At 41.1% G+C, this 72,089-nt stretch overlaps 2 protein-coding genes and 1 pseudogene across 2 annotated transcripts in view; all 3 read right to left on the bottom strand.

The window, feature by feature from the left end:
- LOC134451308 (cytochrome P450 2J2-like) overlaps positions 1-5,405 on the bottom strand; it is an 8,901-nt gene extending 3,496 nt beyond the window's left edge. Inside the window, exons 1-4 of the mRNA XM_063201679.1 lie at positions 5,104-5,405; positions 1,664-1,820; positions 1,410-1,559; positions 812-972 (exon numbers count right to left, since the gene is read on the bottom strand). Of these exons, the coding sequence (XP_063057749.1) occupies positions 812-972; positions 1,410-1,559; positions 1,664-1,820; positions 5,104-5,298 (663 nt within the window). The 5' untranslated portion in view covers positions 5,299-5,405. The remainder of the gene's footprint in view (positions 1-811; positions 973-1,409; positions 1,560-1,663; positions 1,821-5,103) is intronic.
- Positions 5,406-12,446: 7,041 nt separating this feature from the next.
- Positions 12,447-19,348, bottom strand: LOC134450398 (cytochrome P450 2J2-like; annotated as a pseudogene).
- A 14,727-nt stretch (positions 19,349-34,075) lies between these two features.
- LOC134451311 (cytochrome P450 2J4-like) lies at positions 34,076-54,038 on the bottom strand. Its single transcript, XM_063201685.1, has 9 exons — positions 53,778-54,038; positions 40,417-40,573; positions 40,161-40,310; positions 39,724-39,884; positions 37,829-38,005; positions 37,557-37,698; positions 35,288-35,475; positions 34,898-35,039; positions 34,076-34,726 (listed from the first exon to the last, which is right to left on the bottom strand). The coding sequence occupies exons 1-9, from the start codon at positions 53,970-53,972 to the stop codon at positions 34,551-34,553; spliced, it is 1,488 nt and encodes a 495-aa protein (XP_063057755.1). The 5' UTR covers positions 53,973-54,038; the 3' UTR covers positions 34,076-34,550.
- Between the last annotated feature and the right edge of the window lie 18,051 nt (positions 54,039-72,089).

Consider the following 72,089-nt stretch of genomic DNA (forward strand, 5'->3'; position numbering starts at 1 on the left):
TTGAACCTGGGTCGCCATGTGCATGCAAATACGTGGGGGGCTTAGCATACTGTGCACAGTGCCAATCATTTAGCTTACCACAAAATGTTCTTCCAAATTAAAGGAGAATTCCGGACAATTTTTAGTTCAACATACAGTTGTATTGCTCACGCTTAGCGTAGCTTGTCAGTACATCAGGGCATTTTTTCCAATCCTTTTGGAGATCCTGGCCTGCTAAATGGTAGCATGGTAGTGTTTGAAATGTCAAAATACTCAACATTTCATCCCAAAATGATGCAACATCAGACACGTTACAACATTATATACATTATATAATTTCCCCCTGGGATCAACAAATGATACTCTACTCTGACTCACTGACTTTTTGGGATGATACTTGGAGTATATTAGATACTGTATATTACATATATTAGCAGTATATTGGATATGTCAAGCACTGCATGTAAAAAACAAGCCCCTATTTAGTAGACTAGGATCTCGGAAAGGGCAGAACTAAAAAATATCCATGTCCTCTGGTACTGACACGTCAAGGTATGAGCAATTCAACTGTGGCCGGAATTCACCTTAAAAAGGAACACCCCACCCTTTTTTGATTTTCACATATTTGCAGTATTTCCAAGCATTATTTATGCATGTGCATATCATTTTCTTCTCAGTGTTTTCAGTACTCAGATTTATTGGATCAGAATTATTAGCATAGCTTAGCATAATCACTGGAAGTAAACGGGCAGCATTAGCATCAGACCCCTCCTCTTTCTCTGGGCCCTGCAATATCTGGCTGTGTAATTAATGTGGCCATCAAAATAATTACCTGGGCCCAGAATCCTCCCTCTAGATATAAAAGTTCGTTCATGTCCTTCAGGAGGGATTGGAAGTCATCATCAGTGTACTCAAAACGCTCCCCAAACACCAGTACACAGATGATGTTGGACACGGCATTGTTCATGATATTTTGTGGGTCAAAAGGTTTACCTGAAAGTATAAAAAGGTTCTCAAACTCACACAACAATATATGGAAGGCTGTTTTCATCCTACATGTGGCTTGTACCATTCTCTCCAAATTTAATAATTTTAAGTAAGTTATCTTGTGATTAGGAGATAAACAGGCTCTTTCTTGGCACTGTGGTTCCCAAATAGGGATATATGTACCACTTGGGGTACGTAAGCACACTGCAGGGGGGTAGGCTACGTGGGAAAATACAACAATTAAAAAAATGTCTGGAAAATGTATGGACACATTGGGATATAGGAAGGACATGAGTTAATTTGCACTTATGACATGACAAAAGACTAAGGACAAGTGGCTTGGAAACACTGATGTAGCAGTTGGACAACACACTGCCGGAGCAATATCTTAATTGTTGTACACTTAGGTTTATGTGTGGAGTGGCAATTGTTGTTACCAGTACCTTGTTCATTTAGGAGGGCTTCGTTTAGACACCTGGCTTCCTGAAGGATAGACGGTTCAAGGCTTTTTTTGCCCAATCCAAAATTTTTCAGAGTGTGAAGAGCAAATCTCCTTTGTTGCTTCCAAGCATATCCATTGGACGCAATCAACCCTATGGAAAGTGACATAATGAAATATTCTATTTTCTGAGTATATTCTGTAATTATTATGGTGTCAACTGCTTTCCGCTCTCTGCTGAGTAAAAAAAAAAATCACCTTTTTCTCCAACAGTATCAGCAAATATTGGTATAACTGGACGATCAGTAAAGTTATCTGATTGATATGCCTCTCGAACAAGTTTATGCCCATTGAAAATGGCAACCCTTTGTCCATAATTTTTTACGCTGAAGATGGGTCCGAATTTTTTTGCAAACTGCAAGACACAAAATCACTAGAATAAAGAGACACAACAACAATACAATTATAGAACAATAAAATGTATGATAATTCAATAAATCAAAGCCTAGTTGAATTTGATATGAAGAGTTCAGATGTAATTCTCTCTAAAGCCAAATTGTCTCTAAAGTCAAGTCCAAACAAATCACGAGGACTCATTTTTAAATTTACAAAATCATTTAAAAAAAAGTAAAGCAATTTTTTGCAAACTCATTATAATTGCATTTAGAGGATTTTGCATCTGGCCTTTTCATAAAATAAACAATGCATTAGTTAAGGGCTATTTTTGAGTGTTTTTGAGGTTTTGCACAATGTCTACTTAAATGGTTCCTGTGCCTGCATACTTTGAGCTATCATGAAGTGGCCAGTACCATTTGAAAGTAGAGACTCTGTAGAATCCACAGGAAGTGACAGGAAGATGTTGTGATGTACTGCCAAAGGACTTACAGGGGTTTGAACATCTTTTTTTCTGACAGACGGTTTTAGAAACTCTTGGAAATTACCACATTTCAGCAGTTTAGCTGATACATTTTGCCTTGGAAACAAATGCGATACTTACTCACAGGTCAACAGAAGCTGTTTGTCAAAGGGGATCTTTTTACAGCTACAGCTTCAGGCCTTTTTATTAGAATAGCATGAAAAAGTTGATTTATTTCCATAATTCCATCAATAATGTTAAACTGTCATGGATTGTAGATTCATGGCCCAGTTTTTTAACTATTCCAATCATTATTTTTTTTCTTTTTATATACATTGGCCTTCCAGCTCAAAAAACCCATGAATTGGGGAATTCGCAGCATTAGAATATTGTAATAAAATCACATTTTTCTTCATCAAAATTCGGGTCACATTAAATCATTTGAAATTTGGTACTTTCTACATAACATGCAATGTTCAATACTTAGGACATTCTCTGTCTTCATAACGGCCATGTTGCGTTTAACATTGAAGTCAATGGCAAAAACAGTGCATGGGGTTTCATTTCTGGTGATTTAAAATTAAACTGGTGAGTTAGCGCCAAAACTTGGCATGGAAATCTACAGGGTTTATTGAAGAGTGAAGTGTGGGGCACCAGGTCAACAAACAAGAACAGCTGACAGCAAAGCATCAAGGACATCTGGGCTTCCATAACTCCCATGCACTGTTTTTGCCATTGACTTCAATGTTAAACGCATCATGGCTGTTATTAAGACAGAGAGAGTCCTAACCAAGTATTGAACATTGCATGTTATGTAGACTAGAAAGTACCAAATTTCAAATGATTTAATGTGACCCGAATTTTGATGAAGAAAAATGTGATTTTATTACAATATTCTAATGCTGCGAATTCCCCAATTCATGGGTTTTTTGAGCTGGAAGGCCAACGTATATAAAAAGAAAAAAAATAATGACCGGAATAGTTAAGAAACTGGGCCATGAATCTACAATCCATGACAGTTTAACATTATTGATGAAATTATGGAAATAAATAAACTTTTTCATGCTATTCTAATAAAAAGGCCTGGAGCTGTATATGACCTTTCCCAAGACAATTATGTGTGGATATGCACATGCGTTTTGTCATGTGATTTATTGTAGACCTTTTGATTAGTCAGAATGCACAAATAAGGTCTCACTGTTCAAGAACATTTTGAGCTAGAAGCCTCATGATGGTCTCAAATGAAAGCTTACCCCTCATCTGACTTAGTTGGATATGCCTTTTGGGTAGTATTACAGAGATGTTACTGTACTGTACTGTACACTATGTACAGTAAAAACATGGGAAGAAAGGGGCATTCTTGAGCAGATTTGAGATTCCTCTGTCCCTGGGTGTAACACAGAAGAGCTATATGACTCATTTGAAAACCTGGACTCTAGACTATCATCCAGTCTTGGAGTTTCTAGCTCTTGATTTGAGGGAGCTGCAGTCATTCAAAGCAAATGAGCCAACACAAAGCTGCATAAAACAGGACCTGCCTACTTCTCATCTAAGGCTTGTCTTTCAGGGCAGGGATGTCACAGAGCCACTCCAGTGGTGCCCATGTAATCAGCAGGGTCTGGGGATCATGTGGAATACCATTGATCATATGAAATATATGGAAGTGTAGGCAAAAACAGCACAATTCTTGAGGGGAAAAAACGTGATCGTTTTTTTTTTTTCCACAATAAAGTGGTTTAGTTTGAGTGGAGTTGTACAACTTGTGGTTGAAATACAGTAAAAAAGAATACACTTTCATAAACCTTGGATTGTAACAGACATTTTGAGACCATGGGGATAAGGATATGTTCATGTTTGGATGTCCACTCATCCTAAGAAGGTAGGGAGACATCAGGCGGGGGGTGCTTGGGAGGGTCAAATTTGAAAGGTGACATTGTGTATAATAAATTGATAATAATGCACATAAACTATGTTCAAATCCCTGTATAGTATTGCTAGGTGTGTTCCTGAGGGTCTAAGCTTTCCAATGATTCCTGGGTTTATTACACCACCTGGATTATAAACAATTGCGGAATGAAGATCAAGTTTAAGTTCAAAGTCATTCGGGTTGCACCGGGTCGCCTTACAGTCAAGGGGTTAAAGCTAAAACAGACAGTTATCAGAAATGGACATATGAATTAACATGGAAAGTAGCCTACAGGTAATTCAGGTAAAATTGTAAATACATAGAAGCAAATAAAATGTATTCTTTCCCATTCATGTCTAGTTTTAAGTGTGATATATATATTTCAATTGCTTTCCTTTGTTGCATTAGTCCTTTTATTTATGTAGGCCTATGCCACACATTTGTATTGTGGTCAAATATGCCAAGATAGCGATGATCCCCCGTGGTATTTTAACTTGTGTCTTTATTAACTGTAAAACAAACAAATCCAAACTCTGCACTGTTACAAAAGCCGGACGGGGCAGGGACAGCATTGGTTTGGCTTTGCCCTTTGCCCCTTGGCTTTGGCCCCTTGCCCCGCGCCCGACTTACCTGCAGTTGCAACGGAGTTCCATAACATTCATAATTTACCTCAGAAAAAAAGCCAAACGTGTTTCCCCTAATATTTGCCCTTAGGTAACGTGATCTAGGCCTGCTCTGCGACTTGGAAATAATAACTAGAGGTAGATCGTAGGCTATTAAGACCAACCAGTCGACTGGACAACTTTTGGCTCTTGGCCATCACATAGCTGCGGACAGCTTACCACGCTTTCCGTCTCGACACACAGCTGTTTCGTCATCGTAAACATAAAGTTAGCCCATATCTCACAGCCAGACAGACAAACTAGTCACACTTACCGTTTGAAACTGCAGGTGCATCTTGTTGGGGTCAAGATGATGCAAGTCGCCGATAAAAGGCAATGACCATGGCCCCGGAGGAAAATTATTAGGTGGTTTAGTCTTTATGTGGTCATACACCAGAAGAAACACGAAAAGACAAAGTAAAAATGATTTGATATCCAGCAACTCCAAAAGGCGAAACAACAGTGTCATTGTTCAATGCCCAAACGATCCAGGACTGCAACGAACAACTTTTTTCCTAGCGGTTTCACGGACAAACTGAAGTGTGCGCTTCACGTTTTCACCCCCTCCTGCTCTGCCTGCTGGACCAACAAACACTGGTCCAATGTTTACAGCATACGGCGCTTTTTACGCAGAAACAACGGTCGTGATGTCAGCTGTTGCGCTGTAGGAATAAGGTATGCTCTAAATATAGGCTACAAGTTCCAACACAACAACTGTAAGCTGCAGCAACAATACATTGTATCTTGGGCTAGTTGCTCTTGCCCAACCCTACCCGAAGTCACCGTTAAGAATCTGACTTGATATTCCATGTGTGTGTTATTAAATGTAGAGGTCAGGAGGCTAAGGATATGGGCTATGCCACTCATGCAGCATGCCTCTCATCTCATCACTACAGCATCTTCATCCTGCTGTGCTCAGACAGGCGCTTGTGCACCATTGCAGGACATGCAATTACTGAAAGACTGAGAACACAAGTTTTTACCCTCAAGCAGTCAGTTTTTAGTGTTTTTTAGTGTTATTTTAAGTACAGAGTTGATGACCCCTGTATCATTCCACTACATGCAAAGTGTAAGTGACAAATAACACCGTTGTCCTCTGAGAGTGAGACACACTCATTTTGACCTTTTCCTACTCTCCAACTTTACACACTTTATTTCTCACTCGGCAAATGTGTCGTAAAAAAATCCAATTGGCATTTATTTTTTCCCCCCAACCATGTCCATAGGCTTCCCTGCATGGAGCATCCAGGAGAGCTTAAACTTCAGTGAAATGAGAAAAATCCTGACAGAACACAACTTCGGTGAAATATCAGTGCATGACTGAAATGCATGCTTGCAATGCAATGAGTTCCACTTGCAGTGCTGAACAGAGGTCAGGAGGCTAAGGATATGGACTATTCCACTCATGCAGCATGCCTCTCATCTCATCACTAGGGGAGACCGGGGCTGGTTCGATCAGGGGCAGGTATGATCATTGTTGATTGCCACTAGCCTACACTAAGAGAGATAATTCCAACACCAAAATGATGCCCATTTGGACTAGAATAAATCAACCTACATCGGAGTTCTCAAAGTCATTAACCCTTAAGGTGAGAGCAACTTTTTAGTTTTGGGGTGTTTTCCTGGATTTTACACATCCCACTCAACACATCCCAGAAAAGTGTCAGTTAAAGATAAAAAGTTGAAACACTGTGAAGAGACTCAGCTATAAATCAAAACAAAGTTTGAGATCATCAGATGATTGATTCCAGCAGGGTAACAGCTTTTGTGAAAAAAAACTGTGCCTCAAATGGGCGGGGCAGGTTCGATCACTAATGTCGGGGCAGGTTCGATCAATGGATTCCACTGACTTCCATCAGAGATATTCTAGACAGAGATAAGTCATGCTAGTTCATTTCTGGTATCCACTTTCTGTCGAGTGAACGCCCCTTTAGGAGACCTTCGGTTAGGAGACCTTCGGAGTCCTGAGGTTGAGAATAAATGGAGTCCCCTTAGCGCTGTAGATGGCGGTAGCGCACTTCTTGTGCAAACACCTCAAAAATAGAAGAAGAAGGAGGGGACAACGCCCCCTTAGGAGACCCAACTTGAGCACACACTTTTGCATTTGGTGGGCGGGTTTCGAAGCCTCTTTATTACTCCACCCTCTTTGCTTCCATTATATGGCACTACAATGGGAGTCTATGTAATTTTTCAATAACATAAAAGGAACATGGAATTGAACTGAAAATAGCCAAATTAGGTTTAAGGTTGAATGTGACATGTTGTTTGACCTTTTTTGCCAGTAATATGTTCAACACCTTTGTTTTTTAAAAAGTTTAGTGATATTTAATGATTATTTCATCATTAGCCAATTAAACATTTCTATATTTGCATTCAAGCTGATCTTTCTAAGAAACCATGATAAATAGACATGCCTTTATTCATTTATCAAGCTATGTGCTTGCTATTTCACATTATAATTTAGTTAGGCCTGTGATCAAACCAACCCCACTACCTGATCGAACCTACCCCGTGCCGGGGCAGGTTGGATCAATTTCTCAGTGACAATTACATTACTTATTACGCGAAACAAGGGATTGTTTGTTGACACTATATGCATGTATCTTATAGAGGAAACAGTCTGATACTGCACTGCTGGCAAAGCTGTGGAACTAACAGCTGGCATCCAATGGCATAATACACCAGCGCAGACATGTTTTGACCGTCCTAGTCCTTCCCCTACGACTAGCTTTACAGGAAAAAAGGATACAAACACAGAAAGTGTTGTGATTGAAGGACACATTTTGTGTTCTTTTTGATTATTTCCAATGGTGCAGTGCTAGACCAACTTGCCTGGAGAAAACATTTTCTGCCACTAGGTGGGCTTGGCCAGTTTTTGAATGGGTTGCATTAGCGGTGACTGTGCTGATACCTGGTCTCAGAGTCGCGTATTCTTTGGCAACACTGACATCTTGTGGCCGTGAAGGTATTCTGGTCTCACTCATGCAGGTCATGTTATCCAATTAATCACTTCCAAAATCCAGAATTGTTTGACACCCTAAGAGACAAAGTCATCTAATTTACAGAATTAATTGCCAACGCTGTCTTGAAAATACCTTTAACTCTCTCGATAAGTCCAATTTACATTTTGGAACCAGTACAAGTTTAACTGATCAGCTGGATTTCCACCTCTTCACTCATTCCCTGTGCAGATGAGATGGGTGCCTCTGATATAGCGGTAACACTTTATTTTAGGGATACATCTATTAGCACTAACACATACAATGTGCCTGTATAAGTAACTTGTAAGGCATGTACAAAGCAAAATCAAACACTTGTTAGGCATGTATTCGCAAATGTCTTATTCATGCACAATAAGGGATTTATTACCAATTTAACCTAAGTAAGAACCTAGTAGGCCTAAGCATCTTCTTAGTACATGCCTTACAAGTTACTTATGCAGGCATTAACATTGTACGTATTAGTGCTATAGATGTATCACTAAAATAAAATGTTACTCATATAGCCTACAATGTAGATGACCAGTTGTGTTATTTTATTAATTATTATTTATCATCAATACATTTGTCATTTCTTGTACATACAAAAATATTCTGGTAAAAAAGTGACAGAGTACAGAGATGTATGGATAAAGACACAGTCCACAGTAATCCAGAGAACATAGGACGAGTCACAGCGCATTGTTGGACTTAGATTTTTTTTATTTTGGTGAACAACGCGTTTCGCTTGTGCTTCGTCAGGTTCACTTCGCAATAAAAACATTCCTCAGTACTATAATAATGGTTCTAATCTGATAAATGAGTGGTTGAGCTCAAAGGTTGTGGTTATTGCTTTAAGGATCATGTCTTTAATGATACAAAATGTTTTCCTGTTTTGGTAGAGAAACAAATCAAAAAAGGCATTGCATGATGAGTGATTATATCTATGAAGTGTTGTGTTATGAAAATGCTATATAATTGTAGTGTATATGTAAGCATACAAAAAGCAATAGCCTTACTGAATTTTATTGCACAATATCCCTTAACACCCAGAGTTATTACTGTAGGCCTATTATAACTGTCCTCTAAATATCCTGTCTGTTTTGAATGCTTAATCTTGATGCTAGTGTTTCGCTTGATTTCTAATGCGGTGTCATGTTCACATAAAAACAGACAAACACTCCTAGTCAATGTAACATATTGCTAGATATACAGTGAGTCCAATATGTATTTGATCCCTTGCTGATTTTGTTGGTTTGCCTACTAACAAAGACATGATCAGTCAATACATTTTATGATAATATGTATTCTAATATGGAGAGACAGAATATCAAAAAGAAAATCCAGAAATATTCTTGAGAGAATATATATTAATTTATTTCTATTTCACTGAGCAAAATAAGTATTTGATCCCCTGCCAACTGATAACAGTTCTGGGCCCACAGACCAGATGGGCACTTCCGATCAACTTGTCATCTGAATTAAAGATAACCTGTACATACTAACATGCATAAAAGACACATTGAATCAGCAGAATCAGTCCATAGTATGAGTGAATCAATCACACTCCAACCTCACCAGGATGGGAAAGACCAAAGAGCGGTCAAAGGATATCAGGGACAAGATTTTAGACCTGAACAAAGATTAAATGGGCTACAAAGCCACAAGAAAGAGACTTTGTATTAAGGACCCAACTGTTGATGCATTTCCTCCAAAATGTAAGGAATACAAAATGACCATCCATCAGCCTGTCTAGGGTTTTATACAAGATTTGACCTTTTGTAGGGATTCGATAATCATGAGAACAGACAGAAAGCACCCTAGACCTGTACGGGATGAACTAGACAATGATATCAAAACTACTGGGACCAAAATCACTGAGAAAACTATGGGTAGCACTTAAAGCCACAGAGGATTAAAATCCTGTAGTGCACACATGGTACCTCTACTTCAGAAGGAACTTGTGCAGTCCCACCTGAGGTTTGCCAGCGAACATCAGACTGGTTTAGGATATGATAAGGAGGTGCTGTAGTCAGATGAAACCAAAATCAAGCTGTCCGGCATTAACACAATTCAATGTGTTTTGAGAAAGGGAACTGCTGTCTATGATCCCAAGAACACCCTCCTCACCATCATGCATGAAAGTGGTATCATTATGGTTTGAGGGTGTTTGTCTGGCCAAGGCACAGGACAACTTCACATCGTCAATGAATGGATGGAGGGAGACATGTAATGTACAATCCTGAGTGCAAACGTCCTTCCCTCCACCACTACACTGAAGGGGGGGCCATTTTTGGATCTCCCAACATGACAATAATACACAACATACAGTCAAAGCAACGAAGGAGTGGCTCAATAAGAAGCATATTAAAGTCGTGAAGTGGCCTAGACCGTCTCCAAATATTAACCCTATAGTAATTCTATGGAGAGAACTGAGCCTCCCATTTACCAAGCTACAGCCACAAACTATTAATGTTTTAGAGATAATCTGCGAAGAAAAATGGGCAAAAATATTTTATACTATATGCACAAACATTGTCATCAACTAAAAGAAGCATCTGACCTCAGTGCTAGACAACTAGGGCTTTGCCACAAAGCACTTTATCTTCTTTAGCTAGAGGGGTCAAATACTTATTTGCCTAACTTAAATACAAATAAATTAAAATATATTATTTTAAGTTATTTTCTGGAATTTCTTTTTGATATTCTGTCTCTCCATGTTTGAATTAGAGGTGCTCCGATCACCATTTTTTGGGTCCGATCACCGATACCGATCACCAAAAATCTTTATCTGCCGATTACCGATCATTGCCGATCACAAAAATGATTTCCTATTTTTTTAATAGCCTATTAATTATCCTTATTGAATACCATTTCTGCCCATAAACCAATCAATCTTAATTTGCACATGTCTATTATTAGGCTATTATTATTATTATTATTATTATTATTATTATTATTATTATTATTATTATTATTATTATTATTATTATCTTTCAGACTAGTGTTGGTAATACAGTCTACAGTATTAATCAATGTATAAGTTATTGCATAGAATAACTAAACTATTTAAGATTGAATTGAAACTGAAACATTACATCAAATAGTCTTCCACATACGAGAAAAAACAACCTGTCGCTTTAAATGAGCAGCCTCGTGAGGAGAGCCCCTCCCCTCTCTGTCACCGTCCACAGTTGCAGTGCTCCACTACCGTTCTGAATCTCTCTCTCAAGTTTTAACCACATCTGTCGCCGTTTGGTGTTTCAGCAACTATCAAACTAATCGACTGATTACAACTTTGAAAACAATAATTGACATGTTTGTGCTGACAACGTGAAGTTGTCGCGTGCTGACCAAGGCAACTACACAGGTTATAACGTAACATGGCTCACTGGCGAGTAGCCTACTCAATCGCAAATTACATTGTCACTCAGGTAAACGGCGCATGGATCGGAAAATCAGATCATTGTTGATGCAGATATGGTTATGAATGGTGGAAATGAAGGGGGGAATGGCGAAAAGTTATAGACAAGCAAAGATGCCTTCTTTTGGTGCAGTTGCAGCTGTGCAGAGCCAGCGCCTACATGCAGCGCCAGGTGTAAAGGCAAATGGTTGCGTGAGGAATTTAATATCTCTCGATCGGTTTTTTGATCGGCATGTTTTTCCGATCACCGATCAGGCTATTTTTGGCCATTATCGGCCGGTCATGATCGGCAGCCAAGCAATCGGAGCACCTCTAGTTTGAATACATATTATCATAAATTTATAGACTGATCATGTCTTTATTAGTGGGCAAACCGGCGAAATCAGCAAGGGATCAAATACATATTGGACTCACTGTATTAGGTCTTTGAGCAGGGATGTCAAATGCAAATTTACACAGGGCCAAAACGAAAACCTGGAACAAAGTCATTGGCCAAACTCAGTATTAATGTTTAAAAAAAAACTAGTGGACTAGTAGAGGAGGAGCGCATCACTGCAGTTGCACAGTTTTATTTTTTGGCTTATTGAGGTTTCGGCACTAGGCCTTCACCAGTGGAGACTCTGACAAAGGCTTAAAGTCGAAGCATCAGCAAGCCAAAAATAACACGAAGCAGTGTTGTACTCTTCCTCTACAAAATCAAAACTATGTGTGGTACTTGAAAAAGCTGCACCTGCTATAAAAACCTTCCAAGGTGTGCAGGCCCTCGCTAAACTCTGCAAAAGAATGGACAGATTTGAATTTAATTGGAAATGGACTGAAATTAATACTTACGCTAGCCAAATTCACAAGCATTTAGACCTACTTCCATCATCTACTTTAGTTCAAATGTAACTTCACATTTTCAGTTGTATGAGTAGATATGACTAATGCTCTCTTACACTAGCCTGGGCCCACACAAATGTTACAAATGTTACAGACCAAATGTAAGGACACTGCAGACGGCCTGTCTGACATCCCTGCCTTAGTATTGCATACTGAAAGGTATGTAATACCTTTGCATAGTATAGGCCAGACATACTCAAGTGGCGGACTCGGGTCCGGATGCGGACCCAAACACAATGTCATCCAGACCCAGACAAAATCCCTCTGCATATAATACATGAATGAAAATTATTATTATTTTATTTTCATTGTGTATCAACGAGATTTCTCTGCCATGCAATCTGTAGGTATATTTCTGTGAAGCCAAATTAAGTATCATCACAATGACAACTCAGTGAGCAAACAAGAGGCCGGTGTGGCCAGCGAGGGAGACTACGGCATCGGTCCGTAGTGACTTTTTCAGACCCTGGAAACATTGAAAATTGGGCGAGTTTACCTTTTCAGTTTCTAGTTGAGTACCCCTGGTATTGGCTTATTCATCACACACATAATCATGTTTTGTGTATCTCCAGTTATATGGATGCTCTAACATTCAGTTACAGTATTATGCAATTTGGCATTAGGAATTACATTCAGGTTAGCGAGAAACAGCACAGAGCTGGTAAGGTTGGGGGCTGTGAGTGATGCCAAGTCTGTAGTTCAAACTGGGCTCCACGCCATCTGGTGGTGAGAAGGTGAATCGCTGCAGCAGAGAGGTGAAGAACTAGCCTAGCGCAGCCAGACCCGTACAGCAAAAAGCTGTGCCCCCGGGAGCAAATTCAATTTGCGGTCGCTAGGGGCGTCTAGATTTCTAGGCTAGTGAAGAACAGGAATAGCTCCATTCTAGCCAGTTGCTCTCCCAAACACACTCTTTTCCCTGGAGGAGGAAAAATGATGATATTTACATTAATGCAGACATAAAATATGCTGACAACAATTCATGTCCAAAGAGAATTAGAGTGATTTCGAGTTAAATAAAGGAATGAAGCATTTTGTGCAAATACAGTTGTATTTATCATTATGTCTTTTTGGCGGGAAATGGCCTGAAGTGGAAACACATTGATTTGTGTGGTGTGTCCACAATGGACAGGTCTGGCCAGGTGTAATGTAATCCATAGGGTAGTAGCACCAACAATCCCCTTCCAATCTCTGCTTCAACAATCAATGGGATAGCAGGATATCACTACATACACACCCAGAGAGAATGGTAGGAAGGCCTCCCTTCTACTGAACTTTCCTTCTGCGTCCAAGAAGTGACCTGGGTTGAAGGTGTGAGGGGTCTCCCACTCAGTCTCGTCAAACAAAATGGAAGTCAGGGTGCCAATCGCTACTGTGCCCTGTGAATCCCATAGTTCATAGTAAGTCGATGAACCATCATTATTATTATGACTATATAGACCAGGGATGTCAAATTCAGGCCCAAGGGTTTGAGTTTAACACCACTAAAATATAATGAAAATGTAGTGCACAGACAAAAAAAAGCCACCTTAGGTATGGCGTAATCTCCAACTTGGGTGTCTTTGGTGGTCCTCCTGCCCAAATTCAAAGGAACGATGTTGCCGAATCTCTGAGTTTCGTGGATCACAGCATCCGTGTAAGGCATGTTCTCCCGGTCGGCCACAGAAGGCTGTCTTGAGGATCCCACCACTCGGTCTATCTCCTCCTGCACCTTTCCTGAACATGGAGCAACAATGTTGCCATTAAAGTAGTTTACAAATGACCAAGAGTTTTACAACTTCAACAAATGTTCATTAAATTTCATTGGAACGTCTGTTTTCCTCACGCTGAATGTCAGGATAGTTGATAATGAACAGCAGTCCCCAGTACAAGGTGGTGGACGTGGTCTCAGATCCAGCTATAAATAAGTCCATGGTGCAGTAGCACAAGTTCTCCAGAGTAAATTCTGCCTCTTTGTCCTCTTTCCACTGCAGAAAACCAAATGAAATTAGATTGGGCATCTATAAATGTCGTTTGGGTTGTTGTGCTTCTATATACACAGCATATGTTTATGTATCTGTACTGTGTATCTACTGTACTGCATGTCTACAAAAGGTCAAGTATTTCTCCAAGGTAACTCAACCCACCTTTTCCATTTCATCAAGAAAACAATCGATATAGTCCCTAGGGTTAGATGGCTCAAAGTCTGCTTGATGCTCGTCAATTTTTTTATTGACAAAGACTGTGAGTTTGCGCGTCAGGGAAAATATTTTCTTGTGTGGACCCGGTACTCTGCGCATAAGCCATGGGAACATGTTGTACAGCTATGGAAACAGGAATAAATGGTTATGGAAGCACAGTGAGCAAACAACTATCACAATCACATTTAGGGTTTTTTCCTTTAGGCTTTTGTGTCTTTATTGCTTAAAGGACAGCCAAGAGTATGACGGGAAGAGAGTGGGAGAGAGACTAGGGTCAGGGCCAGGCCGAACTCGAACCTGGGTCTCCATGTGCATACAAATATGTGGGGGGCTTAGCACACTGTGCACAGTGCCAATCATTTAGCTTACCACAAAATGTTCTTCCAAATTAAAGGAGAATTCCGGACAACTTTTAGTTCAACAGACAGTTGTATTGCTCACGCTTAGCTTAGCTTGTCAGTACATCAGGGCATTTTTTTCAACCCTTTTGGCCTGTTAAATGGTAGCATGCAGTGGTGTAGTCTACGTAGAACGCAGGTATACGGAGTATACCCACTTCTAAATTTCAGGGATTTCGGTGTACCCACTTAAAATTGATTGATCCGTTGTTTTGAATAGCACAAATATATACAGTATACCCACTTCAAAAAATGCTCAAATATACAGTATACTCACCTCAAAAAAGTAGACTACACCACTGGTAGCATGGTAGTGTTTGAAATGTCCAAATACTCAACATTTCATCCCAAAATGATGCAACATCAGACACGTTACAACATTATATACATTATATAATTTCCCCCTGGGATCAACAAATGATACTCTACTCTACTCTACTACATGACACTGACTTTTTTGGGATAATATTTGGAGTACAGTATATTAGATACTGTATATTACATATATTAGCAGTATATTGGATATGTCAAGCACTGCATGTAAAAAACAAGCCCCTATTATTAGACTAGGATCTCGGAAAGGGCAGAACAAAAAATATCCATGTCCTCTGGTACTGACACGTCAAGGTATGAGCAATACAACTGTGGCCGGAATTCACCTTTAAAGAACAGTCCACCCTTTTTTGATTTTCACATATTTGCAGTATTTCCAAGCATTATTCATGAATGTGCATATCATTTTCTTCTCAGTGTTTTCAGTACTCAGATTTATTGGATCAGAATTATTAGCATAGCTTAGCATAATCACTGGAAGTAAACGGGCAGCATTAGCATCAGACCCCTCCTCTTTCTCTGGGCCCTGCAATATCTGGCTATGTGTAATTAGTGTGGCCATCAAAATAATTACCTGGGCCCAGAATCCTCCCTCTAGATATAAAAGTTCGTTCATGTCCTTCAGGAGGGATTGGAAGTCATCATCAGTCTACTCAAAACGCTCCCCAAACACCAGTACACAGATGATGTTGGACACGGCATTGTTCATGATATTTTGTGGGTCAAAATGTTTACCTGGAAACGTCACAGTATAAAAAGGTCCTCAAACTCACACAACAGTATATGGAAGGCTGTTTTCATCCTCCATGTGGCTCGTGCCATTCTCTCCAAATTTAATAATTTAAAAGGGACACTGTGCAGGAAATGGTCAAAAAAGGTACTGCAACTATGCTGCTTATTGAAATTGCTGGCTGCCTATTGCCAAATTTGATCTTTATATGAAAGTTTACTAAGTATTAAACAAACATTTTCTAGTATGGTCCAAGTACAGTCATTTTTGCAGCTAAAAATTGCTATTTTTGGAAATCCAAAATGGCGGACTATGGAGAAGATCCCCCTTTTCATGTATGAAAAGTGCAATTTTTCCAGTCATAATGAAAACTTAGAATTTGATGCTGGTGGTAAGTATTCATGAAAAAGGTAACATTAGCTAATGAGCAGCATGAATTCTAGAAATAAACAACTAAAAATCTCACACAGTGTCCCTTTAAGTAAGTTATCTTGTGATTAGGAGATAAAAAGGCTCTTTCTTGGCACTGTGGTTCCCAAATAGGGATATATGTACCACTTGGGGTACGTAAGCACACTGCAGGGGGGTACGTGGGAAAATATAACGATTAAAAAAATGTCTGGAAAATGTATGGACACATTGGGATAGAGGAAGGACATGAGTTAATTTGCACTTATGACATGACAAAAGACTAAGGACAAGTGGCTTCGAAACACTGATGTAGCAGTTGGACAACACACTGCCGGAGCAATATCTTAATTGTTGTACACTTAGGTTTATGTGTGGAGTGGCAATTGTTGTTACCGGTACCTTGTTCATTTAGGAATGCTTCGTTTAGACACCTGGCTTCCTGAAGGATAGACGGTTCAAGGCTTTTTTTGCCCAATCCAAAATTTTTCAGAGTGTGAAGAGCAAATCTCCTTTGTTGCTTCCAAGCATATCCATTGGACGCAATAAACCCTATGGAAAGTGACATAATGAAATATTCTATTTTCTGAGTATATTCTGTAATCATTATGGTGTCAACTGCTTTCCGCTCTCTGCTGAGTTAGAAAAAAAATCACCTTTTTCTCCAACAGTATCAGCAAATATTGGTATAACTGGACGATCAGTAAAGTTATCTGATTGATATGCCTCTCGAACAAGTTTATGCCCATTGAAAATGGCAACCCTTGGTCCATACATTTTTACGCTGAAGATGGGTCCGATTTTTTTTGCAAACTGCAAGAGACAAAATCCCTAGAGTAAAGAGACACAGCAATACAATAATATAACAATAATATGTATGATAATTCAATAAATCAAAGCCTAGTTGAATTTGATATGAAGAGTTCAGATGTATTTCTCTCTAAAGCCACATATTTTATCAAGAACAAGAAGTCAAGTCCAAACAAATCATGAGGACTCATTTTTAAATTTACAAAATGATTTTTAAAAAAGTAAAGCACATTTTCGTGCAAACTCATTACAATTGCATTTAGAGGATTTTGCATCTGGCCTTATCATAAAATTAACAATGCATTAGTAAAAACTAAAATAGACAGTTATCAGAAATGGACATATGAATTAACATGGAAAGTACCGGTAATTCAGGTAGAAATTGTAAATACATAGAAGCAAATAAAAATGTCTTCTTTCCCATTCACGTCTAGTTTAAGTGTTACATATATTTCAATTTCCTTCCTTTATTGCATTTTTAGTCCATTTATTTATGTAGGCCTATGCCACATATTTGTATTGTGGTCATTTCCAGTAGGCTATTATCATTTTGTCCCCCATAGTAAAGACAAATCCTCGTGGCAGATGCCTGGTCAAGCGTTGCATTCTGAGCTGGTTGGATCAACGTTGTGACATTTGAGCCCTATCTCTGCCATTTCGTGAAGTATTCACGAAATAAATAACTTTTTCGTGGTGCATTCACGTTATTGGCCATTTTTCGCTGCCTATTCATTTGAATTGCCCCACTGCTGCTATGGTTATCCAAGCGTCTGCAGGGGCGGGGAGGGGGTGCTGACAGAACACTGCTGATACACTACTTACGCCTTATGTCATACGACCCTAAACCTAACCCTAACCCTTACCTTAACCCTAAACCTAAACCTAAACCTAACCCTAACCCTACTTAACCCTAAACCTAACCCTAACCCTAACCTTAACCCTAACCTTAACCCTAAACCTAAATTGCTTGTTTGAAATGTTTGATTACCATGTGACGGTACCGAAAGGGCGTCAAGCTAGTGGGTCGCTAGGCAGCAGTCGGGCAATTCAAATGAATAGGCAGCGTTTCGTTGCCCAACCACGAAAACTTCACGAAATGAAAGAGATAGGCCTACGGTTGGACATTTTGTCTAACACCAGAGTATTTCTACCGTCCCGCTTATTATGTTCAACATTCTTAATGGACAGGTAGTGTGGAAGTAGTGAGGGAAGATGCACAGCTGCAGTTTTTTCAAAGATAGTGATGTTCCCTCGTGGCATTTTAACTTGTGTCTTTATTAACTATTGTAACCGAGGGTAGGTTGGAGATTTAAGTATTATAACGACTACGCCACTGGTGGCCTTGCACCACCAGATATACTTGTTGAACAATGGTTCTTAGACCAGGTTTTAGCAAGAGGGTTTCCCACACACAGGTAAGCAAGTAAGAGCAGAGACGTGAATTCAGGTGAATAATCAAATGGTAATTATTTATTGAAAACAGAAAGAAAACAGATTCAATACGAGCATTATTAAACAAAACTGAAAAGAAATCAAAATGAATGACTCAAATTTAAAACAACAAAAAGGGCAACAACTGGGTGTACAAAAAGGTCTAACAGAGCAGCAGTGGCAATCGCTCTGCCAAGACAAAAGGAAAACATAAGCTGCATGGACATGGGAAGGTTCACCTATCAACAATATTTACTGATGCTAAGCATGCAATACTATTTCATACACACCATCATGCAAATCATGCAATAAAAAGGTTAAGAAACGCCATAACACACATCATGCAATAATTTCAGGAAATCACACACACACTTTAAACAAGCCATGCAGGTTATTTTAAGATTTCACCGTTAAACAAATCATGCGACGCTACAAGCAGTAAACACTATTTACAGATGTTCAACCACACACACACACACACAGCAAGCTTTACCTCTAGGCCTCGAATGAGGATTAACCAATTGCGTCCGGCGTCTCCGGCCGTCACAGCAATGCCTACTCACAAACAAGACACTGTTACACGCCAGCCACAAACAAATAGACAATTCAAAACGCATTGCTTTCAAATGCATGTGATCATAAAATGTAATGAAACATACTTCCAAGTTCCAGTCGCCAGCGATCGCCAGTGCCAGGGCGCTCCTGGCGTTCTCTGGACAAAACCTCGGGAACAGAGAACAAATTGATCATGATGACAGCATTTACATTACATTTTGTTTTAAGTGCATGTTTACAAAGTCTTCAAATAACTGCGGTACGCGAGTAGTGCACCTAACCGGACATAGGTCTAGGTCCACAGCACAACACCTATTTTAAAACATTACATTAGGTTCTTACACCGATCACTAAGTTTAACACAATCAGTTACAGAGTACAGTTAATACAGCACATACCTCGGGCAGCGAGCACAGTGAGCGCGGGGATGACAAGTCAGACGAACCAGAGCTTGTGTTTACCTGCTGGTGAGTGACCCTTTTTATGAATGAAAAGTTGATTGAGTAGCTACCGGCATGCTAACCAGGGGGGTGTGTCAGCAAGGGACTACTACGGTGGCCAAGAGCAGCCAACAGGCTGCCGGTTACACTATAAAACTAGAGGTGCTTAACTCGACTCTTTGAGGCGTCCGGATTGATTGGATCATTCCAAGGAGGGTATCCGGATTAGACGGATCACTCGGATCACACGGATCACTTATTTAAAATAAATAAAAATAAATAATAATAATGTATTTTTTAAAACGTTTCTTTCGTTAAGTAGCTATGCGCCTCACCTTTGTTGTTCCATTTATTAATTCACGTTGATAAATCAAAGAGTAAGACAATTTGATCAACAAAACTCACTTTATGAATGTCACAGTTCCTAAACTCATGCTGCGATCCGACCCACCTGGGTCTCCTCACTAAACATGCAACCACAACTCAAACAGCCTTTGGCAGCAGTGAAACGGCATGTTCCTGATTTTGCAATAAATAATGTGTGTGTGTTTGTATTTAAGAAGACTAAAAGTCAAATATTTGGGAGCAGAAGTGTAGTTGAGCAGGGACAGTCAGGAGGCGAGCAGCAGATGACCACTCGCTTCCGCTGCCGAGTTGCCTTGCGACTCGCACACTCTTGGCAACAACGAAACTTAAGCGATGATCCGATCCGTAGGGGATTCGCTGCTACCAACAACTCAGTCAGGATTCGTCTCACCGAGTCGCCGAGGGCGCTGCTGCTGAGTGACTCGGACGAGGGGAGTGACAGCAGTGTCTTTAAAGGACGGTACGCTGTAACGCAGTGAGTGATAGTAGAGTCACGTCTGTAGACTATAATTTCCCTAAGAGTAGCCTACATACTGAGATGTTAAAGCGTTGGCAGAGCATTGTTAACATTTAGAAATGTAGACCTCAAAAGAGTCAGAAGCACACACATAGGGAGTGTGGATCCGCGACTCAATTGGCCACAACAGGCTGGACGGATCAAACGGGCTCGATGAATGACGAGGCGGGAGTTGGTTCAGTTTTACTCAGTGAGTGTTCGTGACTGAACAGCATAGTAGGGAGATTAGAGATTGGCTGTTGTAGTCAACTAAAGAGGATACAGTCCGGTTTCACAATTTCTCGCGCTGTAACTGCCATTTTGTTGACATATTAATGAAATGCCGTCTGACCCGCCTTTGGCGGATCAATGCACGCCAGCCATCCGGTCTGTTCGGATGAGGTCTTGACCCGGCTCTCCAACCGGATCCTCCGGGTTTTATATCATCTCTATATAAAACAAACAAATCCAAACTCTGCACTGTTACAAAAGCCAGACGGGGCAGGGACAGCATTGGTTTGCCTTTTCCCCCTTTACCCCTTGGCTTTGGCCCCTTGCCCCGCGCCCGATTTACATGCAGTTGCAACGGAGTTCCATAACATTCATAATTTACCTCAGAATAAAGCCAAATGTGTTTCCCCTAATATTTGCCGGTAGGTAAAATGATCTAGGCCTGCTCTGCAACTTGGAAATAATAACTAGAGGTAGGCTAGATCGTATTGAGACCAACCAGTCGACTGGACAACTTTTGGCTCTTGGCCATCACATAGCTGCGGACAGCTTACCACGCTTGACGCACAGCTGTTTCGTCATCATAAACATAAAGGTATAGGCCTAGCTCAGAGCCAGACAGACAAACTAGTCACACGTACCTTTTGAAACTGCAGGTGCATCTTGTTGGCGTCAATATGATGCAAGTCGCCTATAAAAGGCAATGACCATAGCCCCGGAGGAAAATTATTAGGTGGTTTAGTCTTTATGTAGTCAAACACCAGAAGAAACACGAAAAGACAAAGTAAAAATGATTTGATATCAAGCAACTCCAAAAGGCGAAACAACAGTGTCATTGTTCAATGCCCAAACGATCCAAGACTGCAACGAACAACTTTTTCCTAGCGGTTTCACGGACAAACTTGTGTGCGCCTCACGTTTTCACCCTCTCCTGCTCTGCCTGCTGGACCAACAAACACTGTTCTATGTTTACAGCATACGGCGCTTTTTACACAGAAACAACGGTCGTGATGTCAGCTGTTGCGCTGCCTGTAGGAATAAGGTAGGCTATGCTTTATACAAGTTCCATCACAACAAGTGTAAGCTGCAGCAACAATACATTTTAGCTTGGGCTAGTTGTTCTTGCCCAACCCTACCCGAAGTCACCGTTAAGAATCTGACTTGATATCCCATGTGTTATTAAATACAGAGGTAAGGAGGCTAAGGATATGGGCTATGCCACTCATGCAGCATGCCTCTCATCTCATCACTACAGCATCTTCATCCTGCTAAGCTCAGACAGGCGCTTGTGCACCACTCAGCGGCGTGGAACAGGGGGGGAAAACCCCGACTCATTCTCAGGGCCCAGCCCACCTGGGGGGCCCACCGGGGGGCCCCTATGGAAAATGTTCTTCTTGTTTTGCTTTTTTAAACATTATTTTTACAATAATGTCAATACATGTTGGTAATTTATGTAATTCAAATGTTCTCTGGAAATACATCTGTTAAATTGGATATACTAGCCTGCAAATAGGCTACAATATATATCAAACACCCCCAATCAGTACGCATTGGTTTAGTCCGCCCTCTCGCGGACTTTTGATTGCACAATATGCGTAATCAACACTCACTCACTTCATTATAGGCATTAAACGCAGCAGCCGGTTAGCAATGAAAGATGTCTAAAACACCAGGCTTTCACAAAAAGAATAGAAAGGCAAGAGAGACAGGGGAAACCAGATGAAGCAACTGCTGCTGATTTCTTGCAAGAAAGGTGAGCCCAAATGTCAAAATTACCGCCTACAGTAGGCTAACTGGTTATCTCATTCCCATTCCGTGTACCCTACTGTGATAGCCGGAGTCAGATTTAAAAAAATATTATAGCCAAACATTTTTTGGCTATAATTGTGATAGTCTATTGAACCCATTTTTGTCTTTGATATATTCATAACAAGTCACAAAACCAACATAGGGTCGATGTTGGTTCAAATATCCAAATAGCAAAGCTAATTTGTAAAATGAATCAAGAAAATGTCACAAACGTGAAGATGCCCCCTGTCACAGCAGATGCAAGTTGTGCGAACTTGAGAGAAAGTGAGCCTATTTTAGCTAGCCTAATATCCTAATGTTGAGGAAAAGCAGTTTCTCAATCGGGTGCATCACATTTGCAGATTGATTATGTCCTCGTAACGATATTAATCAACGTCATGTTCATCAGTTGCCAATGTCAAGGTGGCGGTGCGAGCTGTCAGTCCTGAACCGTCATTCTGCTTTCATTTTGCGGTCTCAACACTCTCAATAGGAAATCTCTGGTTACTTTCCCTGGCCACCTGACAATGTCCGTTGTAGCTGAAGTGTGGTAAATTAATGACGAGATTTTGACGGGGCACCAGTCTGCGTTTTGAATGCTGCTGACGCCATTCTAATCTGCGCAAAGCGCAATACAAAAGATAGGCAGAGTAGCCTACCTACCTATGCTCATGACAATTACCCTATTTAAGGTAGGCTACTGTGAAATAGTTACTGGCCAATTTAAATCTGAAACTATAGCCTATGCAGTAGCCTAATAAATAATGATGTGACTAGGTTCGGGGTGCCCTGACTTTAAAAGGTTGAGAATAACGGCATCAAATCCAAACAGCGATACTTTTGTTCCAGCCTATTTTAAGCGACATTCCATAGTAAGCTTCTGCCAGTAAATCACAGCTGATTCTCTATTCCTTGCTCTCCCAAAAAACAACTAACGTTAATGACGTGCGGGTGCGTGCAGCGGGCCAGTGCAGGTGAATGAATGTGTGCGCGAGCGCGTGTGTTTCTGTTCAGGGATGCATATTGAAGAAAGTTCAGTTCTATATCAATGTCTCATGTCTCCTTAGTGCACGAAATATTAGGCTAAATGCATTGTGAAGAGAGATTTACCAGTCTCTCTCCTCCCCCTCACACCATAGTGATGAAGTGATTAAAAGTCATCTCTATGAATATGATAGCAGACTTTTCACAACTGGTGATGTGAAAAATAAGGACATTATGTCTGTTCTGTGATAGGCTATCATATGATTGAAAATGAGGATAATTCAAGTGAAGGGGAGGAAGATAGGCCTAGAGGAAGGCAAGGAGGATGACAATATTAGTCGCGCGTTTGTGCGGGGGTTGTGGGGGGGAGGGGGGGTGAGTAGGGGGGCCCATGAAAGAAGTTGTTCCTAGGGCCCCAAATTTGGTGCTACGCCCCTGGCACCACTGCAGGACATGCACGGACTGAAAGACTAAGAACATACGTTTTTACCCTCAAGCAGTCAGATTGCTGAACCCTTATATTAAATAACTTTTTTCGTGCAAGTACAGAGTTGATGACCCCTTTATCATTCCACTACATGCAAAGTGTAAGTGACAAATAGCACCGTTGTCCTCTGAGAGTGAGACACACTCATTTTGACCTTTTCCCACTCTCCAACTCCACACATTTTATTTCTCACTCTGCAAATGTGTCGTAAAAAACTCCAATTGGCATTTCTTTTTTCCCCCCAAGCATGTCCATAGGCTTCCCTGCATGGAGCACCCAGGTGAGCTTAAACTGCAGTGAAAGGAGAAAAATCCTGACAGAACACAACTTCTGTGAAATATCAGTGCATGACAGAAATGCATGCTTGCAGTGCAATGAGTTCCACTTGCAGTGCTGAACCATTGGAATTGACCAGTAACAGGTTAGTCTACAGTTATAGGCATTTGCACTAATACTTTTTTCAATACGTGTGCACCACCTAGATCAGTGGTGGGGAACCTTTTTCATTTGAGGGGCCACTTCAAATTCATCCGAGGGCCGTACACATCCCCCTGAGGGCCCTAATACGAACACAAACCAGGATTTCCCCCTACATTTTAGGCCTATATTGAAGGCAGCCACCAGAGATATTCTATAGAGATATGCCAATATAATAGGTTTCTATGGGCACCTAACGTGACCAGGTTCCGGTCTGCCTAAAGGGGCGTGTCATAATGCTCCTACAATGAATAGAACAGTCCTTAGTCACAGTCTGCCTATAGCCTCTTTTCCATAGGGTTCCGCGTTCTGGTGCGGGCTTTATAAATATGCATGAGAGTCGGCGGGGGGCTAATGGTACTGGTTTGGCCCACGTTTCCATCTAGCAGAGTTCGGTACAGTAGCCTAGGTACAGTTGAGCAGTCGCAGTCGCAGTCGCCCTGAGTGGGCACGTGAGTAATGACCAGGCTTTCACGCCATGGTAAATAACACAGGAAAATGAGTCCTCCTCCTCCAAACAATACCAGTTACTCATTACCCATTAGTCTTGTGATTGTAGGCAATTGGATATTGAGGTTGGACTGTATTTTAGCCGTGGTAACTGTATAGCCTACTATAATTCCCTCCGTTGCATATTGCCAAAGTGCATTTGCAATTCGGAAGCAAATAGGCTACTTGGATAGAAGACATTCCGTCATCCAAAACTACATTCGGTGAGATGTTTACCATAGCCTACTTTCACAGCGTGAAAACTTCTAATGCGCTCTGTCCTCTTGTTGATGTTTACCATAATTTCACAGCGTGCACACTTATAATGCGCTCTGTCCTCTTGTCGGCATATTCAGTTGCATATTGGTCGCCCCGTTTCCCTTCTGTTGCAGCGCATCCAATTGAGTTATCAAAACTACTTCCAATCCATTGCAGTTTTCATGCTCTGTTGCCATACTTATTAAAAGCATAAAGACAGTCGTGATTTGTAGAGGCTCGCGAATGAGGAAGCAATCCGTAAACCACACGGCCAGAAAAAAATACCTAAAGTTTATTAACACAGAACAAAAGCAACCTGTCCTACGGAGACCTCGCGTATGAAAAGATGTGCAATGAAAAGGAATTAATTTAATGCTAGCCAACAGATTAGTGTGCATTGTGAAGACTTTTTTTGCATGGTGCGTGTTCATAGCCTACTGTATTTCTCCCGTGAAAGCCCGAGGAGGCGTGGAGCTTCATGAAAAAAAGCAACATTTTTTGTTTGTTTGATTTTCAATCGGTCGATGAATGCCAGCAGCACAAAAATAATTCCTTGACAACTCCTTGGCCAGACTGGAGTTACTTTAGAGAACATGATAATTGCTTGACCAATTTCCTATCTAGTCTACTGAAAAACTGCCGACAGAAAAGCGATGTTGATTTTTAAAGTGCGTGGGTGGGGATAGGTGTTTGCACATAAATCCTAACACAGGCAACATGTAGCCTAGTGGAACTCAGCTCCGCACGCCTCGAACCACGTCTTTCGCGATTCTATAATCGCCCCTGTTTGAGCCCTGTTTGAGCTGATGATGGGTGTGTATGGGTGGAGTAAATGCAAAAAGAAAACGAAACCACGCCCCAGCAATGCGCAGCCCCGTTCTAACAGGCCTAGTCGAAAGGGGGCTTATGTCTGCCTAAGGGGGGCCATAATAGAACCAGGAAACAATGGGCCAATGGAACCTCTCTCTCTCTCTCTGTAAGCAGACCTCACCTTCTCTTCCTGAGCTAAAGGTCCAGCACGGTAGCTCAGTGCTACTGAAAGTCTATGAGACTTTGGGAAGGAGGTTTCTTTTTTTTTTTTTTTTTAAGATTTTTTTTTACTTTATTTGATAGGACAGTCTGAGAGGTGGACAGGAAGCGAATGGGGAGAGAGATACATGCAGGGGTCAGCGAATGGGGAGAGAGACGGACAGGGGTCAGCAAAGGACCCGGGCTGGGATTCGAACCCGGGTCAGCCGCATGGCAGGCAAGTACCCTACTGGTTGGCCACGGCAGGGCCGGGGAAAGAGGTTTCTAAATATTTTACACTGAACTCTGCTAATTGCCATCTGTTGCAAGTAGTCTACCTGTTTGATTGGTTGCAAGCGACATTGCATTATAGACAGTGTGAAGTGTTGGTACAAGCAGCTTTCTCATTTTTATTATATCTCTTTATATATAGATTTGCAGCATAAACAATCATCACTGGTTAGCAAAGACTGGGTGCAAGGGGTGATTGTAGTTGTCCATTATAGAGTCGAGCCTGCTCAGTGTCCTCTTCTCAGCTTTGGTAGTGAGCAGGGCTTGACACTGGCACCTGCAAACCGGCCAAATGCTGGTAAAACTTGGCTGTGGCTGGTAACACTTTCAGTGTCACTAGCCAATTTGGCAGGTAGAACCAAGCTTATTCTATGGTATGACATATCAGAATAGTGTATATTCTGCACTTTGCCCCTTGTGTATCAAGTGTTTGCATTTAAGTTCAAGTTTCTATTTGTTTGTTTTATTTCCATGTAGAAACCCATGCACTCATCTTCTTGCTTTAAGCACTGTATCTTCTGAGGTTAGATGTACAGCGTCATGATAAAAAAATGAAAATAAAATGAGTGGCCAGTAGAATAGCTGGATGGCTTGTGACTTGGGAAAGCAACTAGCCACAGTGGCCGGCAAGCAAACAAGTTAATGTCAAGCCCTGGTAGTGAGAGCCTCCAGTTCTGTGCCTACAACAGACCCAGCTTTTCTCAATAGCCTGTCAATACAAGAAGTCCAGCATTTCTATTCCTAATGCTACCGCTCCAGCATGCTGTATATGTGTGTGTGTGCGTGGGTGTGTGTGTGTGTGTGAATGCAAAGCACTTTGATTCACCTGTCTAGTTGGGATATTGTGCTACAAATACATTTTGATTCATTGAAAAGTAAACAAAGGCTATTTTTAGGAGGCTACACACCCATAAGAAGGATTTTTTTTCCTGAAGCCTTTTGTTTATTAAACTCCTAATGATCCGACTGAACACACACACACACTACACACACTTCTTCAGCACAGTTTTTTGCACCAGCCATTAATTTAAACACGAAAGTCTCTCTATGTATATGACAAATACAAATCCTTGTTTCCTTGTATCTGGTGGTGTGGGCACATGTGGAACTTGCGGCAGCCTTACCAGGCTCTAGAGGCAATATAGTAGGCCTATTGTATCTAGGCATTATCGTCACATGCCTTTGATTGTCAAACATTTGTAGATGTATGTAGTGATTATGTCAGCATGGACCGCAGTGCATTGTGACAATTAAAAAAAAAAAAAAATCTATTTTCAAAAAGGGCATGTTTTGTTCAGTTGGGCAAAGGGGCAGGTGCTTTACCACCACCTCGTCCCTATCTGTGCAGGCCTATGGAAAGAGGCATGCACTAACAATTAATTTAATTAAAATACTGATGGCTTTTCTTCAATTTTCATCATGAATGTCATGATCAATATGACATTATTGTTGATGCCAACTGTGTGAAATGCAGTGCAATGCATTGAAATACAGTGAAAATCAGGGGTGAAGTATACAACTGTGAAAAAATGTATCTGCAAAAGGCTTCCTGATTTGAGCAATTTATCCTCTGATAATCTAAGCTTCATTGATGGCATGCCAATGTGTAACTGAGTTTCTTAAACTGCAATTACAATAAGAGAAAATGAAAGCGTCTAAAAACTAGATATTGGGGTGAAAGTGCCGTGCATAAACATTTACAAGTCCCCAATTCCCTCCACCAGTTCTTTTCTTTGGCTGTGTTTGTGTGAACGAGCCTTTTTAAACAAGTTATGTAACATCCCATTTATTCCCATAGCAACCCAGTTGTGCAGTGCATTCTGGACGCATTATGTCACGCCATATTCCTGCCGTCAGTGGGCGAGACGATACATCCCAGTCAGGGCCGCTGACAGCTTTGGCCAGGCCTGGGACAAAGTAATCTGAAGGGCCCCCCCAACCAATACATACAATGTAATGAGCACCCGGGACAGCTGGCCCGTTTGTCCCCTTCTGTCGGCTTCCCTAATCTTCAGTTCACCTAAGGTGAACTCACTCCTTTCTACTTGCCCTACCACTCATAAACAATGCTGGTCTATGGACTGATCACCACAATCTTCTACTAGAGATTACATGCTGTGCAAGGGCCAAAAACATTAACACACAATAACAATAACAGCAATTAATGACATTCTGCTGTCTGTCTAGAGCAAACACTGAAGGCCCAAAGCCATACTGAGTGAGTCCAAAGTTCAGCTCAAAAAAGTAACTTCAGGACAAAGGCAATTGAGACTTGGTGGAGAATGTGATAAGGACAGCTCTACTACAGGAAATGATTTAACAAGAATGCAGACTTTGGTTTAAAATAATAATTTATTGACCTTTATTTATTTTACTTTCCCATGAAAACAGAAGTTTAACATTGACATGAAAATGAAAAACAACAAATTAATTTAACTTCAGGATTATGGTTGGGTTATTGTTTAATAATTAGCAAAGGCCCATCCATAGATAAGTAACTAACAAGCTGTTAAAATGGAGACGCCGCAGCACAAAATAAGAATAAACTGACACAGAAAGAAAGAAAATGGAATCAAATTTACTATTAGGTGCACAGACAGCCCAAGTTCCAAAAACTGATTTCAGGAAGATGTTTATCCTAATTTTGCTGACGACATCAATCAGCGTGCTCTCTGTTAAGCAGTCGCCCTGAACACTTTGAACAGAAATGCATGCAGGGTCCACAAACACACAGATTTTCCTTTAGTCTCCCTTTCTCTCGCTTGGCTGCACGATCTAATTGAAGTATTCCACGCATGATGAGCAAGTCAGCATCTTGCCTGCATGCTCTAACTCGCATTGTCAATCACAGTTCCCACAGTTGGATAGTGAACAGAAGCGCTTTCTAGGCAGTGCAACCATCTTCTCAATCTAGCAGCATGGGGTTTTCATATTGAGGCTTTTGTCAATCATGCGCCGCTTCAGAATCTTGCATGAGTATTGGTGTACTAGATACATCTCTCCTGCTCTGCCACCTCCCCCTCCAAATGTATCAACCAACCAAACACATTTTCGCCTCCGGAAGTACGTTTCAGTTCCTTGTGTACAGTCTGTTCCTGCACAACTAATCTTTGCACACACCGCACGAAACGGGTCGTAGTCACACCACCACACGCAGTAGGCAAAACATATTCAAAAACACGTCACTAAAGGCATTTAGTCCAACGTCAACAACAAAATCCGTTAATCGGATGCGTTAATGTCTCGGATCCTTGTGTGGGGAAACAGCTGATTGTGCTGTGCCATGCATGCGTGCTACTGTTTACATAGCAATGCTAGCTTCACCGACAGTAGCAGCCAGCTTCTCCTGTTCACTACAGCCTCAAATTTCATCATGGGGGTAATAAAAGAACAAAATGAGGAATCCAACTTATCTGGTTGCCGATCAAATCTGAGGTAAAGGTAATAATCCAATCACAGTTCACAATGTGTAGGGCAGTACGATCTGGCCAAGGTTTGCATTATTCCCCAGGTGTGTTTAGTCGAAGTGAAAGTGTTGTCTTCTGTACGCTAATTATTATGTGAAGCATACTATAAAGCGCCATAGAGTGGAAGCAGACTGTAGCCTACTGTAGCACTAAGGAAACAACATACAAACACGATCCTTGTGTTTATAAAGATGACAGCATCGCAGACACTTGGCAAGGTGTAGGCTACACAGAGAGGGGGAAGGGCGCAACAGTGACGTAACCGACGCAGACCAACAGTTCCATACAGTTATGAAAAATATTCTTGGGTTGGCACCGATCCTGGTGTTGTGATTAAAATGTTCAGATGATGACACAAACTTTTGACTGTCATCTATGTCTGTTCTACTTATCAGAGAGCTCCCAAAATCACAAACAATAAGCATTGACGTGTCTAGTTATGAAATATGCAATAGAAACTCAAAATCGGGTTTTCCAGTTTTGGGAGTCAACGCATGGGAAGTAAAAACGGGTTTTCCCGTGATTTGGTAGTCAATGTGTTAAGATTAAGGCGATGGTATGTATATTGAGTTTGACGATCAAAACTGAAGACAAAAAAGTGGCTTCTCATCTTCAATTTTTGAATGCCATTTATACGAGAATGATTACGAGTGAAACCAACAAAATTATGATTGCAAATGAAAACAACACAATATTTTGTTGGAAGTGTCTTTCGTTTACGCAGCAACTGTACCGTCGGGGTCTGAAAATGCACAAATCTGAAGAAATGAAGAAGACGTGAACCAGGATTGTACAAAATTCAGGAATTGGAATTAGAGTTGAATTTGAATATACTCTACCCCTACAGGATGTTGAATTGAGGTTGAATTGAATTTGAATTACTGTAAATGGAATTGAAATTGGGTTGCAATTCAGAGAAATTCATCCTCACCACATGTTAGTGTGTAGCGAAGGGGAGTAGAGTTGCCCAGCCAGGACTCGAACCCGCACCATCTGGGGTAGTAAACTGGGGCTCTGAACGCTACACTCAAGAGCCACGGTCAGAGCCATCTAATAACAGAGTTACGCCACTCCCATAGACCTCTATGGACCAATCTTTCCACAGCAATGGCGGCTCTCATGGAGCCTCACGGAGAGTTAACATGGAAATCCCCATTGACTTTAGTTCTATTAGAAGTTACTTAGTTCCAGGAGGTGGCGGTATAACACAGAAAATGTGGTAAAGGTCATGTAATTTGTTTGTACTTAATCTTTGTTTGGTATGTGATGGTTCTGTGTTAGTTTCCAACGAACAGAAGTTTACTGTTAAGAAACATTTTAATCTACGCGAATCACATCACCAACCGACTTCCTGGTCCCCGGTTTGCGCAACTCTGTTATTAGATGGCTCTGGCCACGGTCGTTGGTGTGACAGTCAGAACACACCCACAACCCTTGTGATGGTTACTCCATCACATTGCCTTCCCCTTTGGGAAGCGCACCCGTGTGCTTGACACACTCATGGTGTCCCTCACACAACTGCCCATCATGCTTGCCCCATCATCAATGCTTCACCCATCACTGGGGTCCCTAATCCTGGAGTTCCCTCACATGGAATTACAAATCACACACAATGGGTACGCTTCTGATGGTCTCACAGTAGCCATCCCACTTCTGACACCATTTGTAGTGAAGGGGAGTAGAGTTGCCCAGTGAGGAGTTGAACCCGGATCTTCTGGGTGGTAAACAGAGACTCTGACCTCTACACCAAAGAGCCAGGCTCGTTGGTGTGACAGTCAGAACACACCCACAACCCTTAATGGTCACTCCGCACACAGTGATTGTGATACTATAACATTGTGCTTTCTGTATCATGATTACGTTACAGGGAAGGTACAACATAACAGCATGTATTAAATACCATATACTCAATACTACAGTGCATCAAAAAGACAGAAAATACACAACCATATTTGTATGAAAGCTTTTTGGTTCCATCATAATAAAATACAACAATGGTAATGAAAGGGGCTCCAGGTAGGATTAAAAGTTTAATTAATCACGGTCCCGAGTCAGTCGATGCTTGTGCGAGTCATTAGTAAGTGAACGATGCCTCTCGCGACCACTTCGAGGGTGCGCTGTCAGAAAACCCCACATGCAACTTTTGGCAGCGCGGTCCAAAGGAGTGTCGTGGGAAACACTTTTCATTTGAAAACATTGCTTCACATATTGTATTCAGATTTGTATCAACTGCTGGCATTCCATGATGAAAAACAGTCTCACAGCGAGTTTATTTGAACAGCATTTTTTCATTACGGTGTAGATTTTGAGACAGGCATGCCGCGGGCACCGCACAAATGACGTCATCCTACCTAGTGCCCGTTTAACTAGCAATGTATTCAACACTCAAAGTGATACAACAATGATAAGAACATATTTTTAAACCACATAGGCCCCATTGTGATTTTCAACAATTGTGTATGTAATAATTAGTGTTACGCAAGGCCTCCTGATGACTTTCCCTTTTGCTCTTCTTTTTTTTAACTAAACAAGACTGCATGAACATACTACTAAGAGGCAGTGGTGTAGTCTACTTTTTGTGGTGGGTATACTGTATATTTGAGCATTCTTTGTGGTGGGTACACTGTATATTTGTGCTATTCTAAATATTGAATTAATCAATTTTAGGTGGGTATACTGAAATCCCTGTAATTTTCAGGTGGGTATACTGTGTATAGTACCTGCACTCTACGTAGCCTACACCACTGCTAAGACGTCTACAACAAAAAGAGGAGGATATAGTATTCTCAATATGGAAAAACCTGAAAGTCTGACAATGGCCAACCCAAATCATACCTAAAGCACTACTAGAAAGCAGCCCAACAGGTGACTTAAGGGCACAGTTGTACTGGTAATTCACTCTTCCCACCCACCTTGCAGTATTGGGAATAGACACATAAATATACATCACCATCTAGTGTTCCTATTATGTCATTACTTTGAATTTCTTTGAATTTAATGTACAGCACCACCTAGTGTTTGTATTATGTAATTTCTTTGAATTTCAATTCTATTTCCTGCGATTCCAATTCGAATTGCAATTCCACTTCCTGTTTGGAATTTCAATTCAAATTCAAGACTTGAATTGGAATTTCGGGGTCATCCTCAATTCAATTCTGAAATTCGAACAAGCCTGACGTGAATTTTTATTTGCTGTTTAGATGGATACGCAACATGGGTTGTCTTCCAAACTCCCCACTCTGTAAGGCAGTGTTTCTCAAAGTGTGGTCCGGGGACCACTGGTGGTCCGCGACAGAGCTCAGGTGGTCCGCGAGTGGATTTCTACTTTTCCAAGACGAGCTAGAAGTAGGCTATATTTGTAACACAATTACAAAGTTAAACACATGGAAAGTCTTATTTTCACCACAATAATACAGGCTTGTAATGTAAATAAAAAGTACAGTATATCACGAAAGTGAATACACCCCTCACAGTTTTGCAGATTTTTGAGTATATCTTTTCATAGGAAAGCATTACAGAAATTTAACTTTGACACAATGATTAGTGACCTTTTAACAACATATTTAACCGCTTACATTTCTTGTTCACTCAGAAAAAAACAAAATACAGCCATTAATGTTTGAACATGTACTCACAAAAGTGAGTACACCCCAGATTAAAATCCGGTAGAGAAGGGGCTATGTTGGCTCGAATCGTCTCGAAATGAAACGAAATGAAAAGGGATGACAAGGGAGGTCATCAGTGTGCGTTTCAACCTTTCTTTGCATTGAACTTTTAAATTTTGAGTCTGCATCTGGCTTAAATAGATAGTGTGAGATATGAATGCAATCCTATGGAGAATATCACAATCTGCTTCAGTAGTCACAGGGCATGTTGACATGCATGTTTCTTTTAGGTGTATTTCAGATTGCCAATGTTGAAAGCATTCATGCATCCCCAAACCATGTCAGTCCCACTACCATGCTTGGTTATTGAGAGGATACACCTTTTTTGTAAAACTCACTTGTTTACCACCACACATGCTTGACACCATCGAAAGCAAATTTGTTTATCTTGGTCTCTTCAGATCACACGACATGGTTCCAGTGATCCATATCCTTGGTCTGTTCATCTCTCTTGAGACCAAGAGAAACAAATTTGCTTTAGATGGTGTCAAGCATGTGTGGTGGTAAACAAGTGAGTTTTACCGGATTTTAATCTGGGGTGTACTCACTTTTGTGAGTACATGTTCAAACATTAATTGCTGTATTTTGTTTTTTTCTGAGTGAACAAGAAATTTAAGCGGTTAAATATGTTGTTAAAAGGTCATTGTGTCAAAGTGAAATTTCTGTAATGCTTTCCTATGAAAAGATATACTCAAAAATCTGCAAAACTGTGAGGGGTGTATTCACTTTCGTGATATACTGTAAGTGATCTGCATTGAAAAGTAGCCGTGTCAAATTAACACCCCTCAAATGTCAATTGAGTTGACAGGTGGTCCCTGAACACTTTTTGGGGGACAAAGTGGTCCTCGGGTCTGAAAAAGTTTGAGAAACACTGCTGTAAGGAGTCTTTAGATATTAGCGTTTTCAGACCCTGATGCCGCATTTGCCTTGTAAATAAAGACTTGACTTTGGATAAAATACACACAATTGTCCTTGTATGAATGCCATCCAAGCCATTCTATTAGGATCTGAGAAACGGCTGGACAAAAAAACGGCTGGACAAAAATGATGTGTCGCTCCGTACTTGTCAGTACCTCACGATGCAGCATCTTTTCTCTGTTATGGTTACACTACACAGTCATACGGTTTGGCATCAGATTTTAAGCATGTCAGCGAGGAAGAGCACAGAGCTGGTAAGGTTGGGGGCTGTGAGTGGCCCCAAGTCTGTAGGTCAAACTGGGCTCCACGCCATCTGGTGGTGAGAAGGTGAATCGCTGCAGCAGAGAGGTGAAGAACAGGAATAGCTCCATTCTAGCCAGTTGCTCTCCCAAACACACTCTTTTCCCTGTGGAAATATACACACAACATTTGATATCCATACCAATTCCTAGTGACTTTGAGTAATATAAATGAATGAGGCATCATGCGCAAAATGCAATTGTGTACATGGACTAGTGTCAATGGTCACCTTTAAAATGACCTCTGGGCCCAGTGGGATAACAGACTAAATACACACCCATAGAAAATGGTAGGAAGTTCTCCCTTCTTCTGAACTTTCCCTCTGCGTCCAAGAAGTGACCTGGGTTGAAGGTGTGAGGGGTCTCCCACTCCGTCTCGTCAAACAAAATGGAGGTCAGAGAGCCCACCACCATTGTGCCCTGTGAATCCCATTGAGTTCATAGCAATTAGATAAACCATTATGATTGCTTAAAATACACAGGGGATTGACAGTGGGTCTTTTACATGATGAACTTTGAACACTTCGACCATGTCAATGTTACAAGTCACAACTGATGGCATAGGTATAGACAGCTTTGTGTTATGCTTGAAACTGGTATTCACATACACCTGTTCTTCAAATTAGAACTTGACTAAGGTCATGGTCACGGCCGAGACATAAAGTCACCTTAGGAAGTGTGTAGTCTCCAACTTGGGTGTCTTTGGTGGCCCTCCTGCCCACATTCAAAGGAAGGATGTTGCCAAATCTCTGAGTCTCATGGATCACAGCATCTGTGTAAGGCATGTTCTCCCGGTCGGCCACAGAAGGCTGTCTTGAGGATCCCACCACTCGGTCTATCTCCTCCTGCACCTTTCCTGAAAACACAGACAGAAATTACATCATTACATGTGTGTAACAACAAACATTACAGTTTTTAAAATTTGAGCAGAGTGTCGTATCTCACTGATTCTTGAGAAAGCGGCTAAAACATGTCTCTGCAATAAACTGCTAATTCTGTTGAAAATAAACTACATTTTCATGAACAAAATGAATCCAGGTAAAAACACAGGGGTCTGTTACATAAATGTACAGTCGTTTGAAATATTTAAGTGTAATTTTATTACTTTTCATGGCTATAAACCTGCCCACACCCTGTAAAAACAGCTGTCCCAAGGACAGACATCATCATTTCAATTGACTTAAAATGTAAAAATCACTGATATTGTTGAATAATATCACCATGATGTGAAAGTCCATATTGAAGTGGTTCTGCAGATATGCACATAGTGCGTGTAAAGCAATATTTACTACTATTTTCTGATTGCTCAAAGTGTGTCCAGCATATTAGTCACCACCGTCAGATTTTTTAAAAAAGACAATAAAATCAGGTATGCGCAAGGTCATTGTCATTACTGAGGACCCCTTTTCAAACCTTTAGATCCACTGAGTACTTCACCATCACTGAAGCTCCTGTAAGTTTACTAATTTCTCCTCAATTTGATAATTTGTTTGGACACTGGTACTGTCCCAACCATAAACTGTCAACACCGTCGGGGGTTTTAATAGTATTATTGTTACATTAATGTTAATTATATATACTTTTTCAGAAGTGTCATGAAGCCCCTAAGAAACAGAGCGAAAACGAAGTGGCTAATGTGAGCAAAAAATGCACAATATGTAAAAGAGTGTTTTTTTGTCTCACACCGTCAGATGTCACCACCGTCAGATTTTGTTCCGCTCATCATCTTGTTCCATATTTTACTAAATTGTGCTGGTTAATGAAACATTACCAGACATGTTAGTAATAATTGTGAGCCAAACTTATACTCCAGCCTCCACTGAGGTGCATTTGGAGGGTTTTTTCTCACAAAACCTGACGGTGGTGACATCTGATGTAGTTCACAAAAAAGCATGTGTTTTACATGTTTTTGACAAGTTTTAAGAATATGCTTCCAATAAGTATCTACAATTATGTTGAATTGTAAAAGTAATTCACTTAAATACAGTAAACTTATTTTTTTACTTCTAATTCTGTCTGACGCTGGTGACAAAACCAAGAAAGAGCCCATTTTATGAAAAATGTAAAACATGGGGAGCTTGGCCAATACATTCACTGCACAGCCAAGACGTTCATCTATGATAATACACCTCTATATTTTGGATTTGAACAACTTAAAACCTGTTTATGCCACATTTTCATTTTCAATAATCTAGACCTACTTCCTAGAGTATCTAACAAATGCAGAAAAAACACATGCACAAACATACTGTGCACACACAAAAATAAACTGTTTATGCTAGATGTCATTGACTTGAGAGGGCTATTCATTTGGCTAAATGTAGGTAATAATTAGGTCACTTTCACCACCTTCAGATTACTGTCACCACCGTCAGTTCTTAAGTCACCACCGTAAGAAGGAGTTTTGGACATTTTAAATGAATGTGCTTACAAAATTTTCCTTTGTAGTTGTTGAATTATCAAAGTAATAGCAAATTTAAGCCTACACGAATATTTGTGAAATTACAAAAACATGTTTGATCTATTTAGCCATTAAGTAAGCATTTTCTGACAGCACATATTTTTAAATTAGAACACATGAAGCAGTATTAAAATAGAATGAAAGTGAATTTTCAACGTTTAAAGGCGTATGTGTGAACCAAAAAACACACACAATCACTTAAAAACTCCAGATACATATGCAACCAAATCAATACACTTTTTATTGCTTTTAATTGTGTCTGACGGTGTTGACAAAAAACAAGGTATGATCGGAGAAAAACCTGATTTCTGAAAAAAATGGAAAATGGGGAGATTGGCCTTGTGCATTTCTGAAAAGGTAAGACCTTTGTCTACGAGGATATACCATATTATTTTGTAATTCACTTCGTTTTTTTCTTTCAAGATTACAACCTGTTTTAGCCACTTTCTCAAGAATCAGTGATCTGTTTTCCTTACGCTGAATGTTGGGATAGTTGATCATGTACAGCAGTCCCCAGTACAAGGTGGTGGATGTGGTTTCGGTTCCAGCTATAAATAAGTCCATGGTACAGAAGCACAAGTTCTCCAGAGTAAAATCTGCAGCTTTGTCCTCTTTCCACTGAAGAAAAAAGGATACAATAAAAACGGTAGAATCTACAAAATGTTTGTATTGTTGGGTCTTCATTAGCTTACAGCATTTATAGGCTATAGAAGTTTAAATATTTCATTCTCAGGATAACGCAACCCACCTTTTCCATTTCGTCAAGAAAACAGTCAATATAGTCCCTAGGGTTGGATGGATCAAAGTCTGCTTGATGTTCGTCAATTTTTTTCTGGACAAAATTTCTGATTTTATAACTCAGAGAAAAGATTTTCTTGTGTGGACCTGGCACCCTCCGCAGTAGCCATGGGAACATGTTGTACAGCTATGAAAACATAAATTTATAATTATTAAAACACTGTGTGCAGAGCAGGTGTATCAGATGCCAACTAGCAGAGTTCCTAGGTTGAACATTATTTATAGTACACCTCCCTCACAAAACCTCATGCAGATGCGCTAGTGTACTACTGAACCAGCGGTAGTCTGGCCATTTAGTTGACTTGTTGTTACATCTACATCCCATGCTGGAGTTTGCTATGAAGTCACCAGATCGAGCCCCGGGTGGTGAATAAGCACAAGATGACCATATGTGTTGTGACCTGGGTGGAGTGAGGCTTAAGGAGTGAGGCTAACAAATGTGAACCAGCAGAGTTCAGTGCAGAACGTTAGCAGCTGGCAACTGAGCTAGCGCTAGAGGCCATTATGCTCACTTGTTAGCGCATCTGCTTCTACCAAGGTTGCCCAGAGTTCCATGAGTTCTGGTGAGTTGTGAGTTTAAGTCCCAGGATGTGAATTGGCACAAGATGACGTCAGCCACACATATATCAGATATAATTTTGGCAACCACACATACAATTCATGCCACTAAAAGTTCATAAAATGTTCAACTATCTGGTTAGCTCATGATCGATCTGCACTTACTATATAGGAACAATATGACCTTTTAACATACAGTATATACTTTTTAAAATTATATGCCGAAATGTGCCCTTAATGCAACAAGACTTAACAGTTACTGTATCAGCCTGTCACGCCTGGACTGAACAGACCAGACTAACTGAAGCTTGTGTTTAAAACAATGTAGACATTCCGTTGGCATTTTTTTAAAAAAGCTTAACGATACAGTATATAATAATTTTAGTAGCTCATTTTCAGAATTCATGCCGCTCATTCACACATGTTACCTTTTAAACTTAAAGGGACAGTTTGGTCAATTTCAACATGCAGCTGTATTGCTCACGCTACCCTTGACTTGTCAGTACCTGGTGATGCCACATTTTTCGGCTCAGCCCTTTCCGAGATATGAGCAATTCTAATGGGGGCAGCGTTTGTTTACATTTTTTAAAAATGAAACATAGGCCAACTCCAAATATTTTCCCAAAATGTACTGCTGTTTGCTAGTTGTCTGCTGATGTTTTATAACCTTTTGGGTGTCTTTGGGAATAAATAAAAATGTTTTTTTGAAATGTAAACAAAGAGCTGCCCCCATTACAATGACCAGGATCTCGGAAACGGCTGAAGAAGAAGAAAAAAAATCTCAGGCACTGACAAGTCCAGGGTAGCGTGAGCATTACAACTGCATGTTGAAATTGACCAAACTGTCCCTTTAATAGCTAATACCACCACCATTACATTATAGTATTCTTAATGATTGGGAAAATTAAATTTTTCATGCATGAAAAGGTGAATCTTCTTCATGTCCGCCATTTTGAATGTCCAGTAATACATTTTTCTAAGCTGGAAAACGTACTGTACTTCATTCTAGTAAGTTTATTACTCCTAAATTTTCATGAAAAGATCAAATTTGGGGATAGGCAGTAAAGTTGCAATGAGCAGCGTAGTTGCAAAACTTACTGTGGCCACAATCCTACATACTGCACCGATACATTCAAGTACTCTTTTGACACCTTTGATGCCCTTGTTACCGAGACCACTTTTGCAGCTTTCGCCACTTGCCCAATCACTCAATCAGTCAACTACTTTCGCTGCTTTTGCCACGTTCACCACCTCTGTTATGTTCAGGTACAGTAAGGAAATAATCACCTGGGCCCATATTCCTCCCTCTAGATATACAAGCTCGTTGATGTCCTTCAGGAGGGATTGGAAGTCGTCATTGGTGTACTCAAAACGCTCCCCAAACACCAGCACACAGATGATGTTGGACACTGCATTGTTTACGAGCCATTGTGGGTCAAAGGATTTACCTGGAAGAGGAGTTAAGACATTATACATGCTATACAGTATATTCCACAGAGTAAACTACAGGCTATTTCCTCAAATAACACAGAATGTCAAAGTTTCCTTGAGCAGATTGCTGTTGTTCTCTCTTAATTATGAAATTAAGATAGTAATCTTGTGGAATAACCAAGGCAACATTGTGTATATTTACTTGTTCGTCTTTGATCACAAGGCAGTTGCTGGGCCAAATCCTCTTCAGAGATAATTCATAGAGTGACATTTGAAATAACGTTGATAACTACCTTGTTCATTTAGGAGAGCTTCGTGTAGATATCTGCATTCCTGAAGGATAGCTGGTTCAAGACTTCTTTTGCCCAATCCAAAATTTCTCAGAGTGTGGAGTGCAAACCTCCTTTGTTGTTTCCAAGCATATCCATTTGACACAACCACTCCTAAGAAGATAAACAAAACAAATAACCTTGTAACACTGAGAACATGTAACGGTGTTAATCATTGGGTGTATTAAATAGTAGCTCTCTGTTGAGATTGACAAATCACCTTTGTCACCAACGGTATCAGTAATTATTGGTATGATTGGCCTATCAGCAAAGCTGTCTGCTTGATATGCTTCTCGAACGAGTTTGTGGCCATTGATTATGGCAATCCTTGGTCCAAAAAAATTAACACTGAAGACGGGTCCAAATTTTTCAGCAAACTGTGAGAGACAAAAAAAAATAAAAATCAGTGCAATAATAGTTCAACTGGAAATACTATGTATTCAATAATGCATCAGTCAAAAGTAGAATACAGGAGATCCTTTACAGTGACCCAAGGACTTACAAAATGTCGTAATAAGACAGCCAATTTAAACTTTACATAGCCTATAGGCTCATGGGGCTATACAAATATAAATATTTCCCGATAATATGTATTAAATTAGAAACGCACTCAGAGAGTGCAGACCTCTGCCAAGGAAGCGGTTTGATAGAACATTTGACTATTTTGACTTGCACCATATTTTTTTTCAAGTCTTTCGCCCTATCCTGCAATGGTGAAGAATCTTTCTTTTAATTCCTGGATCCGGATCATCACCAAATTTGTTTATATATACATGTATCACTGATTCTTGAGAAAGTGGCTAAAACAGGTTGTAATGTTGACAGAAAAAACAAAGTGAATTACAAAATTATATGGTATATCCTCGTAGACTAAGGTCTTGGCTTTTCAGAAATGCACAAGGCCAATCTCCCCATTATGTATTTTTTTCAGAAATCAGGCTTTTCTCCAATCATACCTTGTTTTTTGTCAACACCGTCAGACACAATTAAAAGTTATTAAAATTGTATTGATTTGGTTGCATATGTATCTGGAGTTTTTAAGTGATTATGTGTATTTTTTGGTTCACACATATGCCTTTAAATGTTGAAAATTCACTTTTGTTCTATATTAATACTGTTTCATGTGTTCTAATTTTAAAATATGTACCGTCATACGATGCTTACTTAACGCCTAAATAGAACAAACAATTTTTTGTAATTTCACAAATATTCGTGCAGGCTTAAATTGGCTATTACTTTGATAATTCAACAACTCCTAAGGAAAATCTTGTAAGCACATTCCTTTAAAATGTCCAAAACTCCTTCTTACGGTGGTGACTTAAGAACTGACGGTGGTGACAGTAATCTGAGAGTGGTGAAAGTGGCCTAATTAGTACCTGCATTTAGCAAAATTAATAGCCCTCTCAAGTCAATGGCATCTTGCATAAACACATTATTTTTGTGTGTGCACAGTATAAGCATGTGTTTTTTCTTCATTAGTTAGATTATCTAGGAAGTAAGCCACTGGTTGTTGAAAATATGGTAAAAACAGCTTTTAAGTTGTTCAAATCCAAAATATAGAGGTGTATTATCATAGATGTAGGTCTTGGCTGTGCAGTGAATGCATTGGCCAAGCTCCCCATGTTTAACATTTTTCATAAAATGGGCTCTTTCTTGTTTTGTCAGCAGCGGCAGACAGAATTAGAAGTAAAAACACATGTTTACTGTATTAAAGTGAATTACTTTAACAATTCAACATAACTGTAGATACTTATTGTATACATATTCTTAAAACATGTCAAAAACACGTAAAACATGTGTTTTTTGGTTAACTCCATCAGATGTCACCACCGTCAGGTTTTCTGACAAAAAAACCTCCAAATGCACCTCAGTGGTGGCTAGAGTATCATTTTGGATCACAATTATTACTAACATGCCTAGTAATGTTTCATTAACCAGCACAATTTAGTAAAATATGGAACAACATGATGAGCAGAACAAAATCTGACGGTGGTGACATCTGACGGTGTGAGACAAAAAAGCACTCTTTTAAAAAGTATGCATTGTTTGTTCAGATTAGCCATTTCATTTTCGCTGTGTTTCTTGGGTGCTTCATACCTTTTCTGAAAAAAATTATATTTATTAACATTAATGTAATACAATACTATTAAAACCCCCTGACGGTGTTGACAGTTTATGGTTGGGACAGTACCAGTGTCCAAACAAATTAACAAATTGAGGACAAAATAATAAACTTACAGGAGCTTCAGTGATGCTGAAGTAGGCAGTAGAGCTAAAGGTTTGAAAAGGGGTCCTCAGTAATGAAAATTACCTTGTGCATACCCGATTTTATTGTCTTTTAGAAAAAATCTGACGGTGGTGACCAATATGCTGGACACATTTTGAGCAATCAGTAAATAATAGTAAATATTGTTTTACATCCACTATGTGTACATCTGTAGAACCACTTTAATATGGTCTTCCACATCATGGTGATATTGTTCAATTCTGTTAGTGATTTTTGTATTTTAAGTCAATTGAAATGATGATGCCAGTCCTTGGGACAGGCGTTTTTACAGGGTGTGGACAGGTTTATAGCCATGAAAAGTAATAAAATTACTCTTAAATATTTCAAACAACTGTGTATTCGTGTAACAGACCCCTTGGCCATTACCTGGGTTCATTTTGTTTGTGAACATTTAGTTGATTTTCAACAGAATTAATATTTCACTGCAGGGACATGTTTTTGCCAAACTTTCAAGAATCAGTGGTATATATATATACACACAGTAAATTCTGCAGTGTTCATTTAACACTTAGAGAGTTGATTTGACATCATTTGGACTTAAATGAACTCTCCAAGTGTTGAATTAACAACGAAACATTTACTGTGCAGTGCATCCAGAAAGTATTCACAGCGCTTCACTTTTTCCGCATTTTATTACTTTACAGCCTTGTTCCAAATAGTATTAAATTAATATCTGACCTCAAAATGTAACATAAATACCTCATTATGACCATGTGAAAAAAAGAGTTTTTGAAAATGTATTAAAGGGACACTGTGCAGGAAATGGTCAAAATAGGTACTGCAACTATGCTGCTTATTGAAATTGGGCTGCCTATTGCCAAATTTGATCTTTAAATGAAAGTTTACTGAGTATTGAACAAAAAAATTCTAGTTTGATCCAAGTACAGTCATTTTTGCAGCTAAAAATGGCTATTTTTGGAAATTCAAAATGGCGGACCATGGACAAGATCCCTCTTTTCATGTATGAAAAGTGCAATTTTTCCAGTCATAATGAATACTTAGAATTTGATGCTGGTGGTAAGTATGCATGGAAAAGGTAACATAAGTGAATGGGCAGCATGAATTCTGGAAATAAACAACTAAAAATCTCACACAGTGTCCTTTTAAAATTAAACAACAAAGAAATCATATTTACATTTAAGTATTCACAGCCTTTGCTTAATACTTTGTAGAACCACCTTTGGCAGCAACTACATTAATTTTTTCATTTCGAAATGAAAAGGGATTAAAAGGGAGGTCATCGGTGTGTGTTTCAGCTTGTCTTTACATTGAAATTTTACATTTTGAGTCTGCACCTGGCTAAAATAGATGGGTGTGAGTTTTGAATGAAGTCCTATGGGGAGTATCATGATCTGCTTCTGTAGTCACAGTGCATGTTGACATGCATGCTTCTTTATGTGTAATTCAGATTTCCAATGTTGACGGCATTCATACATCCCCAAACCATGTCAGTCCCACTACCATGCTTGACTAGCCAGATGATGCACTCTTTTTTTGGTAAAATTCACTTGTTTACCACCACACATGCTTAACACCATCTAAAGCAAATTTGTTTATCTTGGTCTCATCAGACCACACGACATGGTTCCAGTGATCCATATCCTTGGTCTGTTCATCTCTCTTGAGACCAAGATAAACAAATTTTCTTTAGATGTTGTAACGGTTGTAAAGAGTTCGAAGTCGAGGAAACAAGCCACATTTTCATTTTGTGGTGTTGAAAGTGAAAGTGGACTCATCCGAAGTTTAGGCAATAGCAAGATAAGCAGGCTAGAGTTAACACATAGAGGTCTAATATTCTACCTCTATGAGGTAGTTTTGTCTCTTCTTGATTGGCAACATATTTATTTTGGCTCAACTGATTGATGTGTCCTTTGACATCAAGTAAAATGTGCGCCATCAGTTTTCAACTCATTTACATTCATAAGTAGCTTTATTAACTAAACGAGGTAGGCCTATAGATGGCGTGGGTTTTGAGAATGCTAATAAATCCACATCTTTGCTCATTTAGTGTGCTGGACTGAGTTTATTTTATAAGCAATTAATGTGCTATTTTCTCCTCCTGCCACTAGGTGGTGTCTGTGCTTTGGGGGTTGGGCTTATCATTTGGGCAGTCATATTGAAATGAATGTTAGTCATGTGACTCTGATAGGAAGTGAATGGCTTGTTTCAGTCAGACCAGTTTTGGCAAGGTGGTGTGAGCAGCTGTAACATCTTACTCCATCCTCTTTTGAAATCGCTTATAGGAGCATCGTCTGTGAGTATTTTTGAAGGATATTGTTAGTTTAACTATGTCATGTGTATATTTTTTGCATATTTTTGTAATTTCACGAATTAAGAGCTATTGATGTTTGACATGTGATTTCATGTATCCAGCTAGTCTCTGTAATAGCTTTCTATGCTAGTTGTGGGAAATATCTTTGGGGATCTGTATTAGATATCATACTTAATGCATATTTTGTGCTGATTATGTGTTTTGTTATCTTTCTTTATTTTAGTTTTACACCTTTTTGCACGCTGTCAGTTTGAATAAATCCACCAAATCTGACCAGTGTGTGATGGGAGTCATCTGTCTGTCTAGTTGAAGAAGGGGAACTCTTTAATGAGGGCAGAACAGTAAAAAGACGGACTCAACAGTGACTTCTACCGCAGTGAGTAAGATATCCAGCCTGCTCTACATCTATGAATTTCAAGATGTCGTCAAAGGAAGAAAAGAATTATGAAACAAGGTCAGAGTGTTCACACTCATCTAAAAATTCAAAAGCATCGAAGCACTCTGTGAGATCTGCTGCTAGCTTAGCTGCATTGGGAGCACGAGCAAGTGGAGAAGCTGCACGGGCAAGAGCTCAGCATGCACAAACAGAGATTGATCTTAAAGTAAGAAAGGCTCAGCTGAAAGTAGAGGAGACACGTCTTGACGCCACATTGGAAGCCTTACAGCAAGAGAAAGAGGCCGACGCCGCTTTTGCTGAAGCTAATGTATTGGAATCGGCAGTGGATTTGGCAGCTATGGGGGAGCTCACTGAAGTTCACAATGTCGACCAAGGCTCATCCTATCACTCAGTTGAGAGAACAGAGCAATATGTTCAAGAACAGTATGCCTATGTGCAATCTAATCAGCGCACAGAGGACCAAGAGCAGGATAAAGAGGCTGATTTAAATCCCTCAGCAGCTGTTAACCCCAACTCTAACGATGATGCTCCGATACATCATGAGCAACCTAGGCAAAGTGAGAGGCAACGTTTGTCTGTGAAAGCCACAATGCCAATTACAACAGCTGCTAATTCAAGACGGCCGCCAGTGCAATTCACACCTAAAAGAGAACGCGAATTTATTCCATCACAACCAACATCTGAACCAAAGAACCGATGGACGCCCAGACGCGATACAGCGATCACAGTTATCCAGCGGGAGGAGAACCTATTCAAATGTATCGGTGCTGGCAAGGTTCTTGCTCGCCGTGAGCTACTGACAGCTGGACTCTCTAAGTTCAATGACAAACCCGAAAACTACTGGGCTTGGAGGTCGCCTTCTCTAACGCTACTGAAGATCTGGGTCTGAAGCCTAGCGAGGAACTTGACCTGCTTATAAGTGGCTTGGACCAGAATCTGCTGAGCATGCAAGGAGAGTGAGGTCAGTTCGTATCAACTACCCTGGTGAGGCCCTCAACATGGTCTGGGAAAGACTAGAGGACGTTTATGGAACGCCAGAGGCCATGGAGACGGCTCTCTTTAACAAGCTAGAACGCTTCCCAAAGTTCTCCAACAAAGAACCCAAGCGTCTACGAGAACTAGGTGACCTTCTCCTGGAGATACAGGCAGCTAAGGAGGATGGTTTCCTGCCTGCTTTGGCTTACCTCGACACAGCGCGCGGCATTAACCCGATCCTGGAAAAAATGCCATTCAACCTGCAGGAGAAATGGATGGTGCATGGAACGAAGTATAAAGAAAAACACCATACCGTCTTCCCTCCCTTCTCCGTGTTCGCTGACTTCGTTCATACAGAAGCAAAGATGAGAAACGATCCAAGCTTTGCTGCTGCAGCGCCCAGCAACACGCCACCTAAGTGGGAGAAATTACCAACAAAATCAGCTAAAACCCCAATTGCTGTGCATAAGACAGAGGTGGACAATCCGGCCAAGGGGGATGAGACCAAGGGTTTAGACAACCTAAAGAAAGAGTGTCCCATACATAAAAAGCCCCACCCCCTACCGAAGTGCAGAGCCTTTAGAGCAAAACTGCTGGACGAGCGCAAGGCCTTCCTTAAGGAGAGTGGCATATGTTTCCGTTGTTGTTCCTCAACCTCCCACCAAGCAAAGGACTGCAAGGCTATCATCCAGTGCTCTGAGTGCAACAGCGATAAGCACATTGCAGCCCTTCATGCCGGTCCTGCACCATGGTCAACAAAGCCTGCTAGCGGCCCCTCTGAAGAGCATGGCGGGGAGAGAGAGGAATCTACTCCGGCTTCAGTCACTACCTCAATCTGCACAGAGGTCTGTGGAGACAGCTCGGGAACCAAGTCCTGTGCCAAAATCTGTCTCGTCTATGTATATCCTAAAAACGAACCCGAGAAGAAGACAAGAGCATACGCCATCATAGATGACCAAAGCAATAGGTCACTAGCCAGGTCATCGTTCTTTGACATGTTCGACATAGCCGACAACACTTCTCCCTACACACTCAAAACCTGCGCGGGTGTGTCAGAGGCTGCAGGCCGCAGGGCAAAGGGGTTCATCTTGGAATCGGCTGATGAAAAGACCAGTCTAGCTCTGCCTACACTCATCGAGTGTGACCAACTTCCTGATAATCGGGCAGAGATTCCCACGCCAGCCGCTGTGAAGTACCATTCGCATCTGAAGTCCCTAACCTCCAAGATACCTCCTCTCGACCCAAATGCTGAGATCCTGCTTCTTTAGGAAGAGACATCATTCAGGTGCACAAGGTCCTTGAACAGCGTAATGGCCCCCACACGCTCCTTTTGCCCAGCGACTAGCCCTCGCTGGGTGATAGTAGGGGATGTATGTCTTAACGGTGCACATGTACCCTCGCCTGTGAACACCTACAGAACCTATGTTCTTGAGAATGGACGTCCCAGTGTTCTGTGTCCCTGCCTCAACAAGATCGAAATCAAAGACAAGCTCAACCACACTCGTCATTTCCAGAATCCTTCGCTCTCGGAACAACCGTCCTTGCCGAGTGACAAAACGCGACTCATGGGGGAGTCCATCTTCTGCCACACGAAGGACGACGACAAGACAGCCCCTTCTATGGAGGATCTTGCCTTCCTGAGGATCATGGAAAAAGAAATGACACAGGGTGATGACAACAGCTGGCAGGCTCCACTCCCCTTCCGCAGCCCACGTCAGCGTCTGCCAAACAACCGTGAGCAGGCAAGAACCCGTCTCACTACAGTCACCAAGACACTCAGGAAACACCCTGAGAGGAGAGATCACTTCACTGAGTTCATGAGCAAGCTCTTCGAGAATGGACATGCTGAGGTGGCGCCACTCATACCACCAGATGAGGAGTGCTGGTACCTACCGTTCTTTGGGGTATATCACCCTCAGAAGCCTGGACAGGTGAGGGTGGTATTCGACTCCAGTGCACAACACCAAGGGGTATCCCTCAATGATGTCCTCCTCACGGGCCCAAACATGAACAACAGTTTGCTCGGGGTACTTATGCGCTTCAGGAGGGAGCCAGTAGCAGTGACAACTGACATCCAGCAGATGTTCCATTGCTTTGTCGTTCGTGAGGACCATCGGAACTTTCTGAGCTTCCTCTGGCATCGCAATAATGACCTGGATGATGACGTCATCGAGTACAGGATGCGTGTACATGTCTTTGGAAATAGCCCATCACCATCCGTGGCCACATACGGGCTTCGAAGAGCTGCTGCAGAGGGAGAGAGGGAGTACGGCACGGAGGCCAGGCTCTTCGTTGAGAGGAATTTCTATGTTGATGACGGCCTTCTGTCTGTTCCTTCAGAAGAGGAAGCCATTACTCTTCTTCACAACACTCAAGACATGCTGGCCCTCTCCAACCTCCGGCTTCACAAGATCTTGTCAAACAGGGTGGCTGTGATGAGAGCCTTCCCTCCTGAAGATCTGGCTAAGGGGATGAAAGATCTGGATCTCAGCACAGACCTCCCTCCCATGCAGAGAAGCTTAGGGGTGAGCTGGGACATTTCGGGAGACGCCTTCACCTTCCAAGTTGCTGATGTGGAGAAGCCTTACACAAGACGTGGGGTCCTGTCAACTGTAAACAGTCTGTTCGACCCACTGGGTTTCGCTGCCCCTGTAAGCATTCAAGGAAGGTCCATACTGAGGGAGCTCACCGCAGAGTCAGGCGACTGGGATGCCCCTCTCCCTGAGGAAAAGTACAGAGAATGGAAGCTGTGGAGGGACTCTCTGAAGGAGCTTGAACAGCTCAAGATCCCGCGCCAGTACACATCCATGTCTCTCCGCCAAGCATACAGTAAGGAGCTGTGTGTATTCTGCGACGCTTCCACCACTGCTATAGCCGCTGTTGCCTACGTGAGAACAACTGATGCAAGTGGCAGTGTAGAGGTTGGCTTCATGTTCGGCAAGGCAAAGCTAACTCCACGTCCAGAAACAACAGTTCCAAGGCTCGAGCTGTGCGCTGCTGTCCTGGCCGTAGAGATTGCAGACGCCATTGTTGATGAGATGGACACTGTCTTTGACGCTGTGACCTTCTACTCAGACAGTAAAGTGGTCCTCGGTTACATTCACAATGAATCAAGACGATTCTACGTCTATGTGAGCAATAGGGTGCAGCGCATCAGGAGTCAACAAAGCCCTAGCCAATGGAAGTATGTGCCCTCCGGCCAGAACCCAGCTGACCACGGCTCACGATCAGTCCCAGCAAGCAGCCTAACTCACACCTCATGGCTGTGCGGGACCCGCCATTTCTGCTGACATCAGCTGATGCTGAAACTGGCGCCTAGTTTCCTTTGACTTGGTTGACCCCAGCAATTGACTCTGACTCCGCCCACAGATCACTTGTCATCTCAACAGGTACAGTAACAAACTTGACCCTACACGTTTTGAGAAGTTCTCCAGCTGGCGGTCACTCAATCGAGCAGTTGCTAGGCTTGTGCATGTTGCCCACTCCTTCACGCAGAGGAACAGCTGCAAGGGTTGGCATACCCATGAAGGGCCCTGTCCCACAGAGGACTTGGAGGAAGCTAGAAACATCATAATACGGGCTGTCCAACAACATGCCTTTGCAGAGACGTTGAAATGCATCCGGGGAGGAACATCCATTCCTAAGCAAAGCCCACTCCTCAGCCTGTGTCCTTACCTTGACAGTGCTGGCGTTCTCAGGATTGGAGGACGCCTGTCCAAGGCAAGTCTGGATGGAAAAGAGGTGAGTCCTCTGATCTTACCTGGACGGAGCCACGTCACAACCTTGCTCATCCGCCATCATCATGAGCAGGTCCAGCACCAAGGGCGGCACCTCACTGAGGGTGCTGTGAGAGCGGCAGGCCTATGGATCATCAGTGGGAAACGGCGCATCAGCAGTATCCTTCATCACTGCGTCACATGCAGAAGGCTACGCAGGAAGATGGAGACTCAAAAGATGGCTGACTTACCTGCGGACCGCCTCAGCGCAGATCCTCCCTTCTCATTTGTGGGTGTGGACGTCTTCGGACCATGGATGGTCACAGCACGCGTACCAGAGGAAGACTCGCTAGCAGCAAAAGATGGGCTGTGCTCTTTACATGTATGAGCACCAGAGCCGTACATATAGAAGTACTGGAGTCATGGACTCATCAAGCTTCATCAACGCTCTACGGCGGTTCTTCTCAATCAGGGGGCCAGCGAAGCAGATCAGAAGCGATTGCGGCACCAACTTCGTCGGGGCCTGTAAGGAGTTGCAGATGGACTCTCAGACCTGTGACAAGGAGGTGCAAGGATACCTCAGTGACAACGGGTGTAAGTGGATCTTCAACCCACCACACTCTTCGCACATGGGGGGCAGTTGGGAGCGGCTAATCGGACTGGCAAGGCGTATCCTGGACTCTATGCTGTTGAAAGTCAGCCCTGCAAAGCTCACGCATGAGGTCCTGACAACATTCATGGCAGAGGTCTCAGCTATCCTGAACGCCCGTCCATTGGTTCCTGTGTCCACAGACCCTGACTCCCCATTCATTCGACACCAGCGACCCTTCTCAACACAGAAGGTCAGTGCCCTTCCCTCCTCCCAAGGGTGAATTTGACGAGGAAGGACCTCTACGGCAAGCAGTGGAGGCAGGTCCAAAGCCTTGCTACCACCTTTTGGCATCGCTGGAGGACTGAGTATCTCCCACCCTGCAGAAACGCAGGAAGTGGGAAAAAGGAGAGACGCAATCTGAAAGAGGGGGATGTCATCATCCTGAAGAACGACCAGTTGCAGAGAAATGACTGGCCCCTGGGCGTCATCCTCAAGACCTTCCCCGGCACGGACGGGAGGGTAAGGAAGGTGGAGATCAAGACTGGCAAGGGATGGGTCAGCCAAGACCTTCCTGCGGCCTGTCTCGGAGGTCGTCTTACTCCTCTCCCCAGAGACTGATTAATGTTAACCGTTCTTTGCTCCCCCTTGTTCTAGGTGGCATCTTTTTAGATACCAGCGGGGAGTGTGCTGGACTGAGTTTATTTTATAAGCAATTAATGTGCTATTTTCTCCTCCTGCCACTAGGTGGTGTCTGTGCTTTGGGGGTTGGGCTTATCATTTGGGCAGTCATATTGAAATGAATGATAGTCATGTGACTCTGATAGGAAGTGAATGGCTTGTTTCAAGCAGACCTGTTTTGGCAAGGTGGTGTGAGCAGCTGTAACATCTTACTCCATCCTCTTTTGAAATCGCTTATAGGAGCATCGTCTGTGAGTATTTTTGAAGGATATTGTTAGTTTAACTATGTCATGTGTATATTTTTTGCATATTTTTGTAATTTCACGAATTAAGAGCTATTGATGTTTGACATGTGATTTCATGTATCCAGCTAGTCTCTGTAATAGCTTTCTATGCTAGTTGTGGGAAATATCTTTGGGGATCTGTATTAGATATCATACTTAATGCATATTTTGTGCTGATTATGTGTTTTGTTATCTTTCTTTATTTTAGTTTTACACCTTTTTGCACGCTGTCAGTTTGAATAAATCCACCAAATCTGACCAGTGTGTGATGGGAGTCATCTGTCTGTCTAGTTGAAGAAGGGGAACTCTTTAATGAGGGCAGAACATTTAGCGTTCAGCTCTCTCCATTTTGAAGGGGCTTTTCCGATGTTCACACAAGCGATTTATTTACCTGTCCAAACCTCCCTTTCATCTCAATTAGCTGATAATTTATTTGCTGTTACATTCGTTATTTTCGCTGGTTATGCCAGCATGACATTTTACAATCAGTTAACAGCCATTTTTCAGCGAACTGTGCTATACTCATGAACGGCCATCCGGCTAGTTTGCTCGTAAATGTGCGTTACGCCCCTTTGTGGGTGAAAACAAACTGAATGTCTCATCAACTTACATGCTACATTGGCTTGTCTAAATGAACAGTCCATGCTTCAGCCATGGCTGTTTGGCTCTATCATTTTAACAGCCGGCAACACAACACGTTTTCGGCATGTTGCGCGTGAACAACGCTAGTCTACTGGTCCGTATCTTTAGTTTATTAAACCCCAACATCACCAATTGACTTGCATGGGTTGTTTTCCCCCACAAATGGGCGTAACGCACATGGACAACGTCACGCTGTTCATGAGTATAGTTAGTCAACGAAAGGGAATGAGTCTCTGTTAGAGCCACCAGATGTTGGAAATATTGCCATTTTCGCCATAACGGTCCAGTCAAGCAAAACCTTGAGTTCCAAGCCATTTCATGACTATGAAAAAGTTGCATAGTATTTCTTTAAGACCAGCTTTTTATCAAAATGTACAAAAGTGAGTTGAAGTTACTCAACTTGAGAAAGTGGAAGCTGGCATTGGCGATTTTATGGCTGCTGGGGTCAAAAATCCCAGTACATTGAATAACATCAAGTTGTCATTTTTACATTGTGGACACTGAATAGATAGTGCTGTTGCTTACAAGAATGAAGGTAATTTTGATTGTTGATATGTCCAGGTCTTTAGTCAGACAGAGGTGGCAACCCCCAGCCTGACATGTCTGCGGCCGCCATGGTCTACTATAATGGTTAGAAAGTTGATGTTTGGATCAGAGGGTGGCAGGTTCATATTCCACCCTTAATTCTACCTACGCCTAACCTGAGTTACGCCATCTGGCTGTGTTTTGCCAAACTGCACAAAAGGGCTTTTTTGTTTCCTCACAGAACTTTCTGAGAACTGTGAAAATCAGAATAATTTCTCAACAAATGAGGCAGGCAGGATCGTGGGCTGGGATTTTCCATAGATAGGCGGCGTTATGGCTGTTCTTCTACCTGTCAATCTGAGATGTGTCACGGGTCAAGTTCAATGTGAGTGGCTGAGGTGACATGTCAGTAAAGATGACGGACAGATTGTTTATCCAATCACAAGCAAAAAAAATTGATAAGTAGCATCATTCGAAAACATGTTGGTTGTGGGGGGTTCCCAGATGGTATTGTGAAGATGAAGGTGAAACATACCAGCTGGCGAGAGTCAGGTTAATCTACACCCCCATCTCCCACATTGCTGCAGGCACTGTAGCCTGCAATATCCTGTCCTGTCTTGTCCTGTATCACTGCAGGACAAGATTGATCTAAGATTCACCCCAGTCAGGCTTGTCAGCCTGTGACATACAGGTATTTTTATAGTTTAAAGGTATATCATTTATTTTTTCAGTTCATCTCCAGAACTGATGTTGCCCACTCACAAAGGTTCTCTTTTTGATGTATGTTTAACGTCACCATTAAATTCTTAGTACGCATTATATCATTCATATATCATATTCATATGTCATCATTTTTCATACATGAATAGATTCTTCTCTGTTTTCAATTAGAAGAAATAGCTCTAATCTTTGGCTGCAATACTTACAGTACTTTGGCCAGACAAGTAAATATGTTTCATTCTACTTATTAAATATTTATGAAAAGATCAAAACTGTTAATTGGCAGTATACAGCTTGATAATAAATGACTAAAACGACATACAGAAAACAAGAGCTTGGGGCCAGAGAACTGCAAATATCCAATGATGATAATGATCTTCACCTCCTAAAATCATATAATTATTTCCTCAACGTATCAGCTGTGACTTCAAAAGCTTCTGTAATTTGTATCACAGCTCCTCAATGCCACATACAGTAAATCAGAGACACTTACCTGCATAAACTGAAGGTGGATGCTGTTTAAGTCTATATGATGTAAGTCTCCTATAAAAGGTAATGACCATGGTCCTGGAGGGAAATTCTTTGGTGGTTTACTCTTTATGTAGTCAAACACCAGAAGAAACACTGCGAGAAAAAGCAAGAAGCTTTTGATATCCAAAAAATCCAGAAGGTGCAATAACAGCGTCATTCTCCAAATGCAGGCTGAAACAACCAACTGTTTTGAAAAGTTTCTGTGCAGATATTTGTGTGGTTACATGATCTGAATTACATAAGCTGGCACCTCCCCTCCCTAACACTCTCCGGTCGCAAAAAAACAGGTCATGCCTGTTTTAACACAACAGGTTACATGCTGAACCAAAAAAAGAAAGAAAAATAAACTGACTGAGGGAGTCGAAAGTTCAACCTCAGGACAAAGGGCATTTAGGCTTGATTCGAGAGTATACTTTATCTCTGTTAGTGGGTGAAGAGTGTGCAGCGGGGCTATTCAATTGGCGGTCACTGCAACCAGAGGCAATTCCAGGGTCTGGTGGGGCCCCAAGCGGAAATTCACTGGGGGCCCCCCCATGCAACAGAAATTCACCGGGACGTCACCGGGGGGTCTTCCCCCAAGAATGCAATTTCATGCATTTTAATCCATTTTTGCCTGGTTTAATTTACGCCGGACAAGGCACTGAAAGGACGGACGGTCCGTCCTTAAAACGAACGTCTGGCCAAAGGGGGAACATCACTTTCATTCTCTTTAGGCTACTAGGCACTTGAGTAAAAAAGCAATGATCCTAAAGACAGGTAAAAATGGAAATAATAGATGATAAATGGGCTATATAGTCACATCCATTACATTGGTTTAGGATTTCCACATCATTTTAACAAATAATATCTTCAAAAAATACAGCTCATTGTTTAACCCATTTTAGCCTATATGTTGTTTGACCTTTGGTGCCTGGAGATACATATAGGCCTACACTGCATTCAGGCTCTTGCATGAGATGAGATTTTTTTGCAGGTGCTTTAGGCATCAATGGGTTAATAGAGTAGACTAAAACCAATGTGTTAATGCAGCCATTCTCAAATTCAGAACACCAAGGCCCACTTTGAAATGTGAACAAATTCTAGGGCCCACCAAACCATATAGCCCAATATAATACAATATACCGGTAATATAAAATGAAATATAATATAATATAAAAAGGAAAGAAATCTGGTGCCACACGGATGTCTATTTTCTGTAATTTATTTTTTAGTGCAGTGAGACTAACGTTTCGACATGCGTCTTCATCAGAGTCCTCAGAGAAATGGTTTGCCAACGCCCAAATAAGAGATCCACAGCAGGTGTGCGTAATGGGGCGTGGGTATTTCCTGCAGCGCAAACCAAATCACTGGTGTGAATACACTCAAAATACATTAGTCATTTGAAAAAGTGGATTAAAAGTTAAAAAAGTTACAAGTAACCATGAAATGGAAATTCATCAAGTACAAAAATCAACAAGTACAAAAATAGCAGGTATAAGCATCATATATGTAAAACAAACACATCAGCTCAAAAATGTTTACAGCATTACAAAAAAACAAGAGAAACTTAATTCCTCATTTAGACCTTGAGGTTCTAAAGTACCCAATGTGTATATCCAGAAAGCTTCCCTGCATAGGAGTTTTTTGATAATATCACCACCCCTAGGGGGAGGTATGATCTTTTCTATCCCCCAAAATTTCAATGAAGCAGGGGAACCGTGGTTGGCCTCTTTATAATGCCTAGCCATAGCATATGTCATATTTTGGGTGAAGATGGCTGTCTTGTGTTCGGCTATCCTAAGTTTAAGCTGGCGCTTAGTCTGGCCAATGTAAGCCAAACCGCATGGACATTTAAGCATGTAGATCACATGTGTACTGGTACAAGTGATCAGTGATGAGATAGGAAATTTCTTCCCTGTGCGCGGGTGTGAGAAATATTTGGCATTACATGAGTTGGAACATTGCGCGCAATTATTGCATTTGTAAAAACCTTTTGGCGGGTTGGAGAGCCAAGTAGTTGGGGAGGGAGGCACCATATCAGAGTGCACCAATCGGTCCCGAATATTACGAGCGCACCTGAATATAAATCTAGGCGGCTCAGCGCAGATCTCTTTGAGCACAGGGTCGCTGTTCAGAACGTGCCAATGTTTACGCACGATGCGCTTGATTTGACTGACAGCTGGATTGTAACGCGTGGAGAATGACAAACGGGAGGCCAATTGAGATTTAGGCTTTTTACTAAGCAGAGTGGTGTGCTCTGTCATAGAGGCTCTCTCCCATGCATTAGAAATGTCATGTTTGCTGTATCCGCGTTGTTCAAAGCGGCGTGCCAGATCAGAGGCTTTCGATGTAAATTCAGATAAGGTGCTGAAGTTCCTCCTTTCTCGCAAAAATTGTCAAGTAGGAATATTACGGACTAGGTGAGGGGGGTGGTTACTATCCGCCTGTAACAAAGTGTTCCTACTAAGAGGCTTACGGTATACTGCCCTACAATATCAGAACGCAGTATCTTGAAAATGGTCGAAAATGGGTTTAGACCGGAAATTGGCTTTAAAATACCTTCTTTTTCTTGTGTTAAATTTTTTTGGCCCAACTTGGTCCCGTTTCGGAAAAAAAACGCAAAAAACTGATTATACTGCGCTTTTTGGTTTTAGGAGGTTACGTATTACTAGCCAAGAACGCAGTATAATGCGAATTATACTGCACTTCTCCATTGACACCGTGGTTTTGGTGTAGACAGTAATACCACAACAGAGCGCAGTATAATGATTTTTCAGCTAAAAAGTAATGAGAATGTTGTTTTTTTTGCTTTTTTCTTGCGTGCATAAATTTTCACCATAAAAAAGTATTATATGGAAGTGTCATCACCACTTTACCTCCAACACAGTCGCGTGGACAGAAAGGAAACTTTAAAGCCTTTTTTCTCAGTTTGGCATTTTGAATTATACTGCGTTCTGAAATTGTAGGGCAGTATAGGGTAGATTGTAGGGTGCTATTCTCATCCTTAAAGATCGTCAAGTCAAGGAAATCAATTGATTGGTTACTGTGTTCCATGGTGAAGGACAAGTAACTCGTGGAAGAGTTAATATATGTCAAGAAGTTTTTCAATTCTTCAACTGTACCTTTCCACAGGCAGAGTGCATCATCTATATAGGCTGTCGGAAAAAAATTGAAAAAAAGCTGTCCCCCCCCCCCCGCAACAACCGTATCTCAATCATTTCGTGAAGTATTCACGACAAAAAAAAGCTTCGTGGTGCATTCACGTTATTGCCCGTTTTTCGTGGAAGGGCAACGACACGCTGCCTATTCACTTGAATTGCCCGACTGTTGCCTAGCGACCCACTAGTTTGATGCCCTTTCGGTAGCCTACCGTCACATGGTAATCAAACATTTCAAACAAGCAATTTAGGGTTAGGTTTAGGGTTAAGGTTAGGGTTAAGGTTAGGGTTAGGGTTAGGGTTAGGTTTAGGGTTAAGTAGGGGTAAGGTTAAGGTCTTTGCACACCGGCTGCGAATTTTCGCTGTGATTTCTCGCTGGACAAGTTCTATTTTTGGAACTCTGTATTTTCAATGAGTGCTTGCAAACTGGAGGCGAATTTTCGCCGCGACAAAGCGACACACACAAAAATTCGCAAAGAGGTAAATTTTTCGAACGCGACAAAATGTGTAAACCAATCACATTAAATTAATTTAGTCACGTCACAATAAATTCCTGTCACAATAGACGCAGCGTACAGAATCTGATGGGAAAAGGGCTGTAGGCTATCCACTCCTTTTATGACCTTAGGCTATAACAACTTTCCGTTGCTGTAGCATCTCCTGCTTGTGAAAAGGGGCATATAATGCGTGCCCATCAGTAAAGCAGGTGTTGGATTAAATAGACGAGAAATAAAAGCAAATAATAAAGGTCTGACATGTCGTGCTATTGAATTTTAAACCTGTCCAGATGAAACGGCATCTCAAGTAGGGATATCATAAAGCGCTACCCATTGGAAACGTAGTCAACGAATGACTTAGCAGCTTTGAGTGGCCCAGCACTATCAAGGAAAAAAAAGACAATATTCTCGTTTCGATGACCAAATGCAAGCACGCACTTTTAAAACAGACCCCGACAAAAACGAATGCATGTCGAGCCTATCAATGAAACGCAGCGGCTAGTCCATGTGGCGCAGTGATGATTGCCTCTTCTTTTAAGTTGTGTCGGGAAGCGTTTCACGGGGAAGTGCAGAGCTGTTCTTTGGTGAAATTACGAAGTGATGGGGTTGCAGCCTACATTGCGCAACCTGCAATGTGTATAGTGGGGTCGTATTAGGCTCAGTCATTTCAAATTGGTGTTAAAGTTTGGTTTTCACTTCCAAGTTGATGTTTAGGGTCTATAGAACAATTTGAGTTCGAGTGTCAAACACACAGATAACAAAATGGCCTGCGGGGGGCGCTCTAAAATATATAAACTGCTATAACTTTTGATTATTTAAACCAAATTTAACATATGAGGTATGTATGGATTCAGCATGAAGATGTGAAACCGGTGAGCCAAGTATTCGGTTACCAGATTAAAGACACACTATGTAATAAACACACTTTTAGCCAGTGGACAGCAAAATCCGGACTTTTTTAAGATAAAGGGTGGAAATGCCCTCAAAGTTGCAATGAAACATCATTTATTGTTACAAGCTATTGTAAATAAAGCCTGGGTTATCACTTAAAGCGATGGTTCGGAGTAGAATCACCCTAATGCCATTTGAACCGTGACACCCATCCACCTTTACACCCGAAGTGTTTTCTGCCGCAGACTTACATCAACAGAGTTGCCGTGTTATTCGATGTTTATTCCGGTTAGCTTGACTCAAGCGCATATGGATACTGGGCACCGTCTCCAAACTTTCCCCACAAAAATAACATGTCATTACACCAAACTTCTGCAGTAGCACAAATATGGTCTGTACTCACGAAACGAAGCATTTGGAAGTTTGGAAATAGTCCAGGAGTTTAGTATTATCAACACAAGCTGAATAGCTTCTCTGCTGCTAAAGCTGTGCCAACGTTACTTCCGTCATATGAGACAAGCCCGTAAAAGTCTTCAACAAACTTCCAGACGAGAGTGTTAAAAAAGTTTTCACTGAATTGTGATTAAGGCTTATATTTTCAAGGCAATACTTAAAAGATATTTCAAATCTTACCTACTATCAATTAGACAAGGATTTTCGTTATCAATACTGATGCTGAATTCACTTTTCATTGTGCATATTATGAGCTTCGTTGAGGACTCTTACATGCTTGTCTTAGATGACGGAAGTAACGTTGGCGCAGCTTTAGCAGCAGAGAAGCTATTCGGCTTGTGTTGATAATAATAAACTCCTGGACTATTTCCAAACTTCCAAATGCTTCGTTTCGTGAGTACAGACCATATTTGTGCTACTGCAGAAGTTTGGTGTCATGACATGTTATTTTTGTGGGTAAAGTTTGGAGACGGTGCCCAGTATCCATATGCGCTTGAGTCAAGCTAACCGGAATAAACATCGAATAACACGGCAACTCTGTTGATGTAAGCCTGCGGCAGAAAACACTTCGGGTGTAAAGGTGGATGGGTGTCACGGTTCAAATGGCATTAGGGTGATTCTACTCCGAACCATCGCTTTAAGTTGATTTGTTCAGAATATCCCTGAAGCACACAGATACTTAGGATACCTATACACAAATATGACTGCATAAAGCCTATGTCATACTTTGGGATTAATGAGTAACAGCTTTTTTTCAATCAAGCCATCATTTTATTGACAAAAAAACTTTATATCTAAAAGAAAGTAAATCAATAATAATAATAATAATAATAATAATAATAATAATAATCATCATCATCATCATCATCATCATCATAATAATAGTCATAATAATAATCATAATCATAATGATAATAATAATAATGATAAGGATAATGATGATGATATACTATGAGGAACAACAGTTTTTCCGGCATTCAAAAACAAACAGAAGACATATGGCTAACATTTATCCCAATACTCCACTCTACAATAACTATGACAGAGAACAGATACAATAACAGTCAGTGGTCAGTCTTAGAAATTGCATGTGCACTTGCACAGACGTGTGCACTTTAACTCTGCCTTCATGGACTTGAACCAAGATCTGGCAGGTGTATTTGTACAAGTACTAGTACAGCTGCACTTCACCTCTAGTAGGAATACATCTTTGGCAACGGCATCTTTGGTAGTGTAGTCCAACTCTGGAAACTGTCCATTTGTTACCAGATTGGCAGGCATTTCTGGCAAATGCAGATAATAAGATTTTTTATTCGATTACAGAGATGTCTTCATAACAGCAGATGATTGTGTCTTCCATGTATGAAATAGTCCTATAGTATTATTCAGTATGCTTGCCAAAGGCCTCTGCCTGCCCCCAGCAAGTATACTAATTGTTGTCCGACAGTTTATTACAGTATTTAGTATACTTGCGGGAAAGCATACTAATTGTTCATCGACAGTTTATTATTATTCTACGTTTTTCCATTCACCTCCATTCATTAGTATGGTGGCTTTGAATCGTTGCAGCGTTAGAGATAGAGACACGGTTTGAGTGCCAAAACGAACAGCTGGAAAAGGGCTCAAGGTGGTGTATTTTTCGCTGGCCTACCCCCTTTCATCCGTTCACCAGATTCGTTTTCCTCAGTTTTCTCTCTGTTTTCCCCTCATTGAAATGAATGGTAAAATGGTCAAGATGATGATGTCACAAACTGTGGCAGTTAGAGTGAGAAGTGACCTGTCCTGGGGTTTTTAATAGAATAAATTAAACCGATTCACCTTTCGACTAGGTAAAGGCATTCTCAGAGAGGTTTTGGCTCTGAATACAAACTGTGTTAAGATCATTAGCCAAAAATGTTTGAGAGAGAGCAGTTTTAAAATCCCTATGATGTGACCCCATTCACTTAGAAAAAATGTGTCAACAGCTCAGCGCATAGGCCTGAATATGTCCACTTTTTGACTGAACCATTTGGCCTAGAAAAGTGATCTCAGCTTTGACATGAAGAACAGGGTTATGCCATTTGTGTGTCAATATCATTTGACAACTTGTAAAACTTTTGGAGATAAGGCTGCACATATTACTCAGCTATTGACTGCCAAACTGTCACCTTTAGAATCTTCATTCATACACTCACACATGCAGCCTTGTAGAACCTGGACAACCGTGGCCTAATATGCTGCTTTGGCAGTGGCCTACTCGGTATCAGGTGTTGGTCTGTCAGAGGGTTGCAGGTTTGAATCCCAACCTTACCTCTCCCTACCCACCCATTGCTGAAAGGCACCTGAAGCGTCTCCATACATGCACGTGCCAGCACACAAACACACACACACACACACACACACACACACACACACAGAGCTTTATCTCTTTCCCTCGTGTTTCTGTGTGTGTATACGACAGCTATGTATGTATGTGTGTGTGTGTGTGCAGAAGCCGCAAGCATACTAATAGCATTCTGTCTCCGGAAATGCAGTTTTAATAATAATCATAATAATAATATTGATCTATTTTCTTCAAGATATTTTTTGTGATTTTATGTGTTAATAGAGCATAGCTTGATTGAAAAAAGCTGGTACTCATGATCCTAAATTCATAAACTCAAAGTTGCAAGTTGGGTGCTAAGTATGACATAGGCTTTATGCAGCCATATTTGTGTATAGGTATACTAGGTATCTTTGTGCTTCAGGGATATTCTGAACAAATCAAGTTGAATGATATTACAGGCTTTATTTACAATAGCTTGTAACAATAAATTATGTTTCATTGCAACTTTGTAACTCTTAATGCTGAATCCATACATACCTCATATGTTACATTTGGTTAAACTAATCAAAACTTATAGCAGTTTATACATTTTAGAAGAAGCTGCGTCTCTTCAGGAGCACGCACGCCCTTTCCGTGTGTGACTGATAGGCAAAAGAAAATAATGTATGTGCACTTCAAATTGTTTGTGTACTTCACATGTTACCTTTTGTTAGCCTACCTGGCCTAATCGTATTTGTGTAATAAAATGGTTGGCATGATTCATCCGCTTTTGAGCAAAAGCAAGTTGTGTTACAATACCCTAATGTGAGTTTGCAAACGGCAGGAAAATGTCTCGCCAGGCCAATTTATCTAATAGGCTATGTGGGTATACCAAGGAATGAAGTGGGCACACCTCGTATTTGGCACCAACTGGCTCAAATTGAGTCACACGCCGCTCTTACATCATGCATAGAAATTCAGCTCATCTCGTATGAAGTGGGCGTTTCATTTGCCTCGGAAACAAATCTAGTTGTCACTGTCAATCGCCTGTATTGACAATGTTGCCACGGACTTCTGCTGTTGGGTCAATATTTACGCGAGAAAGCATTTCCTCTGTTGCAGAAAATAGTGTTTGGCGGTTGGTTATCCAGGTGCCAGACAAAAAGTGGTAGCCTAAACAGTGTAATGAAGTGGTCCGCACCGGGTATTCCAAAATATGAACTTTATTTCGTTCTTCAAAAAAATGAAATTAAAAATGACATAAAGTTTATATTTTTGAAGCTACCCAGTGTGCGGACCACTTTATCACTCTGTTGCAGAAAAGAAATATAGGCCTAGCCACAGGTCGGATGAGCGTGGAGCGCGCGATGTGTGCTGCATTGGCCAAGGGGCTGCATCTTTTCAGAGACACGCACGCCTTTTAGGCTACTCGTTTGACTGATAGTCAAAAGACAAATGTGTGTGCACTTCAAATTGTTTGTGTACTTCAAATATTATTTTTGTAATAGGCCTGGCATAATCTTGTTTGTGTAGGCCTAGGTAATGGAATGGTTGGCCTGATTGATTCGCATTCGCTTTTGAGCGAAAGCCAGTTGTGTTACAGTAGCCTAATATCATTTTGCAAACTTCAGGGAAAGGTCTCGCCAGGCCAATGAATCTAATGTGTGGGTATACCAAGCAAAACATTTGGATTTAAGATGATGGCAACCTTGCCCGTGCTGCTGCTGCTATCAATTTGTCGCAGAACTCACCAGTACAATTTTTCGAACGTTTTGATGTCACAAGGTCGCAAAATCGCGTCGCGCCCGGTGTGCATAGTTTTTTGCAAATAATTTGCCCCGCGTTTTATTCGCAAAATCGCATCGCAAAATCGCATCGCGTCCGGTTTGCAAAGACCTTTAGGGTTAGGGTTAGGTTTAGGGGACATAAGGCGTAAGTACCGAAAGGGCGTCGAATTAGTGAGTCCCGAGTGTATCAGGGTAGATGACGGATAGGCAGCAAAAAACATTTTTTTCACAAAACATTGTTTATGAGGGAAAAAAGTATGTGTCTACGTAGTGCAGCAATTAATCTTTCAAAAAATCCAAGTGGTCACAATGTTGGTCTATTCATTGATTATTTATTTACGTTGATAAAGCAATTTGCTGAAAATATGTCCTTTGGTGTGACGTTAAGAAATAAATATATTAAGTAATGTAGAAATGGCTTGATGGAGTTTTATGAACATTGTTACACTCTTCATATTTATTGCAATTTTTTAAAGTCTTAATTTAATGAGAAATTACCATTTAAGTATTTTTTTCCCATTAGATGTGAGATTATTAGAAACCTTCGAGGAAAAACAGGGATATCTCCGAATTTATACTAACTTTTCAGGGACGATAATTTGTTCTTCCCTAATGCAATATTCAGTGTTTATCAAACATATTGTTTAGCTCAAACAAATATTTGAGCGTTTAAAACATGTCACACCGTAGGACATTCATGTCACGCTAAAGGACAGAAATGCAAAACTGAGCCAGAAACAAATATATCAACATGATTATTTTGTCTTTTGATCATAATATAATGTTGTAGTCAATATGGACCTACACTTAACACTTATAAGTCTTTGAATCGTCGATTATCAGCCTATCGTAACTCTTAATGACAGCCATGCGGTCATTAAATGTAACCTGCAGAGCTCATTAGACTCATACTGAAGTGTGACCTTGGCATGACCATCACACTTTTGTAGGTATGCTATGACTGTCACGCCATTGAACCTGTAGTGTGTAGTGGCCAGTGCCTGTTTGGTATCTCAAGCTGGACAGCACATTTATGCTGTATATTGAGCTCTCCACAGCATACTTAATTCATCTATACTCCTCTATATACTCTCACACTGATCTTTCCTTCACTGTTACCGTTATATTTTATGGTTTCAAAGCACCATTCATTTTGAAGGTGAAAAAGTGGATCGCACTCGGGTTCTTCTTTTCTTCTTTTTTATTTTTTTATTTACATAGCAGCAGAAGTGTAGACAAACGTTTCGGCTGTTGCCTTCGTCAGTGTCTGACGAAGGCAACAGCCGAAACGTTTGTCTACACTTCTGCTAGGAGACACTGACGAAGGCAACAGCCGAAACGTTTGTCTACACTTCTGCTAGGAGACACTGACGAAGGCAACAGCCGAAACGTTTGTCTACACTTCTGCTAGGAGACACTGACGAAGGCAACAGCCGAAACGTTTGTCTACACTTCTGCTGCTATGTAAATAAAAAAATAAAAAAGAAGAAAAGAAGAACCCGAGTGCGATCCACTTTTTCACCTTCAAAGTTATTCAACTGGAGACGCACCACACGGAAGAGCGCGGTGTATCATCAACTATTACTAAAGCACCATTAATGACATTTTATATCATTTGACAGTATCTAAAATCAACAGCAAATATTCATCAACAATGCATCAAAGTATAAATTCCAAAGGCCAATAAAGGAATAAGTAATTTGAATACACAATATTTATCTAGTCAAACAACAAAACAAAAAAATATGTACTACCAGTTGTTTTAAAAGCTATTTCTCAAATATCTAGTCCATTGGTGTGACCTGTTTGTCCTTTGGTGTGATACTCCAAAGTGTCACACCATACGACTTTTACCATCACACCATAGGACTTTTACCATCACACCATAGCACTTTTGAGCTTTTGAGTTAATTTAAAGCCATGTCGTTGCCAACTGAAATACAATGTCACCTTTAGTAAGATGCATTTTCATACATCTACATAAGAAAAAAATATGAAAAACATACACTATTGTCAAAGTGTATTTTATGCCTGTCACACCAAAGGACTACAAAACTAATACATCTTGTGGTAGCAAAACAGAATTGATTGACTGAAGAACTCTGAGAGAAAAATCTAAAATCCACCCTTGCCATTGGCTTCTTAAGTGTTTAAAGTCACAATTTATGTACCGCTGGAGCTTCAACAATAGATAATTATCCACAGAATTAACCAAAATATGATGTCACACCACAGGACATTGTTTTCTGCGACAAAGTTTCATAAGTCCATACGGTCTCAGAAAAACAGGAAAAAAATTAAGCATTGCCACTTGCTAAAATAGACACCTTGAAAAACATGCCAGGGTTGTTTAGACAAATGACTGAGCTTTGATTATTTATTTAAAAATGTTTTAATATGGAGAACCAGGCTTGCCTCAGTCACACCATAGGACAAATGTGACATTTGACTCAAAATTAAGTATACTTATTTAAGCTCTGTATTTATTACACATCACTTTTTCACAACAACGACATTAGTTTAATCATTTAAAGCATTGACAATTTTGAAAGCATGAATTTACTTCATTTTAAGAGCCTGCGACAGCAAAATGTACACGTCACGTCATCTACCCATCAGCCAGTGGCGTGTCGTCGCAGATGCCAAGGGATGCCAGGCATCCCCTAATTTTCCCAACAACAGCTTTAATATCCGTTAATCATTAAAACATTATGTCTATCGACGAGTCTCCTAATATTCCATCCACTCTCGTCACTCTCTGTTAGTATTTTCCAGCTGGGGAAATAGCGCCCCACCCCCTCCCATTGGATAACCATCTGGTGAAACAAAGTACTACACGTCTCTCGATGCTAAAAAAAACTGGTGCCAAGTCGAGTTGGCAGCCATAAATTTCTGGAGTTTTGAAAAAAACGAATGCTTGACCAATCATATCGCTCAAAATTGGTCACGAGATAAATCATATTGCCGTCTATGATTTGCCAAAGAGGGAAACGGATGATACTTCAGGATCGGCAGCCACTTTACCTGGCTGCCAGTAGAACTAGAAACTACATTGAACAGACTACGGGCAAAAGTGACAGTTTAAGCGCGCATACACAGCCGATGGCTCCCAATGTTGTCAAGGCAGGCAATGCATAAAATGGATTTAATATAACGACAGGATCTTCACATGGACAGTATATATACGTTCAGGATAACTTCTACAACGGTAGGCAAACTTGCTTTATTGTTTCAGAAAGGTAGATTATAAGCAGGCCACCTACAGTGAGTCCAATATGTATTTGTTGATCCCTTGCTGATTTTGTTGGTTTGCCTACTAACAAAAACATGATCAGTCAATAAATGTTATGATAATATGTATTCTAATATGGAGAGACAGAATATCAAAAAGAAAAAAATTAACTGAAGAGAATATATATTAATTTATTTCCATTTCATCGAGCAAAATAAGTATTTGATCCCCTGCCAACTGATTACAGTTCCGGGCCCACAGACCAGATGGGCACTTCCGATCAACTTGTCATCTGAATTAAAGACACCTGTACATACTAACATGCATAAAAGACACATTGAATCAGCAGAATCAGTCCATAGTATGAGTGAATCAGTCACACTCCAACCTCACCAGCATGGGAAAGACCAAAGAGTGGTCAAATGATATCAGGGACACGGTTTTAGACCTGAACAAAGATTAAATGGGCTGCAAAGCCACAAGAAAGAGACTGGGTATTAATGACCCAGCTGTTGATGCATTTCTTCCAAAATGTGAGGAATACAAAATGACTATCCATCAGCCTGTCTGGCTAGACAGGCTAGATTTGACCTTTTGTAGGGATTTGATAATCATGAGAACAGAAAGAAATCACCCTAGAGCTATACGGTATTGAACTAGGCAATGATATCAAAGCTACTGACCAAAATCATTGAGAAAACTACTGGTAGCACTTAATGCCACTGAGGTTTAAAATCCTGTAGTGCACACATGGTACCTTTACTTCAGAAGGAACCTGTGCAGTCCCACTTGAGGTTTGCCAACGGACATCAGACTGATTTAGGATATGATAAGGAGGCGCTGTAGTCAGATGAAACCAAAATCAAGATATTTGGCATTATCACAATTCAATGTGTTTTGAGAAAGAGTACTACTGTCTATGATCCAAAGAACACCCTCCTCACCATCATGCATGAAAGTGGTATCATTATGGTTTGAGGGTGTGTGTGTGGCCAAAGCACAGGACAACTTCACATCGTCAACGAATGGATGGAGGGAGACATGTAATGTGCAATCCTGAGTGCAAACGTCCTTCCCTCCACCACTACACTGAAGGGTGGGCCATTTTTTGGATCTCCCAACATGACAATAATACACAACATACAGTCAAATCAACGAAGGAGTGGCTCAATAAGAAGCATATTAAAGTCGTGAAGTGTCCTAGACAGTCTCCAAATATTAACCGTATAGTAATTCTTTGGAGAGAACCGAACCTCCCATTTGCCAAGCTACAGCCACAAACTATTAATGTTTTAGAGATAATGTGCAAAGAAAATGGGCAAAAATATTTTCTACTATATGCACAAACATTATCATCAACTAAAAGAAGCATCTGAGCTCAATGCTAGACAACTAGGGCTTTGCCACAAAGCACTTTATCTTCTTTAGCTAGAGGGGTCAAATACTTATTTGCCTAAATTAAATACAAATAAATTAAAATATATTATTTTAAGTTATTTTCCGGAATTTATTTTTGATATTCTGTCTCTCCATGTTTGAATACATATTATCATAAATTTATAGACTGATCATGTCTTTATTAGTGGGCAAACCGGCAAAATCAGAAAGGGATCAAATACATATTGGACTCACTGTAACGTTTTGTGAAGCTAGCTTTGTTTTTAGCTTTGTTGCTCGCTGCTTGTTAGCTCTTGCTATTATGGCAAATAAGCTATGGTGATTATTAGATGGCATAATGTGCCACCGGGTCCTAAATATACGCATCATGCCACTTCTCTGTGCTCTGTTGTGCTCCGTTTCAACCGCGTGCATCAGGGTTATTTTTCAATGGGTTTTGTTTTAGCATGTTTGCGCTGGAAATCGCCATACATCTGGGAACCATAGAAAGGTCGCACACACAACATTTGACATTCGATATAAGACGTGACTCAGAGCAGCCGGTTGAACCTAGTCATCAGTAGAATAACTAGTGGTCAGTCAGTGCATGTCCGTTGTCTGTCTGTGTTATTGCATTCTGTTCTGTGGGGCATTTGAACTGGCACTTAAGGATGACACTGAATTGTGTTTAGGGGGCTTGTGGAGCATCTGATGTCGTGCGTAAAGTGCAAATTCTTGCGGTGTTGCTTGTCACTACTCCAACTCTGAACAGACATAGTATTTTTCTTGTTATTTATTTCTTAACAAAAGTAGTCACACACATGATCAAGAGCTGTAGCTGCGCTCGTGGTGTGCTGTCCAAAACAGACCTCTCCTTCCCGTGCTTCGCAGCAGTTCTGGCAAATGCCTTCCTGGTTCGCAAACATGCAACGCATCTCATAAATTACACCTTATTGATTTTATTCTCATGGCCAAACTTTCTGCCTTGCTTGTTGTCCCAGCCAGCCGCCGCTACTGATTAATAATAATTATATTATATTATATTATTATATTATATATTTTTTTTGTTCTCCCTGGCTTCCTCGGAAAAATAACGCACGCCACGCTACTGCCATCAGCAGTGTTCTGTCAGTACCCCCTCCCCATCCCTGCAGACGCTTGGATAACCATAGCAGCAGTGGGGCAATTCAAGTGAATAGGCAGCGTTTCGTTGCCCTACCACGAAAAATGGGCAATAATGTGACTGCACCACGAAAATTAATCTATTTTTTTCGTGAATACTTCACGAAATGAGTGAGATAGGGCTCCCCGCAAAGATAGCGATGTTCCCTCATGGTATTTTACCTTGTGTCTTTATTAACTGTCAAACAAACAAATCCAAATTCTGCACTGTTACAAAAGCCGGACGGGGCAGGGACAGCATTGGTTTGGCTTTGCCCTTTACCCCATGGCTTTGGCCCCTTTCCCCGCGCCCGATTTACATGCAGTTGCAACGGAGTTCCATAACATTCATAATTTACCTCAGAAAAAAGCCAAACGTGTTTCCCCTAATATTTCCCCGTAGGTAAAATGATCTAGGCCTACTCTGCAACTTGGAAATAATAACTAGAGATCGTATTGAGATCAACCAGTCGACCGGACAACTTTTGGCTCTTGGCCATCATCACATAGCCTAGCTGCGGACAGCTTACCACGCTTTACGTCTTGACGCACAGCTGTTTCGTCATCATAAACATAAAGTAGAGTTCTTCAGTAACGCGGAAGCATGTAGTAGATTGTAGTCTTTCATGTTAGCATTTAAGGACTTCCTGGTTCGTATCGGCTTCCGGCCTCCATTGGGAATGAATAGGGGCCAGTTTCAAATAATCTCCGAGTGCAAGCACGCGCTTAGCGAACCCCCGCAAACTGTCGAGGGTGTTAAAAATAGGCTGTAGGTATGACATGGTTGATCATTTTGTGTCAAACTTCGACATAAATACGATGTTGCGTCCATATGCTAAACCCGGAAACTTTTGGCGACTACAGAAGCGGCGCCTGTATCTAACGTCATGTACGTGCGGAGGGTTGTACCCATGGCAACCAAAGGAAAGCATGTAGTTCGGAAGTTTTAATGATCAGAAAGGGGTTAGCAATATTGAATTATAATCGTCATGATTTAACATGTGAATACACCAACATGATGATACGATCCGTTCCACTAATGAGAAAGGGATGCGGGGACACGCTAATGTTCGTTGTTGGCGTGCAACTTATATTTTTGCCAAACCTGAATCTCTATGGCGTGTTGCAATGTAAAAAAAATCGCCATAGAACCGGAAGTCCAAACGCCGCATACAAGTTGACGTCAACGCTGAAGAACTCTGTTATAGCCTATTACCTCGTTCAAAAAGTCGAGAATCCCAAGAAAGCCGACCTAAAACCTCGGGAAAGTGGGCGTGAAGATTTGGTGACACAATGTCAGATCGATAATTATCGAGGTTGATCTCAGGCGGAAGTATAGAACAACGAGTTCCCGAGCTTGTGTTTTGTATGACGACACACGCATCATCAACATGGCGCCCATGCATGGAACTAGCATGTAAACAGTATCAAAAATGCTAAAATATCATCTTGTAATCACTATCAACAACGCCAGTTGATGTCATTCAATTGCAGATGTACATATGCCAGTACTGCTGGTATCTGACTCTTTGATATAGTCTACTTAAGCTAAAATTATATGTCGTGGGTGTGAAGGCTCAAGGTGAGGTGAAAAAAAGAAAAGAGAACCAAAACAAAACACGCATGAATCCCGATTGTTCCGGGATTAGTGGCGTTCATGCGCCAAATTCAAGAACTCGATTGTCATGTGAGCAGTGTCGTCAGCTGTCTCGAGAGGTCCCGAGCTGGTGAAGGCGCCATATATCTAAGAGCCAGACAGACAAACTAGTCACACTTACCGTTTGAAACTGCAGGTGCATCTTGTTGGAGTCAATATGATGCAAGTCGCCTATAAAAGGCAATGACCATGGCCCCGGAGGAAAATTATTAGGTGGTTTAGTCTTTATGTAGTCATACACCAGAAGAAACACGAAAAGACAAAGTAAAGATGATTTGATATCCAGCAACTCCAAAAGGCGAAACAACAGTGTCATTGTTCAATGCCCAAACGATACAAGACTGCAACGAACAAGTTTTCCCTAGCGGTTTCACGGACAAACTGAAGTGTGCGCCTCAAGTTTTCACCCTCTCATGCTCTGCCTGCTGGACCAACAAACACTGGTCCAATGTTTGCATACGGCGCTTTTTACGCAGAAACAACGGTCGTGATGCCGGCTGTTGCGCTGTAGGAATAAGGTATGCTCTAAATCAGTGTTTCCCAACCTTTTTTGTCTTGTGTACCCCCTAATCATTTTTGTTGTGCCATGAGTACCCCCCAAGGCAAGTTTTATATCGCTTTCTCTGTCCCAATGTAACTAAGCCCCATACATTTGTTAAAATTAAATTTGTCCAAGTACCCCCTGCAGTGTGCTCGCGTACCCCTAGTGGTACACGTACCCCTGGTTGGGAAACACTGCTCTAAATATACAAGTTCTAACACAACAACTGTAAGCTGCAGCAACAATACATTGTAGCTTGGGCTAGTTGTTCTTGCCCAGCCCCACCCGAAGTCACCGTTAAGAATCTGACTTGATATCCCATGTGTTATTAAATGCAGAGGTCAGGAGGCTAAGGATATGGGCTATGCCACTCATGCAGCATGCCTCTCATCTCATCACTACAACATCTTCTTCCTGCTGTGCTCAGACAGGCGCTTGTGCACCACTGCAGGACATGCAATTACTGAAAGACTGAGAACACAAGTTTTTACCCTCAAGCAGTCAGTTTTTAGTGTTTTTTAGTGTTATTTTAAGTACAGAGTTGATGACCCCTTTATCATTCCACTACATGCAAAGTGTAAGTGACAAATAACACTGTTGTCCTCTGAGAGTGAGACACACTCATTTTGGCCTTTTCCTACTCTCCAACTCCACACATTTTATTTCTCACTCTGCAAATGTGTCGTAAAAAACTCCAATTGGCATTTCTTTTTTCCCCCAACCATGTCCATAGGCTTCCCTGCATGGAGCATCCAGGAGAGCTTAAACTTCAGTGAAATGTGAAAAATCCAGACAGAACACAACTTCGGTGAAATATCAGTGCATGACTGAAATGCATGCTTGCAGTGCAATGAGTTCCACTTGCAGTGCTGAACAGAGGTCAGGAGGCTAAGGATATGGACTATTCCACTCATGCAGCATGCCTCTCATCTCATCACTAGGGGAGACCGGGGCTGGTTCGATCAGGGGCAGGTATGATCATTGTTGATTGCCACTAGCCTACACTAAGAGAGATAATTCCAACACCAAAATGATGCCCATTTGGACTAGAATAAGTCAACCTACATCGGAGTTCTCAAAGTCATTAACCCTTAAGGTGAGAGCAACTTTTTAGTTTTGGGGTGTTTTCCTGGATTTTACACATCCCACTCAACACATCCCAGAAAAGTGTCAGTTAAAGATAAAAAGTTGAAACACATTTTGAATGACTGTGACGAGACTCAGCTATAAATCAAAACAAAGTTTGAGATCATCAGA

Source organism: Engraulis encrasicolus, chromosome 6 (assembly GCF_034702125.1).
Source record: "Engraulis encrasicolus isolate BLACKSEA-1 chromosome 6, IST_EnEncr_1.0, whole genome shotgun sequence".
NCBI lineage: Eukaryota > Metazoa > Chordata > Actinopteri > Clupeiformes > Engraulidae > Engraulis > Engraulis encrasicolus.

Bases quoted from the DNA above. Each gene is read 5' to 3' on its own strand.
- LOC134451311 (XM_063201685.1), bottom strand. From the start codon at position 53,972: ATGACGCTGTTATTGCACCTTCTGGATTTTTTGGATATCAAAAGCTTC. The intron at 40,574-53,777 runs GTAAGTGTCTCT...TGTCTCTCACAG, and splicing joins TCCACCTTCAGTTTATGCAG to TTTGCTGAAAAATTTGGACC. The intron at 38,006-39,723 runs GTGATTATTTCC...ATGTTTTCATAG, and splicing joins AGGGAGGAATATGGGCCCAG to CTGTACAACATGTTCCCATG.